At 37.0% G+C, this 72,089-nt stretch overlaps 1 protein-coding gene and 1 pseudogene across 3 annotated transcripts; both read left to right on the top strand.

Moving 5' to 3' along the window:
* Positions 1-3,217, top strand: part of LOC149194432 (receptor-like serine/threonine-protein kinase At1g78530) — a 19,647-nt pseudogene extending 16,430 nt beyond the window's left edge.
* A 31,676-nt stretch (positions 3,218-34,893) lies between these two features.
* LOC149194431 (uncharacterized) lies at positions 34,894-53,413 on the top strand. 3 transcript variants are annotated; one of them, XM_089405085.1, is made up of 3 exons: positions 34,894-35,573; positions 35,682-36,062; positions 52,621-53,413. In XM_089405085.1, exons 1-3 carry the CDS (start codon positions 35,201-35,203, stop codon positions 52,707-52,709), a joined length of 843 nt encoding a protein of 280 aa, XP_089261211.1. In that variant the 5' UTR covers positions 34,894-35,200; the 3' UTR covers positions 52,710-53,413. The 3 variants fall into 3 exon arrangements, with proteins under 3 accessions (XP_089261211.1, XP_089261210.1, XP_089261209.1); XM_089405084.1 differs by lacking the exon at positions 52,621-53,413 and adding an exon at positions 37,845-38,444 and having other exon boundaries at positions 34,900-35,573; XM_089405083.1 differs by lacking the exon at positions 52,621-53,413 and having other exon boundaries at positions 34,900-35,573; positions 35,682-38,444.
* The last annotated feature ends 18,676 nt before the right edge of the window (positions 53,414-72,089 follow it).

Raw genomic sequence — 72,089 nt, 5'->3', positions numbered from 1 at the left:
ACAGGTTGCGTTGTGCATTTAGGGTTCACACCAGATCATAACCACAACAACTCAAATTCTTGTTCATGGTAGAAATTTTCAACACCTTCTACGTGCAGGAAATGGAACAGATCGAGTAGAGTCAAATAATGATTTGAGGTGGCCTTTTGGGCTCATTACAAAGGAAATCTAGGTAAGTACAGTGATTCTGTAGTTTGTTTTTCTTCGAACAATTGCATTAGGGTTTAAGGGATAGGGTTTATCACATTTTCTGTTAGTTTCATTTAAGGTTTAGGGCTCAAGCTAACCCTTATCCAATATTTTTGTTTCTTTCATGAGGGCATATCTTGGCATTTTGTTTTCATTTCATTTAGACTCTAATTTCCTAAGCAATGTGATTTCAGTGAAGCATTTGTATTCGGTCTTTTCACTCTGTTTCAGTTTAACTTCATTCACCGCCTATTTTTTTGTTATGAGCTAATCATTTGTTGTCTCATGTTTATGATTTTACAGGACATTCATTACCAAGGAAAATAATTGAGGGAAGCTGCGACTCCAATTGGTTACCATTAAACTCAGAGCTCTATATTTTTGCATGAAAATGTGCTTTTCTGTTAAGCCGCAGTGGAGGAATGCTCACCAACTGCAAGTCCCTCAGAAAATTTCAGCACAGTGGTGGATGGATAAAAGCACTTTTAGAAGAAGTTGAGAATGAGAGGATGCACCTCATGACATTTATGGAGGTGGAAAAACCCAAGTGGTATGAGAGGGCCTTCGTCTTTACAGTGCAAGGAGTCTTCTTCAATGCATACACACATATTCACACATATTCTCAGTCTAATTTAACTAAGTGTAACTCGATTCTAGATTTTAGAATATTCCATGTAACTCAGAGCATTACTAGACATTGTTTCCAAGTCCTGGTACAGAGCGTATGAGCCATATGTTGGTATTCTCCTAGAGGTTTTGCTTGAGGCTCACTTCTTACATAGGCAACTAGTCCAAGAAGACCTTTTTGCCATTTCTTTTTGATATTTGCATTCCTGGGGCTGTCTAGGCCTTGTGTCGTTTCATAGTTTTATCACATATGTGAATAGTTTCTTCAATGGAGCCCTTTCATGTGCGGGATTGTAGTTGTACTTACTTCAAGTAGGAAAATAATATTCTTGTTAAATTCAAATAATTTTCTGTATGAGTTTTGGAAACATGTTTATTGTTGTAAAATCTAAGACGATAACTTCTTGGACGTCATTTTCAGGTTACTGGGCAACTTGGATTTATGTGGTCAACGACTGGACACACTTTGCAAGAATTCATTGGGATTCCCTGCTATAATATACAACTCATATTGTGATGTAGATCTAGGGAATATATCCAAGACTTCAGATTGGTGTCTTATATGCTCATTTGCCCTTTCCCTACCAAGAGTTTTGAACTTGAATCTACCCTTGTGCCATTGTTGTTGCGTAGTGTCTTGGACAATTTGGAACTTATCTTGATATATTTTGACTCTGATTTACTAAATTCTTTGGATGTTATCGGCATCAACTAAGCCATCAGAGCGAGTTTCAAACAGAATCCTCATCAGAGTAATGATGACAATGGGCAAGGCTCTTGCTCTCATGTTCTCCTTATAGTACTATTTTTTGTACAAGAATGATGGGGTCAAGCAACCTTACACTAAAATGGAGAAACAACTCCTACATAAACAGATATCCATCAATTATATTTGCTAATCTCTTTCAACTTGTTTTCAACTTATCAGGTGGAAATTGATAAAAATCTCTCTCAAATGTGCTATATCACAGATGCTAACCTAGTCATGTTCCATGGAGATCAGCCACATACATCTCAGGATATAATAAAGAGATTTGAAACACTTGATGATATTGATATCATTTGGTTTGGAGGCTTTGGTACCGTGTAGAAATTGGTGATGGATGACAATAGTGCGTTTGCAATGAAGAAAATTATGAACAATGGGGTAAAGATCAGATTGCCTCTTTGAAAGAGAGCTTGAGATTCTGGAAAACATCAAACATAGAAACCTTGTGAATTTGTGAGGTTATTGCAATTGTCCATCGGCCAAACTTCTTATCTACAACTACTTGTCTCTGGGAAGCTTGGACGAGTTACTACATGGTTAGTATATTGGCAATGCTAAATTTGTGAAATTCATGGAAGTCCTTCAAGATGACTTTCGTTAAGATTTTAAGGTAATTTATAATATTTTCAATATTGTCCGGCATCTAGAGTTTTGGTGTTTGGAATCAATTTGCAAATAGTCCTAGCAATTTTGTCCAAGCCATAGAAAAAAAGAATCAACTCTCAAATGGAGTGCTCGATTGAAAATAACATTTGGAGCAGATCGAAATATGGCTTATCTGCACCATGATTTCTATCCTCGCATTGTACATCGTGATGTAAAGCCCAACAATATATTGATGGTTGAGAATTTGGAGTCACATGTATCAGACTTCGGTCTTCCAAGGAAGACGATGAGACACATGTGGCCACCATTATAGCTGGCAAATTTCACTGCTTGGCACTAAGTACCGATTTCCTTTAGTTCTACCCCTTTTTAGGATTTAGAGATTCTATATCACCAAAGGTAGTCATATATTTTTATCCAATGACTCTCAATTGAGAGAGTATCTACAAAGTGGGTGAGCAAAAGAGGAATCTGATGTATACAACTTTGGAGTTGCTATGTTAGAGTTGCTTAGTGGCAAAATGGCCAACATGCCAATAATTTGTAATGAAAGGTTTGAATGTTGTTGGATGGGTAATTTATGTTGTATTTTATCATTTTATAATTAAAATGATAATTTAACTAAAGTCATAGATACCATGAAAATTTAATTTTAAAGTCTTAGTAATCTAAGAACTTCTTGTGATTTAAAATGCCCAGTATGCAATTTTTGACTACTAGCTTTAGCTTCACCATCATGATTAGACAATTGCATTTCTAATTGAGTATAGAATGGAATACACGCTATGACATTGATATCCCCATTCCAAATGCAGGTGAACACACTATTTGAGGAAAAATACGCTGGAAGAAATTGTTGATACGCGTTGTGATTGTGGTTGTATAGGCGGTTCTACAAATCATTGTGAGGTACATAACTTCCAATCCTCAAGAACGTCCAACAATAAACCAAGTAGTTCAGATCCTAGAAGAAGATACAGTGTGTCTCCATACCTTAATGACTTTTATGTATCTAATTCAGAGTGACCAGATAAATTCAATCCCAGGCCTTCCATACCCGTTTTGGCAACTATTTTTTTCCTCTTGGTCATAAACTCTTCACGGCTTCAGTTGTGTTTTTCTGGTCTGCTTGTATATATTTGTGAGCCAATGGCTCTCCGCAAATAAATCACGGTGTGTTCTCCAGAGTAACAATGGTGCAAAGCATTCAATATAATTCATTGCTATAATAGAAACCTTGCCCATCACTTAAACTAGGGTAATTTAGATTTAATTTTTATAACTAATATACTGATATTTTTTTAAATATATTTCGTTGACTAGATAAATGACTTTTTATAAATATATTTTTATAATTGTTCACATTTATTAAATGGTTAATTTAAAATCCATGCTTATATTTCTCAATCTTTACTAAGTCATAAATAAAAGGGACTCGCCAAGGAAAAACAAGTGTGATTTTCCATATCGCTCGCTTTAAGTAGTAAGAGACATTAAATACAAAATTAAAGTGTTTTCAATTAACATTATTAATTAAATATTTTTTATATTTTAACTTTAAATTAATATTATTTTTTTCAAAATTTAATTATATGGTTTTTTTGTTTTTGTATATTATCATATTATTTTAATAATAAAAGAATTTTTCTAATAATATTGGATAATAAAAATAGAAGATTATAAAATATAGTTTACACCATTTTTGGATTTTTTAGATTTTAAATTAATATTAATTTTAAAAAATTTAATTATATATATTTTTTATATTATTTTATTATTTGATTAATAAAAGAAAATTTATAATAATTTTGGATAATCACATTATGAAAAAATTGAGTGTTCTTGTCACCTTTCCTCAACTAGAGTTACCCTATATTTATATTTTGAGAGAATCTGCTCCTGTCTGTGAACTGTCAACTTTGTTAAGGTCCTCAGAATCGAGCCTTTGAGAAGGTCCTTTGACAATCCTTAGCCTGAATGTCTGTTTTCAATTCATCCGTATTTTTTCCTATGGCTTCTTTATTCTTAAAAATGCCACTAGAAGCTTCTCTATTTAAATGACTCATTTTGTCCTTCAAAGTTTTAAGTCTTTGGACCATGGCAAACATTCTTTTATCCAAACTGAATATGTTTATTCCACCATTCCTCTAGTTTGTCTTTGAAGTTAGGATGAGATATCTAAATGTTTACAAATATCAAAGGCAAAAATTTGCAAGCTAGATGTACCCAAATTTCCTAATACTAGTCTATGTTTAGATTTGGAATTCTTGGGGATTAGGATTCAAAACAAAAGTTACCTGGAAATCACTGGGGATTTGCAAGAAATCTCTCAGTCCCTTCTACATTGTGATTCCTCTCCACCTTTCAATCAGTCTGAGTGAAGCGATCCCTCGTCAGAGTTGGATGCCAAAGACAACCAGTTGAAACAAAGTCCACAATCTCTAGGTTGGCCGAATTGAATCCTAACCCTATGCGTTTCTCTAAATGTATAAGAGTTGCATTGAAATATCTATCAACAACCATTTTTCTTCCTCCAAACGGATTGAAACGCTTCTAGCAATTCCCAACATCTCTTCTTCAGAATCCGATAAGGAGCATTGTAGACATCTTGTACACTCTATAATGAATCCAAAATTGAGAACTAAAAATGTGATAAATATTCATCTTTGCAGCATCCCACAAAATAACAAATACTGAACCCAACTCTACCTACTTCTTCAGATTTGGTTGTTGTTTTAGCTTTTCAGCACTTCATTGCATTTTTCGATCCAAGTCATTCTTATCATTGCTGCCTCCTCTTTATTGCCAAATTTGACTTGAATTATTTCATTCCTCAAATTTTGACATTTTTCTTCTATGATATTATTTCTTATGCCATTGCCTTACAGCGTTTCCTTTGCAACATGTGGGGCAAATGCTAGTTTACAGTATCTTATAACATGACTGAAATTTAGTCATATTTCTTTGGTCATTGATTGGTTTCAAACAATGATTAAAAATTGCATATATATGACCATTAGTAGCTAATTTACAGTATCTTATAACATGATCAACATTTTGGTCATATTTCTTTGGTCATTAATTGGTTTTTAGTGATTATATAGTAATATATTGTGTTTTACATTTACTCCTTAATTATGGAAATTAATGATTAAATCAATGACTAAATTAATGACCAAATTTATGACTAAATATACTACTAGACAATAAAATTGATACAACCAATTAGTGACAAAGCTAAAAATGGCTAAAAATTGGTCGTGTTATAAGATACTGTAAATTAGCTACTATTGGTCACTAACTGAAAATCGGTCGTTTATATGCAAATTTTACTCATTTCTTTAGTAATTAACTAGCCATTTTGTACTAGTGGACAGAGCATCCAACTTTGTGGTTTGGAATGCCAGGATCTTGTCCATTCTAGACAGGTATCGCATCAAGGACTTCACCTTGAAAATAATAGTGATTCCAGTTGACCCAACTAAAAATGAGAAGTACGAGGAGGCAATGGCCAGGGAAAAGTGCATCATCCTTGATGTGGTCAAGGATCATGTGGTATCGCATATTGTCGAGAAGAATACAAAAATGAGATGTGGGCGGACCTAAAGAAATTGTACTAGCATACTTCCATGCAGAGGAAGATGTTACTTGAGAATCAACTGTGGTCATAACAGATGCAGAAGGGAGAGTAGATAGATGTCTTCCTCGGTTGATTGAAGGAGATTTGTGACCAACTAACTTCCATAGGGGCCACGCCGAATGAGGAATTGATGGTGAGGACCACATTGAATGCAATCTCAGAGGATTGGGAGGTATTTATCCAGAGCATACTAGGCAAGACGAGCCTTTCAAATTGGGAGGAACTGTGGGCGACTCTTCGTCAAGAAGAGATCAGACGGATGACCAAGGTGGGAAGTAGTGGTAAAGAGGTCAGAATCAAGAAGGAGGAAGAATAGGATGTGACTCTAGCATCTGCGGGAAAGTAGTTGAAGTGGAAGAAGAAGGACCTCTCCAAGGTCAAGTGCTTCCATTGTGGGGAACTAGGTCATTTTGTGAACCAGATTCTGAGGAAGAAGAGCAAGGGAGAGGCTTCCGAGAGCAAGGTAGTGCCAACAAGGGTGCAAAAAGAAGTGGAGGAGGATGATGATTGTGCCATGAGTGCTCATGTGCCACATGAGAAGATGTGAGGATACATCAAGCTGTATTCATGTGGACTACAGGCGATGAGGGGTAGGATCCTTAAGGTACCCAATCTCTTGAATTGTACCTTGCTATGGGATCCCTGAAGAGGAGTAGCAGAACTGGTGGATGTAGGTAGAGACGGATGCAGATGGAGCGATAGAGAGTGCTACAGTTCATGAGTCTGTAGTAGTGGAAGGCTAGCAGGCTACAATAGTGTGATAGGCACGGGAGTGTTTCACTAGTGCAGGATGGCACAGAGAGGTGTGCAATGATGCAAGATGCAGGGAGTTGTAGCAATGCAAAGGTCAGTAGAGGGAGAAATTTTTAGCGATAGAGAGAGCTTCATCATCGGAGTGTCTCTAGCCTAATAGGGATGTCAGAAGTTGGGTGGGTCAGTTACTTACTTCTCAGCAACTGAGTTTTAGTGTAGTAGCACGATGCAGCATGAGGAGAAGGGGAGGCGATGCAAATTTACTGCTGGGAGGATGGACCAGCAACATCATAGATGCAGCAAGAGCTGCGATACAGATGTATAAGTTACAGTGGTAGGGCCATGGGCAGCAGTACAGGATGCAGCAGGAGCTTCCGTATGGATGCAACAGTGGAAGTGGCAGGGCCATGGGAAACAGTATAGGATGCAACACTGCAGAGGATGTTGGGTGGGGAGGCCTAGCATTAGCACATGGACTAATGCTAGATGATCAGGGTGATACTCAGTGAGGAGTATTACTAGAGCACAATCCTTGCTAATCCTTGTTTGGGAAAGTGTGGCAAATGAGTGAAGAAAACCTTGAGAAAGAGACTAGAACAGGTTGCATAATGGAGGAAGGATAGGATGGAGTGTCTTACAGGTTCTCTGCACACTTCTATTCAAAACTGACCCAAGCAAAAACTATGGAAACAGAGTTTTATTTATTTTTGACCTAATTCTGACCTAGAAAACAAAAAAGTGTTGAACAGAACTTGATGGACAGGAAGTTATGCAAGAAACCTATGGAAACTGAGCAAGAACATATCTAAGCATGAAAATGTAACTGGAATCAACTTTTCCATCTCGAAATATAACACTAGAAATTGCATTGGAAAGCAAAAACAGTGTTTTTGTGGCAGCAAGAGTGCCTTGGTCTCAATTCATGGTCCCAAGGAGGGAGAAAGGAGATCAAGGACTGCTTGGTAGTATTTTTTTGGATATTTTCTATTACTAAACTATCAAGTCAACTTGAAGCAAAAACAATTATCTTAATCATCAAAAACAACCTAAGTAACAAAGCAAGATTTAACCTAAATAACAGAAATTATTCTATGAATGCAAAGAAAAAAACATATACAAATACAAGAAGGAGATACCGGGCACTTGGGTTGGGCCCAACCCCAAGAGCTACAGCCCCCTTAGAAATATCAGTTCTGGTTCAAGGCTGAATTCATGTTCATTGATCTGGAAAATAATAGTCATGTCACAAAACTGTTTACAAAAAGAGCTCGAAAATGAGCTGAATGCAGAGCTGCACTAAAGTGTCAAAATAAACTGTTCAATAGCTAACCTACTGAGGCTCGAGGCCTTATTATTTATACAAGTTGAGGACCCCAACAGTCCTTGTAAACTTTAGGAACTGGACTGCCAAAACTTGCAGATAACAGCCACTTCACTAGACCTTCTTAGCTGCCCCTTGAAATCTTCTTTGGTGGGTTGTGGATCTCCAAGCTATTGGCGGAGAACTCAAGGAAGGGGTCATTTAATGTAGGAGACACCCATCCTATAAATCCTCAGCCTTGTTTCTTCGAATTGGCTGCCAATCTGCTTCATAAATGCCTGATCTTGGTCCAAATATGTCCAAAAATCTGCAATAAGCACATATTAGACTTTGTGGTAAAACGACTATCCCCATTCACTCAATTAACATAAATATATTCAAAAGCATGCATAAAAACTATGGATAATGGTGGATTAAATAAGAATAATAGGCAAAATGAGCCCATAAATTTACCCATTTCTGGGGCTCATCATCACCCCCCTGCTGAATGGGTTGCTCATCCTCTGAGCAACTAATCCAGCTCTTCATCCTTGACGGCCTTAACTACTTCCTTGAAATCCCATGCTTTTGAGGTAATGTCCTCTTCTCTATCATGAAACCCTACCTTTCTTTCTACTTCCTCCCATTGCCTGTGTTCTTCTTCTTCCTTAACCCCTTCTAGTGGTCCTATGAGTAGTGGAGGATTGAACTTTAGGCCAATCTAGTTGGCCTTCACGTTTTGCATTGACTGTTTATAAAGGGGCACTCTTGCCAAAGCTTCTCTCATTCTGGTTGGGGAGTGATACTCCTTGATCTTCAAGCTATAGGATAGTGTATTCCATCTCCTCATACAAGCATGAAGACAATCATCACCAAATAGTCTTTCCATGTCCTCAAAATGGGCGATGGCTTGCGCTTGCCTTTCAACATAATCTGGGAGAACTTGAGGGTTGTTGGCAAGGTGTTGATGAGCATGTACTAGGGCTGAGGGGTCTTCTGGTTCTACCTTGATTAGCAGGGGCTCATTCAGTTCTTTGGCCATGATTTGTTGAACTTCCACTACCCTTTTCTCCTCATGGCTCATCCAGGAAGCCATAGCCATGAGTTGTACATCTCCCAATGTAGCATTGGGGTCCCAAATTTTCATATTAGGGAGTGCCATATTATGTAAATAAAACTCTGTTAATTTGGCCTTATCCTCAGCTTGACTAGTGTCGCACAGATGCATAAATTGACCATAATGTTGGAAAGGGATGGTGCCCCTTTGGGCCAATGTTTTGATTTGAAACTGAAGCCATTGGTCTTTAAGATATAATGCATAAGATTTGGCCAGTTGTCTACATTGCAAGGCTTCCATTGTCTAGCTGGCCATGCAGGACATCTGAGCTTCTCTTTCTTGTAGTTGTTGTTTCAACATCAGTATTTCAGCTGCTTCCTGAGACTCCATCTCCTGTTGTTGCTTAATCAATATTTCCATATTAGGCTATGCCTCTTCCCTTGGTTGTTGTTCCTGTGCTATTTCCTGTCCTGCTAGGGGACCTTCCTGTAGTTGTTGTTCTTCAGAAATTTGTGTCATGTCTGCCTTTTGAGCTTGTTGTTGCTGTAACTGCTTTTTCAGTACTGCATTTTCCTCCTGAAGCTAAACTCTTTTACTGCTTTCAATGTGTCTCACCATTGTCAATTCTCTTCTCAATTCTTTCAACTGTTCTTCTAGGTGGCCTATGTCTGCAACTCCCTTGGATTTGGCAATTCTCATCCAAGTGTGAGACCTAATCCGTTCCTGTTCCAATGCAAAGAAAAGTGGTACAACAAACTTCTGTGGGATGATCTTCCCACTTTCTAGCAAGTTGTAATATGAGCCCAAACTAGGCTGAGGGCTTAGTTCAGGTATCTCCTCGGTCTTGCCTTCTTCTTGTGATTGTTTCGCTTCCTCCTCTTCCAATTTCTTAGTATCCTTTAACTTGGACAACGTTTCCTGTAGAGAAGTCTTAGCTTCATGTAGAACTGTTTTGGTGTCCATCAGTCTGATTTTCTCCTTCCAGGTGGAAGTCTTGGGACTTCCTCTTTCATAAGTGATAGATATTTTGGAGGGGGATTCCTCCTTCTATTCAGTAGGTGCATATGTGATTATGATAGGTTCCTTTGGTGGAGGCTGGGGCTTGCCCACCTTTATCGAGTTCTCCTTCTGGCTTCAAAATACATTGAAGTTTCCCTTTTTCTTTTTCCTTTTTGTTTGGTCGGAGTGCTTAGTGCAGCTAGCACAACTACTGCTTCCTTCACCAATGTCTCAAAGGATGTTTCTTCGTGTTGCTCCCCTTCATCTTCTACTGTCTTTTCCATGCTTGCTATTTCTGTTTGTGTTTCCACTGTTTCTGGAAATGGCTTCTCTTTTTCTATCTGAAGTGATAACCATACACAATGTTGAACCTCCCCTCACAAGTGATATACTTCATTATTTGGTAACTAACTTCATTCCATGGAGGAGGCAAGCTTGTCCTCTTGACCCCATTTTTATCCTCTACAAGATCTTCCCCAAGTTGAAAAAATGTCTTCTTGGCCATCTGCCCCAGTGAGTTTTCCTTCTTACTCCAAGGGAGCCCATGAGGGAGGCCTGTAATTCGACTGATAAAATCAGGGGTGAGTTTTAAGGACAGACCCTAATGCTGACTGTGGCATGTGTCTTTGAATGGGGTTGTAGGGCCATCAGAAATTCTTCGATTACCTCATCATCATGTCCATGTATTCTATCGAAGAAGATCATGCGATTTGACCTAGTGAAAAGGGCCACCACCTCAAGGTGCTCATGTAATTGGTTGGAGTCCACAGGCTCCTTCCTCATAAATCCTCCTAGCATGGTGTTGAGTGCTTCTTTTTTTGTGTTTTAACCAGAAGAAGGAGAAAAATGCTTAGGTGGAAAAAAAACAAACACTGAAACAGAGGATCGCTGAATTTTGTCTTTTTCTGAGATCAAAGAAGGAATTCCCTGTGTGCTTCTCCTTACAACATCAAAATTGCAATAATTCCCCTATTTTCAAATTGTTATTTCCCCAAATTCGACTTTTTGTTTTTGAGAAGAAAAGATTTTTTTTTTTCAAAACAAAGGATAAGGACACAGGTTCTATTTTTTTAGCAAGTAAATAGATATGAAAAATCATTTCTTCTTTTCACACACACAGGCTGGCCCCTACTGTTGTAAATGTTTCCCTTTCAGCAGAATATGAAAAAGAAGAAGACGGACTTCGAATACAGAGAGGAAAACAGGAAATTGTGTAGAACTCAAGAAAATATGCATATAGACTTTCAAACTTCGTTTTCCTTTTTTCAATCCAATTCTATTTTTTCAACCGACCACCTTACTCAAACAGGGCATATGCAGAGAGGTCTTCCTGAGCCTACCTCGTTTTGAGCTTGAATTTCAATGAAAATCCCAGGTTTTCCTTCTGCAGAGTTGTTCTCTACCTTTCCCATAGAAACCTTCCCGTAGAAATCTCTTGGCTCCTGTAGAATGAAACAGTGCTCCTGTAGAGCCCGATAGGTGGGAGGGTTTTAAAAAACTGGTAGAGAACTGGCAGAGGATGACTGGTTAGCTGCTCTGGAAGTGGGCGATGCGTACTCCAGTAAAGAACATCGTGAATGCAAAGTGGACAAAGGGTGGCAAAGGCCTGAACTGAGCTGTCTTTTAACTACTGGCATGATTCGTGGTGAGGAGATGAGGTGGCCGGATGGGTACGTTATCCCCATCCGGACCGTTAGTCCTACCTCATAGTCATAATGTTTCTGCATGCCGACTGACCACCATTACCTCCCTTACTCCCATTATTCACCACCACCACTACCAATCCCAACTGTTTTCTCCTGAATGGACATACCACATGTGCTGGCTGTGTATTTCATCAGAAGTTTTGAATTTGACGGGGCTCGTTTGAATTCCACTAGGATGTGTAACTGAACGAGGGTGGCCAATTAACTAGCCACCAATTCCATTCAATCGCAACCATTCCCATAGTCAGGCAGCCTTCAAATATGATTCATGTAATTAAGGAATAGGGTTAGACACCTACCTGCTTAGTCGCAGCCGTGTTATGCATATTTCGGATTTTGGAACCCATTTCTTCACTGTTGTGGCTGCTTGCTCTCCACATGCTCAGCCTCAGGATTTTTTTGATGTTATCACATTCAAACAGAGCTCCTTGCATGTTTCATATGGCTTACTTTGCTGACCTTGTTTTTGGAGTATGCTTTTTAGGGGGATCAACTGCTACATGAATCTTGTAGGATTTCTTGTAGCTGCTTCTCCTTCTGAAATTCAAGCTGATATTGGAGTAGGGATACAACTGCTGATGAGGGACTCAGTTGACAAGGAATCACAGATGGAATGTATCAGGTAGGGTGAGTGAAAAGGTTTCTGCTTTGATTTGTCATAACAAATTTTGGTTTTTTTCACCATGAAGGAAACAAAATTTCTGTGTGTGACTGTGAAGGGACAGAAAAACGAGTGCATAAAGGTGTACAGAGATGGGAAGGAAATATAGGGTGATGGATGGAGGCAAGGAGGTCCACAGGGCTCATAGATAGATTTCCAACCTTCGGATCCTCCTCTAAGATTGATTTTGGCCTTTCTGTAGCTTCTACAGGATCTTCCTATAGAAGATACACAGTTTTCTGTAGGATGCGAAATTTCAGACCAAAAGAGACCAAAACTTGGGAAAAGGGTAATGGTGATGGAGGAATGGACTATGAGGTATGCACGCAACTTGGTCATGTCCTTTGTCGTTTTCTTGAGCGATCCTCCCAAAACTTGCAATGACCTTCCTACAACCTGCAATTTATTCAAAATAAATTAGGTTCATTTTTCTTTTTTCTTTTTGGCCTCTTTTTTTTTTTTTTTTGAGACAGTTGGGACGCCTTCAAGAGGTTTTCACCCTCACTGCCAACCCTGGGTGCCTCCAAGAGGTTCTCACCCAGGGATCTTTTATTTCTTTTTTTTTTTGTTTGCTCAAGGTGTGGGTGGAGTGGAGACAGGGACCTGCTCCACTACTAGCACTGATTTACCCAGAGTTTCAATGAACCCCTGCTTAGAAAGGGGCTTTCTATAGATTTTCAATCGATGCCCGTTGACGAGCATGGGGATGGCTTCTTCATCAATGGTCCTGATAAGGACTGAACTATTTTCATTGCATTTTTCCACTGTATATGGTCCCAACCATCTAGTTCTCATCTTGCCCCTGAAATCCTTGTACATTAAGTCATACAGCAACGCCCAATCTCCCGGCTGAAATTGTTTCTCTCTGAGGTGTCAGTCATGCCATATTTTTCTTTGAAGTTGGACTACCTCAGAGTGGAGAAGGGCTTGCATTCTCTATTCATCTAATCCATTTAGCTGAAGCAATCTTTCCTTTTGTACATGGCTGAGGTCTAGGTCCAGCTGAGCTGCCAGCCTTAATGTGTTATATTCAAATTCTATAGACATCAAAGCCTTCTTCCCATAGACCATCTCATAGGGTGTGAAACCTGTAGTAGTTTTCCAAGTAGTGTTATAGGCCTAGGTGGCCTCAACCAATCAATCTGCCCAATCTTTTCTGCTGCTGCTCACCGCCTTAGTCAAAATCTCTTCTAAAGCTCTGTTAGTGACTTCCACCTACCCATTTGCTTAGGGGTGATAAGGGGTGGAATTTTTGTGCTTAATATTGTGTTGTGTGAGTAGGGCTTCAACTAAATTGGGGGTAACTGACTCCCTTGATTTATAACTAGGTCTCTTGGATAGCCAAACTTGTAGAAGATATTTTCCCTTAAGAACTCAGCTACTTTTTCCTATATTTCTGCTTTGATCGCCTTTTTTTCTGCCCACTTTGTCAGGTAGTCCATGCACACAATGATGTAAGACTTCTGTTTTGAAGGAGGGTTTATAGGACCCACAAAGTCCATGCCCGACTTCTCAAATGGTTCGAAAGTCACTTGAGGTTGCCGGGGAATCTCATCCCTTGGAGTCGGTTTCCCCATCCTTTGACATCGGTCACATTGGCTAATGTATCTCCTGACATCTTGATGAAGAGTGGGCCAATAGTACCCTGCCTGCAAAATCTTGAAAGTGGTCCTCTTTGCTACAAAGTGGCCCCCACAAGGCCCATCATGACAGGTTAAGAGGATGTCAAAGACTTCCTCCTCCCTAACACATTGCCTCAAAATATGATCTGGCCCAAGTTTGAATAGGTTGCCCCAAATCCAAGTGAATGGGGCACTTTTCCCCACGATCTTGCTCTTCTCTTTTGAGGATAGGTGTGGTAGAAATTGTGCTAAAACCAAGTAATTTGCTATATCAGCAAACCATGGAGAGAGTATTGAAATAGCAAATAAGTTTTCATCTGGCATTTGATCATCCACCATTCCTTCTTCACCTGCAAGAAGATCTAGTCTAGACAGAAAATCAGCAACAACATTTTCCTTACCAGGCTTATCAACAATAGTCAAATCGAATTGCTGCAACAAAAATAACCATCTAATGATATGAGTGTTTACATCTGGTTTATTCATCAAATACTTAATTGCAGCATGGTCAGTGTGTAAGAACATTTGATAACCAGTGATGTAGTGTCTGAACTTGTTTAGGGAATGGACTACAGCTAGGAGCTCTTTTTCGGTTACCGTGTAGTTTAATTCTACCTTGGATAGGTTTTTATTGATGAAGTATATGGCATATGGTAGCTTCTCTTCAACTTGTCCTAGGGTTGCTCCTATAGCTTTATTCGAGGCATCTATGTGAATGTGGAAAGGTAGAGCCTAGTTTGGACATCTCAAGATTGGGGCAGTTACCAGCTTACCTTTCAATACATCCAGAGCCTCTTGGCAGTTGTCAGTCCATATAAACTCAACATTTTTCCCCAAAAGGCCAAACAATGGAGAGGCTAGCTTGCTAAAATCCTTGATGAATCTTCTATAATACCCTGCTAAGCCTAGAAAACTCGGAACATCTCTTACCTTTTGAGGAGGTGGGACCCTTTGGATGATAGCAATCTTGTTGGGATCCACTTGTAATCCTTGCTAAGAAATTGTATGACGTAGCACGATCCCTTGAATCATTAGGAATTCACATTTTTCAGGACTGAGGGACAGGTTCATTTCAATACGCTTGGCTAAAACTTTTCCCAGGTTAGTCAATGCTTCTGGGAAGTTGGAACCATAAGGGGTAAAGTCATCCATATAGATTTCCACTTAATCATGAAAACAATTAGCAAATATGCTCAGCACTGCTCTCTGGAAACTGGTAGGAGTGTTGCACAACCCAAAGGGAAGGACCCAGTAGGCAAAGGTACCCCATGGACAAGTGAAAGTGGTCTTATCTTGGTCTTCTGGGCTGATTTGGATCTAGTTTTACCCGCTAAACCCATCTAAGAAAGAGAAGAAATTCTTCCCTGCTAGGCCATCTGACACTTGATCTATGAAAGGCAAAGGGAAATGGTCCTTCTTAGTGGCTTTGTTCAGTTCCCAGTAATCTACACAGTTTCTCCACTTCTCATTTTTCTTTGGCACTAGCACCAAAGGAGAAACCCATTTGCTGTTAGATATGGGGTAGATGAATCCTGCATCCAACAACTTTTGCAGTTCTTCTTTGACAATGTCCTTGAGGGCTGGACTCATCTTCCTTTGAGGCTGCCTAACTGGCTTACAATCTTGCTTGATGTAAATGTGAGGAGTACAGACAGAAGGGTGGACTCCCTTCATCTCCTTATAGTTCCAAGCAAAAGCATCCAAGTGATTCTTCAATAAGCTGCACAACTTTTTCTCCTGAGAGATGGACAAGGCTGAGTTGATCCTCAAGGTTCTTTCTGGGCCAAATTCCACATTCTTAACTTGGAGAGGGGTTGGATCAGCCACACAGAGATCAACTGAAGCATTGGCTTGGGTTTCTTCCACCAACTCTTCTAATGGCAACACTGGGGGGCAGATTTTGAATCAGATCTTAAATAATATCATCCTCGGTTTGTGGACCCCCTATGGTAGTTTCTACTGTACACACTGGTGCAGAGTAGACTTCACCCTCATCTTCCTCCTCCAACTGGAGGGGTAAATCATGTTCCAGTAGAGGTTGGGCAGGAGGGTAGAGGACTAGCTGCTTGGACATATGCCCATTCTTGATTTTCATGTTCCTAGCTCGGCAACTAATGTAGGCATCTGTAGTAGCCAACCAAGGTCTTTCCAGGATGAGAGGATACCCAGTGAGCTTTGCCTTTGGTTGGAGAACCAAGAAATCAGCGGGGTACTTGCAGGAATCAATAGAGACCATGACATCTTCCACAATCCCCTCGGGGGTCATGGTGGACCAGTCTGATAACTGCAGTATTGTCGAGGTCTTTCTTAGGGAGCCCTGAAGGTTGAGCTTGAGCATAGTGTCCCTAGTCATCACATTAATGGCAGACCCTAGATCAATCAAGCTATGGGGGATTATAGTGCCATTGATGTGGACATCGACTAGTGGACTCCCATGGTCCAGATATTTTGGATAGGTTACTTGTCCCAACAACAGGTCAGACAGTTGTCCTACGACATTGATAGTTGGGGCATCTCTATTTTTCATGCCTAGGTGTCTAAATCACTTCTCCTTGATCATCTTGTTGTATATGGGCACATCTTTTATGGCTTGGAGAAGGGGTATTTTTACACATAACTATTTCAATTCTCCCAGAAGTTCAGTTTCTTCAAGGGTCGGATGTGTGGTTCCAGTTAGTCTCTCAGGAAAGGTTGGGATGACTTTAGGTTCACTTTCCTGTTTCTCTTCTTCATCATCCTTAGGAGGAGGTTGGCCGTCCGGGAGGACCTTCCCAGATCGTAGGTTGATCTCCTAAATCTCCACAGCATAGGTAGGGCATGATGTCTCTCCAGTATATACCTGTTGGGCCTGTTTGTTATTGGGGTTTGAGTTCGGTTGAGTAGGTATTTGGGGTTTCCTTGGAGGAGCAGGAGGTAATGGTTGTGGTTGAGAAGGCGGTGGAGACAAAAGAGTGGGAGGAGAGTTGTATTGGGGCCTCCACCCCTGATGAGGTGCATTCCACTGAGGTTGTGGCTGAACATGAGAATGAAACGAATGAGCAGCAGGTTGAGTATGGTATTGAGATGGATATGACCAAGGAGGGGGCGTGGACCAGGAAGGATGAGCAAGGGGATCCAAGAAGGTATGTGAGTGGATTGATTGGGGTTGTAATAAGTCTGGGATGTCCATTGCATTCCCTGTTGGTAAGGTCTGGGTCCATGTGGCCTCCTTTGGTTCATGAAGTAGAGTGCTTCAGTGGCTCCTTCAGCCCCTTGGTACATAGCTTTAAATCCAGGTAAGGATGGGCACTGATTTGTAGGGTGGTCTGCCTCACAAAAAAAACACACCTCTACGGAGTGCAATGGACACTCGTTCCTAGGATGCTTTCTAGTGCATCTGGGACAAAAGATGGCCAAAGCCCTCTCGGCCTCCTCTTGCTTCTATTGGATTCAGAAGGTATCCATTTGCATGGCAATGGTCTGTCTCATCTCACTTTTGAGGTCTTCCATCTCATTTGCAAACTCGTTTTCGGATAAGGGGGCACAAGATAAAAGTTAACTTCCCCTACCTTTTTTTTTGGCTGCCCTAGAATGGTTTCTAAACATAGTCTTTATGTCATCATAAGGTAGCTGGTAGATGTCTCCCCCAGCCAACAAATGGAGGGTATCTAGAAGGGTTTCAGGGACTCCTCAAAGCAAAACCAGCTTCAGAGATTCGGGGTCAAGTGTGCACCTGGCCCTTTTATAACCGAGTTGGAACCTTTCTTCATAATCTTCTAAAGATTCATCACTTCCCATATTCATCCTAAAGATTTCTCCCTTTGTTTCCTTTGACCTACAATAATCCCGGTATTTGTTATTAAAGGCTTGCTGCATCTGAGTCCAAGTTGTGATACTGTTTCCAAGTAACCCCATGAACCAGCGGAGTGCTACATCCTTGAGGGTAGAGGGAAAGAGTTTCAACTTTTGCTCGTCTTCTGCATAGTCATATGTTCAACAAAGGACAACAAACTCAAATAAGATGGTATCAGGGTCTTCAGTGGTTAATCCACGGAAGTGAGGTAAGGCTGAGGGAGTTATGTTTTTCATCTTTGTGTCCCCATTGGTCTCTTGGATGGGAAAGGTGCTTTCTATTCTCTCCTCATTTCCTATACCGTTTCTATGTTCAGCCATGGTCTACAGAAGAATGTTTTCTTGCTCTGCTTCTGTTATAGGATCTTCGTATATCTCTGGAGGTTCACCTATAGGTTCTTTTGGATCACTGCCACCAAAGAAGAGAGAGGGGTGACTTAGTGATGTGTTGGGGTGTTGGGTAGGAATTTTCCTGAATTGTCTCTATTCCTACGAGGCATGAAAGAGAATATTTTTTTTTTAGGATTTTTGTGGTTCTTTTTTTGCTTGTACTTGCAAAATTGAAATTGACTGAACAACAAATTGCAACTAACTACAATAAACCTTGCTGAAATGAAAATTGCAGAATTGAAATGAAAGCAAGAATTGACTAATCTATGTTGCTGAAATGAAATTGCAGAATTGAAATGCTAATCTACACTTGCAAAATTGAAATGCCAATCTACGCTTGCAGAATTGAAATTGCATAATGGAAATGAAACAACTACTCTACTCTTGCTGAAATAAACTACTTAGCAGAATGTTGCAGTAGAAAATAGAAGAAAAGCAGTAATAAAAAATACTCTAACACTTCCCCGGAAACGGCGCCAAAAAGATGGTGGGCTCCAGTATTGCAACAATGATGCTACAACTCTTGGGACTCCCTTCTTTACTTTTATCAACCGGTAGTTCGTAACAAACTTGGAAGAGACAATGTTGTATGCACAAGTACTAGCTCTTATTGCAGGTTGTCACTTGATCAACTGGCACAATTTCGCTAGGAGCTCAAGCCAGCTTCTATGAGTTCTCAGAACAAGCTTTTAATCGTGATGGAAGAAAGCTAATCTCAAAAGGGCTATTCTACTTGCAGAAAGAAGATGAAAGTTGAAAGGAAACACAAAGCCTAGTTTTACCCATTAACCCTACCTTTGCAAGAAAAAGAGAGGAAACTACTGAGATGGATGCCATGGATTACTTTCAATATGAAATGTATGTACTTAAGCTATTTCTGAAGGAAAATGCGGAAGAGCCATCTTTTTGTATTTTTGAGCAATTTTATGCAAAGTTATTATGGTTGTGCTTTAACTTATTTGATTGTGCAAATGTTTGGTGGCGAAAGGAGGTGGACTTGGCTGTTGCAGATGATGGGAAGGTGTGGAGAGGACCTAAGGAGTCCCTAGCACCCTTCTGGAGAATTCCATGGCGATCAGATCTCGAAAAATTGCTCGCATGAACTTCTATAGGAAGTCTGCAGGGGATCCATAAGAAGTTCTACAGGAGCAGGCCGAAAGTGATTTTTGAAGGTTTGAAGGAGGAAAAACAGTGGGAAAGTGGAAATAAAGGATGGATAGAGATGTTGAGGGGTCTAGGACCTTGTAAATGAAGCTCATGAGTGAAGAAGATGGTTGGAGTTGTTCAAAGGTGAAGGAAGCGATTTTGCACAAAAACGTAGAAATTAGGGTTGTTTGGGAAAGTGTGGCAAATGAGTGAAGAAAACCTTGAGAAAGAGACTAGAACAGGTTGTATGATGGAGGAAGGATAGGCTGGAGTGTCTTACAGGTGCTCTGCACACTTCTATTAAAAAATGAACCAGGCAAAAACTATGAAAACATAATTTTACTTATTTTTGACCTAATTCTGACCTAGAAAACAAAAAAGTGCTGAACAGAACTTGATGGGCAAGAAATTATGCAAGAAAGCTATGGAAACTAAGAAAGAGCAGATCTAAGCATGAAAATATAACTGGTGTCAACTTTTCCAACTCGAAATCTAACACTAGCAATTGCATTGGAAAGAAAAAATAATGTTTTTGTGGCAGCAAGAGTGCCTTGGTCTCAATTCATGGTCCCAAGGAGGGATAAAGGAGATCAAGGATTGCTTGGTAGCATTTTTGTGGATCTTTTCTGTTACCAAACTATCAAGTCAACCTGAAGCAAAAACAACTATCTTAATCATAAAAAACAACCTAACTAACAAAGAAAGATTTAACCTAAATAACAGAAATTATTCTATGAATACAAGGAAAAAAACATATACAAATACAAGGAGGAGGTGCTGGGAACACGGGTTGGGCCCAACCCCAAGAGCTACAGCCCCCTTAGAAATATCAGTTCTGGTTCAAGGCTGAATTCATCTTCATTGATCAAAAAATAATAGTCATGTCACAAAATTGTTTACAGAAAGAGCTTGAAAATGAGTTGAATGCAGAGCTGCACTAAAGTGCAAAAATAAACTGTTCAATAGCTAACCTACTGAGGCCCGAGGCCTTCTTATTTATACAAGTTGGGGACCCCAATACTCCTCCTAAACTTTAGGAACTCGGCTACCAAAACTTGCAGATAACAACCACTTCACTAGACTTGCTCGGCTGCCCCTTGAAATCTTCTTTGGTGGGCTATGGAACTCCGAGCTGTTGGTGGAGAACTCGAGGAAGGGGTCATTTAGTGTAGGAGACAACCCTCCTATAAATCCTCAGCCTTATTTCTTCGAATTGGCTGCCAATCTGCTTCATAAATGCCTAATCTTGGTCCAAAAATGTCCAAAAATCTGCAATAAGCACGTATTAGACTTTGTGGTAAAATGACTATCCCCATTCACTCAATTAACATAAATATATTCAAAAGCATGCATAAAACTATGGAGAATGGTGGATTAAATGAGAATAATAGGCAAAATGAGCTCATAAAGTTACCCAATTCTGGGGCTCATCAGTCTTCTTCGGAATTTCCCTGAAATTTGGGCAATGGAGAAAACAAGATAAAAACGCATAGTGGAAAATTCAAGCAGATACACAATAGAATAGTAAATTCTAAAAGAATGTAAGGATAAAGCTTTTATTTTGAACACAGATAAAAAATATATCTATCTTCTCGAGCCGTTAAAAGAATAAATGCAATTAAACCTCATTAACTATGCATTAAGGCCTACGTGTGATTTCCTATATGACTCCTCAAAACATCACATCACAAATTTCTAAATGACATTTCAAATTGGTGTATGTTATGAGCAATGTCGATCATGCGATTGCGATGAATTGTAATATCGCAATATTGTAATATCACAGAATCGCATCATCGCAAAATTGGATTATCACAATCACAATATCGCAATATCGTAGAATCGCAAAATCGCTATATCACAATATTGCAGAATTGCAAAATCGCAATATCACAAAATCACATTATCGCATTATCGAAAATCGCAATATCGTTGTGTTCATGAATAGAGAAATTCAAAGTTTCCTTGGTGTTTTGCGATTTGTGATGAGCAGCATACGTTTTACTTTTTCGAGCGCGTTTCCGTTATGTGAAGGATTATTCCATTAAAACAGATATTTACGATATGTTGGACTTGATTGAAGTTTATAACAGTTTTAATATTCCGTCGGGTCCAGACCACAACACATTTCGCATTTTCTTATTGTTTGCATGTTTACGCCCTTATAAAAGTCGCAATGCGATTGTGAAAAATATTTTAGGGAATATCTTAGGCCTTAAGTTTTATAAGAAGTTAAATGCTACCTTGGGTCTTTTACAGGGGATTCTACCTCATGACTAACCTTTGTTACTTTGGATCAGGACTGCGATTTGCGAAAAAGTGACAATGCCTAGTCATAAGATGACTTGGTTTGATATCTTAAGATTATCCAAGGTTTTATTTCGAATGGTTTCAAAAGGCAAGCTCTTATTTGCTACTTTTTTGAAAAACAACTAAAGGTTCCCCATTTATTAATACAATACTAACTATTTATATAACAAATGAGGGGTTGTTGAACAATACAACATATACACAAATCAAAAGATGATATTTATTTCCATAGTTATGTCATTTTAATTAAATTCATTAATTAGAAAGAATGTCATATGAACAAGTGTCATATAAAATGAGTTATGGTATTTAAACCATGATATTGTAACAAAGCCTCACAGGTTAAGAATCTTCTTAAATGTCTTTTTTAAAGTATATATTTTAAATTTATATATTATTATTATTATTATTTAGAGTTATAATTTTGTTATTTCTTAGGAATTTTGATTGAATGATAAATAAACAAAGAAAGAATATATATATATATATATATATATATATATATATAATATATATATATATATATATATATGACAAATCCATCTTAACTCTCTCTCTATCAAGAGTGCATAGGGATCATAACTCTCTTGGTGCAAACAATTCCTCAAGTTTCTCTAGGGATCATATATATATTTGATCCCTCTGAGTGCTTGATTGATTCGAAGTTTAGATGGATTTACCTTGGTGTGTAATTCATTTTATGTTAAATTAGCATCTAATATTTAAAAATATATATATGTACTAATAAAAAATATTTTAGTGTAGGCCATAAATAAAATATTTCAATGTCCAAATTAAATAACATAATTTTGTATAGAGAAAATAAGGTATTTTAAATTGAATTTTTTCTTAAATATTTTAACATTATAGCGAGAGAGAGAGAGAGAGAGAGAGAGAGAGAGAGAGAGAGAGAGAGAGAGAGAGAGATTTCTTATTCCATTAATAAGTTCTTTCTAAGTCAACGTATGATGGAGAATTGTAATTCCTTCAATGTATGAAGAAAACTCTGCACATTTAGACATTTGATCACTCTATAGATCCTGAGTTAACATGGATTTATGCTGATTATTTATATATATGTCATGTGTCAAACTCCATTCTAACCATGAAAAAAATACACAACCTTATCTTGATTATCACACTAACAAAATCTTTTAACTACAAATTTTCTTTCCGTTTACTTTATACAATGTAGACATACACTCTCTCTATAAATACATATATAATTACATGAATTTTTTTTTTGTTATTAATATTCTTTTTAAATGTTGCATATCAATCTCTCCGATTAGGGCGCGAAACAATTGGAGGCTTGCTTGGTTTTGATTGATATGACAAAGCCTTTATTGATTTGGGATGGTGGGTGGTATCCCCCACACCCTCACACGCATATTCACTATGATAACATGAAGCGCCGCAGATATTGGTATATCCATGACATGATGGTTGATAACCCTCGGCAGCTATAGGTGGTGGCAGCAGCGGTGGAGTTAAGACCATTTATCTGGCGTATAAACACAGGTCCTCGGCTTCTGAGCCTAAGTTTGATGTTTACAAGATCGCAATGCTAGGAATGAAAGAGATATACCCAGTTGTTTCATGTCTCTGTTTGAGTTTGGGTAAAAGGTATGGTATGTTATAATTATATCCCTGTATCCTAGGTTGGGGGCTTCTACTCATGATAAGCCTTATGCCTGGAGGGGAAAGGAAACACTAGTTAAATTAGCAGTTTTTGTGACTGGTAATATTGGCCTTCTCGACTATGTAATGTTGATTTCTATATTTTTTGGCAACATCCTTTCTCGCATGGGCATGTTTAATAGTTTCTGGTTTTTTCTCATGACATTTCCTCTGCATGTTAATAATTGGGTTCTCTGTTTTAAGCTTGAATTGTTTGGGCAAGCCCTATGGAGAGTAAGGCTTCTGGTAAATGATCAGGGCTTAGTCTGCGAACTCAAGGCTCAGGGGTGGATGGGGGACACCATTTTTATTTTGTTGTTACCTCCCAATCCTATAGGGTTACTATTTATGTATGTTTACTGGCTCGAGTGGGGGAATTCTAAGGGGACACAATGTCATATTGCGTTTCATTTGTTTTTATGGGCATACATTAAGTTAATGCTTGTCTTTCGTGTGGTTCTCTGTAAGAATCATATTCCAGGTTTGCCTACGCCGTATCCACTTCCTACCTCTACATAGTGGGTTGGTTTACAAGTGCAGGACAGTGGGAGAAGGGTGAAGAAAGGGGGGCCTGCCTTAGAAGATATGTTGAAGTCTCAGCCTCGTGTTGGAGCCTGAGCTGAGGTGGAAGGGTCCGCAGACACTAAGAAGGAAAAGGTAGATAAGTTAGTTCATCTTCCGGTCAGAATGCACAACAGAGGGCTACACGGCAGGGGACTGTGTGACAGAGGACTATGCGATAGAGGGGTCGGAAAATGAACTCCGAGATTCTCCAAGCCACCGTTCAAGCATATTGTTAAGGGACCCTGGTGCAGGTGAAACAATTGATCGCGATTTGGGAAGCAAAGTTGAATTTGAAAGCTGATCTTAAACCACCAGCCAAAGATTGGGGGAGCTTATCATGGACCCTAGGTACACTCGTGATTGTCTCACCCTGTTTAGACAGTTTGGTTAATGAAATTCATAATGGCCAAATTAATGCTTGCGACCACCAACACAGCGACAAAAAGTTGACACCATGAAAATATAACTGGTGTCAACTTTTCCAACTCGAAATCTAACACTAGCAATTGCATTGGAAAGAAAAAATAATGTTTTTGTGGCAGCAAGAGTGCCTTGGTCTCAATTCATGGTCCCAAGGAGGGATAAAGGAGATCAAGGATTGCTTGGTAGCATTTTTGTGGATCTTTTCTGTTACCAAACTATCAAGTCAACCTGAAGCAAAAACAACTATCTTAATCATCAAAAACAACCTAAGTAACAAAGAAAGATTTAACCTAAATAACAGAAATTATTCTATGAATACAAGGAAAAAAACATATACAAATACAAGGAGGAGGTGCTGGGAACACGGGTTGGGCCCAACCCCAAGAGCTACAGCCCCCTTAGAAATATCAGTTCTGGTTCAAGGCTGAATTCATCTTCATTGATCAAAAAATAATAGTCATGTCACAAAATTGTTTACAGTAAGAGCTTGAAAATGAGTTGAATGCAGAGCTGCACTAAAGTGCAAAAATAAACTGTTCAATAGCTAACCTACTGAGGCCCGAGGCCTTCTTATTTATACAAGTTGGGGACCCCAATACTCCTCCTAAACTTTAGGAACTCGGCTACCAAAACTTGCAGATAACAACCACTTCACTAGACTTGCTCGGTTGCCCCTTGAAATCTTCTTTGGTGGGCTATGGAACTCCGAGCTGTTGGTGGAGAACTCGAGGAAGGGGTCATTTAGTGCAGGAGACAACCCTCCTATAAATCCTCAGCCTTATTTCTTCGAATTGGCTGCCAATCTGCTTCATAAATGCCTAATCTTGGTCCAAAAATGTCCAAAAATCTGCAATAAGCACGTATTAGACTTTGTGGTAAAATGACTATCCCCATTCACTCAATTAACATAAATATATTCAAAAGCATGCATAAAACTATGGAGAATGGTGGATTAAATGAGAATAATAGGCAAAATGAGCTCATAAAGTTACCCAATTCTGGGGCTCATCAGTCTTCTTCGGAATTTCCCTGAAATTTGGGTAATGGAGAAAACAAGATAAAAACGCATAGTGGAAAATTCAAGCAGATACACAATAGAATAGTAAATTCTAAAAGAATGTAAGGATAAAGCTTTTATTTTGAACACAGATAAAAAATATATCTATCTTCTCGAGCCGTTAAAAGAATAAATGCAATTAAACCTCATTAACTATGCATTAAGGCCTACGTGTGATTTCCTATATGACTCCTCAAAACATCACATCACAAATTTCTAAATGACATTTCAAATTGGTGTATGTTATGAGCAATGTCGATCATGCGATTGCGATGAATTGTAATATCGCAATATTGTAATATCACAGAATCGCATCATCGCAAAATTGGATTATCACAATCACAATATCGCAATATCGTAGAATCGCAAAATCGCTATATCACAATATTGCAGAATTGCAAAATCGCAATATCACAAAATCACATTATCGCATTATCGAAAATCGCAATATCGTTGTGTTCATGAATAGAGAAATTCAAAGTTTCCTTGGTGTTTTGCGATTTGTGATGAGCAGCATACGTTTTACTTTTTCGAGCGCGTTTCCGTTATGTGAAGGATTATTCCATTAAAACAGATATTTACGATATGTTGGACTTGATTGAAGTTTATAACAGTTTTAATATTCCGTCGGGTCCAGACCACAACACATTTCGCATTTTCTTATTGTTTGCATGTTTACGCCCTTATAAAAGTCGCAATGCGATTGTGAAAAATATTTTAGGGAATATCTTAGGCCTTAAGTTTTATAAGAAGTTAAATGCTACCTTGGGTCTTTTACAGGGGATTCTACCTCATGACTAACCTTTGTTACTTTGGATCAGGACTGCGATTTGCGAAAAAGTGACAATGCCTAGTCATAAGATGACTTGGTTTGATATCTTAAGATTATCCAAGGTTTTATTTCGAATGGTTTCAAAAGGCAAGCTCTTATTTGCTACTTTTTTGGAAAAACAACTAAAGGTTCCCCATTTATTAATACAATACTAACTATTTATATAACAAATGAGGGGGTTGTTGAACAATACAACATATACACAAATCAAAAGATGATATTTATTTCCATAGTTATGTCATTTTAATTAAATTCATTAATTAGAAAGAATGTCATATGAACAAGTGTCATATAAAATGAGTTATGGTATTTAAACCATGATATTGTAACAAAGCCTCACAGGTTAAGAATCTTCTTAAATGTCTTTTTTAAAGTATATATTTTAAATTTATATATTATTATTATTATTATTTAGAGTTATAATTTTGTTATTTCTTAGGAATTTTGATTGAATGATAAATAAACAAAGAAAGAATATATATATATATATATATATATATATATATATATATATATATATATATATATGACAAATCCATCTTAACTCTCTCTCTATCAAGAGTGCATAGGGATCATAACTCTCTTGGTGCAAACAATTCCTCAAGTTTCTCTAGGGATCATATATATATTTGATCCCTCTGAGTGCTTGATTGATTCGAAGTTTAGATGGATTTACCTTGGTGTGTAATTCATTTTATGTTAAATTAGCATCTAATATTTAAAAATATATATATGTACTAATAAAAAATATTTTAGTGTAGGCCATAAATAAAATATTTCAATGTCCAAATTAAATAACATAATTTTGTATAGAGAAAATAAGGTATTTTAAATTGAATTTTTTCTTAAATATTTTAACATTATAGCGAGAGAGAGAGAGAGAGAGAGAGAGAGAGAGAGAGAGAGAGAGAGAGAGAGATTTCTTATTCCATTAATAAGTTCTTTCTAAGTCAACGTATGATGGAGAATTGTAATTCCTTCAATGTATGAAGAAAACTCTGCACATTTAGACATTTGATCACTCTATAGATCCTGAGTTAACATGGATTTATGCTGATTATTTATATATATGTCATGTGTCAAACTCCATTCTAACCATGAAAAAAATACACAACCTTATCTTGATTATCACACTAACAAAATCTTTTAACTACAAATTTTCTTTCCGTTTACTTTATACAATGTAGACATACACTCTCTCTATAAATACATATATAATTACATGAATTTTTTTTTTGTTATTAATATTCTTTTTAAATGTTGCATATCAATCTCCCCGATTAGGGCGCGAAACAATTGGAGGCTTGCTTGGTTTTGATTGATATGACAAAGCCTTTATTGATTTGGGATGGTGGGTGGTATCCCCCACACCCTCACACGCATATTCACTATGATAACATGAAGCGCCGCAGATATTGGTATATCCATGACATGATGGTTGATAACCCTCGGCAGCTATAGGTGGTGGCAGCAGCGGTGGAGTTAAGACCATTTATCTGGCGTATAAACACAGGTCCTCGGCTTCTTAGGGAGCCTAAGTTTGATGTTTACAAGATCGCAATGCTAGGAATGAAAGAGATATACCCAGTTGTTTCATGTCTCTGTTTGAGTTTGGGGTAAAAGGTATGGTATGTTATAATTATATCTGTGTATCCTAGGTTGGGGGCTTCTACTCATGATAAGCCTTATGCCTGGAGGGGAAAGGAAACACTAGTTAAATTAGCAGTCTTTGTGACTGGTAATATTGGCCTTCTCGACTATGTAATGTTGATTTCTATATTTTTTGGCAACATCCTTTCTCGCATGGGCATGTTTAATAGTTTCTGGTTTTTTCTCATGACATTTCCTCTGCATGTTAATAATTGGGTTCTCTGTTTTAAGCTTGAATTGTTTGGGCAAGCCCTATGGAGAGTAAGGCTTTTGGTAAATGATCAGGGCTTAGTCTGCGAACTCAAGGCTCAGGGGTGGATGGGGGACACCATTTTTATTTTGTTGTTACCTCCCAATCCTATAGGGTTACTATTTATGTATGTTTACTGGCTCGAGTGGGGGAATTCTAAGGGGACACAATGTCATATTGCGTTTCATTTGTTTTTATGGTCATACATTAAGTTAATGCTTGTCTTTCGTGTGGTTCTCTGTAAGAATCATATTCCAGGTTTGCCTACGCCGTATCCACTTCCTACCTCTACATAGTGGGTTGGTTTACAAGTGCAGGACAGTGGGAGAAGGGTGAAGAAAGGGGGGCCTGCCTTAGAAGATATGGTGAAGTCTCAGCCTCGTGTTGGAGCCTCAGCTGAGGTGGAAGGGTCCGCAGACACTAAGAAGGAAAAGGTAGATAAGTTAGTTCATCTTCCGGTCAGAATGCACGACAGAGGGCTGCACGGCAGGGGACTGTGTGACAGAGGACTATGCGATAGAGGGGTCGGAAAATGAACTCTGAGATTCTCCAAGCCACCGTTCAAGCATATTGTGAAGGGACCCTGGTGCAGGTGAAACAATTGATCGCGATTTGGGAGGCAAAGTTGAATTTGAAAGCTGATCTTAAACCACCAGCCAAAGATTGGGGGAGCTTATCATGGACCCTAGGTACACTCGTGATTGTCTCACCCTGTTTAGACAGTTTGGTTAATGAAATTCATAATGGCCAAATTAATGCTTGCGACCACCAACACAGCGACAAAAAGTGAGGCCGAGCTGTGCCTTTAAGACATTCAAAAAGAGCTCCAGCTTATTCAACTTCAGTTGTAGAATTAGAATGCTCGCCCGGGCTGCATTAAGAAGCACATCCCATGTCTCCCACAATCTAAATTGCCAAGATCAAGTGCTAAAGATCCTACTCTGGTGGAATCATCAGATGATTAGTTGGTCGAAGTTATGCCTATTAATTTTGGCTTGATTTTGGTTGTATATGTTAGGTAGCATTTATGTTTTCAGCGTTATGCTTACTAGTTGGTTTCCAGACTATCAGCCTTATCAAGCTTGGTTAAATAGACTCAAACTATTTATGTTTTAGATGGATTATAATGTGATTCACTGGCCAACAAACCTGGTTTCGCACTAGGTAGGATGAGGCCACTGAACAACTTATATAGTTGTAACCTGCATGTTTATAGGTGAATGAATGAAAGTCACTTCTTAGCTTACAAAAAAATGTTACATATGAATATATTTAAAAATACCTACCAATGAAAGGAATTACAATCTCATTCATCTTGAACAACATGCTATAACCATCATTTTTTTTCATTTACTTTACATATTCTATCTGTATTTCCATTGAATCTTTCTTGTTATTAAAATATTGCAAGTAAACTCTATATTAACCATTGAACAAACTACACAATCTTCCTCATACACTAACTTAGAAAGCATGTATTAATGGAATAAGGGCTCTCTCTCTCTCTCTCTCTCTCTCTCTCTCTCTCTCTCTCTCTCTCTCTCTATATATATATATATATATATATATATATATATATATATATATATATATATATATATATATATGTCATTCACATTGAATTTTTTAAATTAATTTATTTAAATACAACATATCAATTCACATCTTCCTCACATCCAAAACAAAGGAAGGAATTACATGTATTCCCCATTTTTTTCGTTCAATTACTTTGTCTTGATGTAAAATTAGGATAAAAATTGAAGCATTTATTAATGGCAGACTTTAAAAGAATTTTTTATTATTACTATTTTTTGATTTGTTAATATAAATATTGTTTTTCTATTTTTAAATGTAACATTACATGACAACAACTCCTCTCCTGTCCTCGGACTGAGTTGTAGAGTGCCTCTTGGTGCATTTAAAAAATCATATATTTTTATATTTGAAAAAATGATTTATATAGTTTGAAAATGAAATATTATTTTTTTTTCTCAGCAACACTAACTACTATTGTATTAATATGTAGAGATAAAACTTACATCCAAGAGGACTGGCTGCCCATGTCCAGCTGTGGCTCCATGGGCAGCTTTAACTGACTCAAAATTCTCTTGCACCTGGTTATAAATCCAGTCTTGACCAGTGCACCAGCAATCAAAAGATCCCAAACAATTCTACAAAAGCCCACGCAGGGGCATATTTCAAATGACCTGTAACCCAGAATTCTACGAAAGCTGCACATATGACCCGAAACAGAGAAACTACATTGTTTTCGAACACGACCCATAACAGAGAAGGAAACATGTATCAACAAAAGATTTGAGACTAACAACATGAGACATAAGACAAGAGGAGGGAAACCGACCACGATCCCATACCCATCCGAAAAAAGCGAGGAAGTGCCGCTGGGAACTATTCTTCTGGTTCTGCTTCCAGGATACGAGCCCAGCCTTGTCCCTCGGGGTATCCGTCCCACATTTCCATAGAGGCTGGTAATTCTGGTTCACGAGCGCAGCCTGGTGCTTGCTGGGACCCCCACAGTGAATTGCCCCCCGAACTTGATGCCTCCCCCATTGGCCGCTTCCCTTTGTCAACCGCGGGATTTTCCTCAGCCAGGGGCTGCTGCAGTCCGCCACCATGCTCCTCAGGATTTTCCACTGCAAGGGGCAGCTCAACTCCACCCTCATTCTCCTCCGGGATCCTGGTGAACAGGACTGAAATGTGGGCATTGATGCCCGCATTGTCCCTGGAGCTCCCCAAAGAAAAAATAACTGAGCCGAACGCAGGAAGTCTTGGCGCACCCTCGTTGGATCCTCCAGCCTCCATGAACTGACTTGCCCGAACAGGGGAAGCTCCCACTCTACGATGACAGTAACAGCAGCAACAATGGTGGTGAGCGTCCGCTGCAGGTGAGCGAGAGGAGCTACCACGCCCTGAGCCCCTTCCCCTTCTGCACGACATCCTCTCTCGCACCATGCTGCCCTCGTCTTCCTTCTTAAGCAATTCTCCCCTCCAATTTGGCTCAGGACAGAACTCAAATGCACACAGGCACGAACCAGGAATAACCAGCAGCGTGCCAGCCTCACCCAAATCAACAATGTCACCGCTCTTCTCAGAGCCCTGGGCAAATACAACGTCGAACTGAGCTTCGCCTGCCCACATTCCCAAATTCTTAATGCCTTCAACATTCTTCTGGAGTACTCCCGCATTGAATGCGATCTGCAATCTCTTCATTATTCCCAGCGCCTTCATTAAGGCCATTAATCTGCATTGCCCGGCTTAAGGTGATGGCGGCGTGAGGCATTAAAGACCTCCGGCCTTCACGTGGCCTCCCTCGCTGGGCAAGTGGCTCATCTTGCACTGTCGACGTAGCACCCGCATCCGAGGGAAAATGAAATATTATTGATTTAAGCAGAAAAATAAATTAAAAGACACATTTAGAGAATAATGCCTGAAATTTTATAAGAAGTTTGGAAATATAAATAAGAAAATTAAAGATCTATGAACATAAATAAAAATAAAACATGGGAAGTAGAAAACCCTTATCAGAGTTTTAAGACATTTTGGCCTCAAAAAGTTGTAGAGCGTCAATTGCATTAATTTGTACATTAAAGAAAATAAACTCCCAATAAAAGATATGAAATTTTGCGAGAAGTATACACATAGAAAGTATAGAGAAAAGAGGATGATATTATTAATAAAAATTACGTGAGTACAATATAATAAAAATATAAATTCCTGTGAAGAACCATTGACCAGATCATAGTCTAAACAATTGCAATGCAAACAATCATATGCAGAAGTCTAGGAAAGAAAAATAAATTGGATGTGACAACCTGTAAAACACCTTAAGATGCTTTGACATACAGGTAGACAACCTAATTCTCTAGGAAAAATGGCTTTTAGCATTGGATGGATAAAAACTAGACCTTCAAAAAACAAGTAATATGATAGAAAATCAAGTTACTTAAAATAATGTGTCCAAAGGATGAGTCGAGTTGCTCATTATACAATATCTTCCTTTTGAAAATTATCTACTGCCACCTACTGGTTTTGCTTCTTATAACTCAAATAATATTAAAATTAGAAAGAATGAATAACAAATTAAAGCTAGTGCATACCTCTCCTCTCGTTACAGTATTTTGTCTCCTCCATAGCCCCCTCCCTTTTTATGCCTCCATAAAATGGTTAGGCAATTAAGTTACTTTGGTAATTAATTATAATATATTTTCTAATTAAATTTTAATTAGAGATAAAGAGCAAGCTTTCTACAGAAAAAATTAAATTAAATTAAATTTCTAAATTATTATATTTAAGTTTCTTAGTAAGTGAGAACAAGGAATTGTTTAATAAGAATAAAGCATTTAATATGAAATTCAAACACAATAATATATTTATTGGAAATCGCATGTGCCATATATATATTAATAAAAAAAAATAGACATGATCTTCGTGCCTCCATGAAAATAGTATATGCGTGGTGAAACAAATTGTATATGCATGGTGAAACAAATATCTTGGAGCAGCGTAATTAGTTAATGGGAGAAATATGGACTGCAATCGGAGAGAAGTGATGTTAAACTGCAATCGTGTGTGACACTGAACTGAATTTGAGTTGAAAAAAGTGCACACATTGACTTGACTTGACTTGAGTGGCGCAGAGAGCCACAAATTTCTTCCATCAAATTTGTTCAATTCTCGTGAAATGTTGCATTCCGCGTGTATAGACTTTTGTTGAGTGGGTGAAATATTGCATTCCGCGTGTATAGACTTTTGTTGAGTGGGTGAAATGTTGCATTCTCGTGAAATATTGCATTCCCCGTGAAATATTGCACTGATTGGCTTGTGGGGCCCGAAATTTGTTCAATTGAAAGGCCTTTCTCTTGAAATGTTGCGTACATTCCGTGAATGAAGATGAGTGGGGCATACTGACCAAGACATCGATTTCAGTGGAGCGAAGAAATCGCATGTATAGAATATATGGGTGGGATTATTCGTAAATTGTTTTTAAATATTAAAATTTTAAAAATTGGAAAATTTATTTTAGTGGAGCGAAAAAAATATGTGTAAAATATACAGGTAAAATTATTTGCAAATTGTTTCTAAATATTAAAAGTCTAGAAACTGGAAATAGTAAAGACAATTTTTTTTTTGTAATGTTGCATAAATTCCATGAATGAATACGTATACGATGCAAAATCAAATTCCAAAGTTGGAGACGAACTTTTCAAAATTCTGCACGGAAAGGGAAAGACGGGGAGATGGACTTGGGAAATTGAAAGACTATTCTATTGACTTGACTTGGGAAATTGAAAGGCTATTCTATTGACTTGACTTAAGCGAGATAGAGCCGAGGCAGACTAGCATCTAACGCCCTCCATTATTCCAAATTTTTGTAGACCTCTCATATTCTTCTTCCCCATTTTTGGATCGGTTTAACAGCCCACCTTTTATTTTAGCTCATCAACAACTTACCATCCAGTACGTTTTTAATAAAATTTACGAACAATTTCGATATTTTGGTAACGAGTTACTGTTTTCTCCTCATATATATCTCAACATGGGAAAACTTTTCATATTTGACTGTTATTACCGAAGACTGAATCCTCAACATTTTTGGAGGTTAAGTTTAATTTATTTATTAATTTTTATCGGAACAAAGAAAATTTAAAAATAAAATAATTATAATTAAATTGTTTTAATAATTTATTCCTGTGATTTAAAAAGCGATATTATTTTATATTTTATTATTAAATTATTTGTGTTAATATATATTTATGGAATTTATTGAAAATAATTTTCATTTTTTATAATTAATATTTTAGAAATTTTCCGTATCAAAGATTTAATCTTTAATTTCAAAATGAATTTAATGAAAAATAGCATCAGACTTTCAAATAAAAACATAAAAATATGTTTTACAGTAAATATGGATTTATGTTTTATAAAAATCTTATTAAAAGGAATGAAACCAAATGAGAAATTCTTATTTACGATCAGAACACATAGGCATGTGCCGTAAAAAGTGTGTTGTTTACATTCCATGAACGAAGACGTGTACGTTACAAAATCAAATTGGAAAGGGTGTGCGTTGGAAAGTTGAGAAGAGGTGCTTTCAAAGGGTGTGCGTTGGAAAGTTGAGAAGAGGTGCTTCCAAACGCTGTGCATTGGAGAGTTGAGAAGAGGTGCCTTTCAAAGTGGGCTTGTGAATTATTTTGGGAAATTGAAAGGCTTGTGAATTATTTTTGTAGACGTGTCGTATTCTCCTTTATTTTCTTCCGATTTTTTTTGGACGGGTAAAATGGCCACCAGCCATGACACTTTCAAATGTCTTATTTTAGCTATGATGATCTATTTTAATAAAGACATATGATCATCTATTTTAATTATTTTATAAACTCTCTTTCCTGCGAATTAAATAAATAAATTTTATAATTGTGAACAGCAGCGAGCGTTGATGCGTATTTCAAGTGATTGTGATAACCAGAGATGTTGATGCAACATTGCAGTTTTGTCAAACTCCATCGTCCGTCAAACGTTGAGTTGTAGAGACAAAACGGGTAAAACTAAAGATGGAGAAATCGATTTGGGAAAGTGGAAGGCAATTACAGAGCTCTGGGTGTATTCAATTGACTTGACTTGAGTGAGGCACATTGAGTGAGGCACAGGGGCCCAAAAATTGACGTGAATGGGGCAGAGGGATGAGGAACCCAGGCGGAAGTTTCTTCATGTTCAGAAAATCCTCCCAAGCCTGAGCTGTTCAGAGAGTTTAAGGTCCTCCCAAGCCTGTGCTGTCCATATTGTTTTGACTTTACTGGAGCGAAGAAAGGGGGAGTTTGCCCAAAGGGCCAAGAAATCAACTTCCGTGGGACAGAGGAGCGAGAGGAATGGCAGAGAAATTTCAATTTCTTTTATAAAAATAAAATCTCAGTATTCACGAGCTCTAACGCCATCCTTATCCTTATTGACTGGACTAAATGGGTCTGAAGATGTTGGAATTTTGTGGAAACATAATGTTTGAATAAAGTTGATTTAATGTCCTCGAATTCCACACAAGAGTTCTTTATATATGGGCCGTTGTACATAGCCAACAGCACACAACTCCCGGGCATTGAAGGATTTTGCAGTGGGAGAGGTGAAAATGGATGTTCCTGTGGTATTATTATTACTTCTGTGCATGGTTGCCTCTGGGCCTGCAGCAACGTATTCCCATTCTCATCATCGCCAAGATCATCATCCCTATCTGTATTCCCATACTCATCATCATGAGGGATCACATGGCTTTACTTCGCTTCCTGAACGCATGGTGGAGGAAGGTGAATTGGTAGCGTCATCAATGGACCTGGATGCGCTTTTGTCATTCAAAAAGTCCATAACAGCAGATCCGTATGGCATCCTCTTCGACTGGACGGCGGAGAACTCCGAGACCATATGCTCCTCATGGTATGGTATCAGCTGCATACCTCATACCAAAAGAGTAGTGGGTATAGAGTTGGTTGAAGAAGATTTGGAAGGTACTCTTTCTCGGTCCATTGGCCACCTTTCGTTGCTGCACTCTTTGAATGTTTTTGCGAACCTTTCATTGTTGCACTTTTTGAATGTTTTTGCTAATTCTTTTGCAGGAAGAATTCCACCCAACTTTGGCGAGATGAAAGTGTTGCGAACACTCAATCTGAGCAAAAATTGGCTCTCGGGTCCTATTCCAGCAGAGTTGGGCCTGCTTAAGGCGTTGCGAACACTTGACCTGAATCGAAATCAGCTCTCAAGTTCTATTCCAGCAGAACTGGGCCTGCTTAAAGCGTTGCGAACGCTTGACCTGAGTGAAAATATGCTCTCAAGTTCTATTCCAGCAGAACTGGGCCTGCTTAAAGCGTTGCGAACGCTTGACCTGAGTGAAAATATGCTCTCCAGTTCTATTCCAGCGGAATTGGGCCGGCTGCAGAATCTACAGTCCCTTGCTCTTGACTACAATGATTTCTCTGGAAGGATACCACGAGAGTTGGGTAACTTGACACAACTTACTCACCTATCCATATCCCGTGATAATATGCTGGGTTCTATTCCTTGTGAGATATTCTCTCTTCCCCTCCAAAGTCTTTCTCTTTATCAGAACTTCAGCGTACCTGAAGCCATTGTTAATTTGACATCCTTGACTGAGCTATACATATATTACAATAGTTTCACTAAAATACCTAGAGTTATTTCCAGTGTACCTAAGTTGACCAATTTAGCTCTTTCATCCTTTTATGGAAATAACCTTTCTATCAACATACTTAAAGTCCTTGCCAATTTGACCACATTGACTTACTTAGACCTTTCTGGAAATGGTCTTAGTGATGACGTATTTAGAACCATTGCCAAGTTGACCACATTGACTTACTTAGACCTTTCCTCAAACATGCTTACTAATAATATATATGTAGCTATTTCCAATTTGACTCAATTGACCACTCTAGATCTTTCTACAAACAATTTCATTGGTAGCATCCCTGTAACCCTTTCCAATTTGACTCGATTGACCTCTCTAGATCTTTCTTTTAACAATTTCACTGGTAGCATCCCTGTAGCCCTTGGCAATTTGACTCACTTGACCTCCCTAGACCTTTTCAAAAACAAGCTCACAGGTAGCATCCCTATATCCCTTGCCAAATTGACTCAATTAACCAACCTATATCTTTCTTACAACAAGCTCACTGGTAGCATCCCTGTAGCCCTTGGCAATTTGACTCAATTGACCGACCTAAGTCTTTCTACAAACAAGCTCACTGGTAGCATCCCTGTAGCCCTTGGCAATTTGACTCACTTGACCTCCCTAGATCTTTCTGTAAACAACCTCGCTGGTAGCATCCCTGTAGCCCTTGGCAATTTGACTCAATTGACCGAACTATATCTTTCTGAAAATAAGCTGAGTGGTACCATTCCCATATCCCTTGCCAAATTGACTCAATTGACCGCCCTATATCTTTCTAAAAACAAGCTCACTGGTAGCATCCCTGAAGCTATTACCAATTTAAGGAACCTCGAAGACCTTGATCTTTCAAACAACAATCTTACAGGGACAATTCCGAGAGCCATAGGAAAGCTTCATTCATTACAATACTTAGGATTGTATTCAAACAAGTTAAATGGGTTCATCCCATATACCATAGGTCACTTAAAGGCTCTCAAGTACCTTTCTTTATATAACAACAGCTTTTCGGGGAGTATTCCAAATAGTATTAATGATTTGAATTCACTTGGAATATTAGATCTATCAGAAAACAACTTGAAGGGGACAATTCCTAATGGCTTTGGAAATTGCACTAATATGAGAGTCTTCTCTGCTCATTCTAATAACTTATTTGGGGTACTGCCCACATCTTTGGCCAATTGTACCCATCTTAAGCAGCTAGATTTAAGTAGAAATGGATTGACTGGGGAACTCCCTCTGTACTTGACATTTCTTCATGACTTGAAAGTTTTAAGCCTTGGTTATAATAATCTGCATGGTTGTATTCCTCAGCACATGACAAATCTCACCAAATTGCATGTGTTGGATTTGTCCAACAACAGATTCAGTGGAAGCATACCAGATCATCTTGAGAGACTCTCCAAATTTTCAAATGTGTCAATTGAGGATGATGAGTCAGATATAGAAATAGAATTTGATATGAAAGGGTTTGAGAATGTGTTGTTATATCCGTCAGATGAAGAAATAGAAATTGATATGAAAGGGTTTGAGTATGAGTTGTCATATCTCTCGCCTACAAATACTATATTTGATTTGTCTTGTAATAATCTTACAGGAGAAATCCCTGCAAGCATTGGTAGTATGAACCACTTGCGGTTGTTGAATTTATCTTGGAATCATTTGGAAGGGAAAATACCTGCAACTCTTAGTCAAATATCTACCTTGGAGCAATTGGATTTGGCACATAATAATTTGGGTGGACCAATCCCTGAAGAACTCTCTGAGTTACACGAGTTAGCTGTTCTAGATGTTTCATCAAACAACCTTTGCGGGAAAATTCCAACAGGGACACAATTTTCTACTTTCAATGTAACTTCCTTTCAAAATAATACGTGCTTATGGGGTTGTCCTTTAGATTCATGTAATGAATATGAAAGACAAGAAACAAATGGCCAGAATGCTATTAACAATAGTAATGTAACAGTGGGATGGCTAAGTCAACTCAAAGAAAATATATCATTGATAGCATTGGTTATAGGAATGGGGATTGGATTTGGGGGAGTGGTTAGTTTCTTTGTGTTATGTAAAAGAGCTAATCATTGGGTTATGTCCCCAAACATACCACGCCCTTTTTTTGGGGTATATCGATTCCCTACTTAGAATGGGCTTACTAGCCCAAAGATTTCACTTTATTGTACAAGGAAATAAAGTATAGTTGAAGTTCATTATATATAATTATATATATCATGGTTTAAAATCTATAGTGCAATACATAGAATATTTTATATCAACCTAAATGTAGCATAACTCTCCATTTGCTATTTGCTATGTTTTCATTGTTAAAATGATCAGTGTAGTTACTTGTTTTCTTTTAGTTAATGGTATGCATTAATACAATATTATCATTTGAGTCGACAAGAGCATTATACAACCTAGTTAACATGAACCGCTATGTTAACTAATTTATTCTAATATGAACTTTATAATTTTTTTAAAGTGGAGGATGAAGTAATATTGATATATATTTAAAGATATATTGAAAAACAAAAAATGATGATGTGGTTTATAAATAAAATATTGCAATACTCATGTTAATTAAAATATTTCAATGTCAATTATGTATATAATAGTACAACTATATAAATTAAATGACGGGCAATAGACATCAATTCACTATGCCAAGAAGGGCCCAATATGAAGGTGACGTGTGATTTTGTCTATGTTCAATGAGGAGTTGACACATATTCCTCTTAAAATAAACAACATATTATCTAAATAGAAAAGCAATGAATATGCATGTTTAGTCAATTTTAAGTAAAAGCATTATAAAACATCAATAATCTCAGCCCTACTATGTCCAATCATGTGGTAAAAATACGTCACGTACTCTTAGTCCTAAATAAAATATTTGGATGTCCACATGCCATAATATAATTTTGTATCAACTTTAAAAAGAGGTAAAGTAATTACAAGTAAAAAACATGGGCGTGTAAGATATTTAAACCTTATATTTTTCAAAAATATTTCAACAGATAATTTAAATAAACTGGAAATCTATATATATATATATATAACAAAAAAACTATTTTAATGTGGAAAATCTAGTACATAGATAAAATGTCTCAATGAGCATGTTATGCAAAATATTTTAATAACAAATTTATATATACTATATATTGCTTTAAAAATTTGTCTATATATCATATAAAGCAATTGCAAAAAAAATAAGTTTTATGGATAAAACATTCAAAATCATATTAGTATTTTACTTTTTTTCCCATATATATATATATATATATATATATATATATATATATATATATATATATATTCAATTTTCCCTAAAATCTAACACAAAATTTTTGAACTTGCAAATTTAAATTATGTACTCTATATTGCATTTGAAAATACAATTTAGACAATGAAAAAAAAAGATATATATATAAAGATGCAATTTTTATTTTTATTTTGAATAGGTTTGATCCCTCTAGGAGCATGTTAGGTATGTGCTTAAGATTTACCTATAGTGGTAATAGGCATTGAACCAATTACTATATCATATTTCTCAAGTTGCTAAAACTAAAAAAAAACATAAGAGTTAACTAAACTATAACATTTAAAATTATTATTATTATTGATAAAAATAATTAATAAATAAGTTAAACTTATATACATATTTTTAAAACATGTAACAAGATTCTTAACTATGGATATTAGCACTTAGTTTATCATGGATATTTTTAATATGTAAATAGGATTTGCTGTAATATCATAGCTTATCATAGCACATGCCCAAATATCTATAATTCATTTCATATGACATTGTTTTTAATATGAGATTTTTTTAATTAATGAATTTAATTAGAAGGGAAAAAATGCATAACTATTTCGGAAATTATGTACACTAAAAATATTTTAGAATATTCTATAGAGATTAAATCCCTACCCTCCACTTAATAATTATTGATAATTAAATTAAAACTTTGATTATTCTACATTTTGTTAGGGATTCAATTTTGTCTAAAATTTAACAAAGTTCTACTGGAATTACAAATTCAAGTTGTGTAGTCTACACAATAAGTGAGAATTTTCAAAACATTAAATCCCTTTATGATTTCAAAATTTAAATTTAAACAATGGAAAATTGCACATGGGGCATCTAATGGTTGTCTCTCTATATACATGCATAAGTAGAGAGAGAGAAGTAATATAGATTCACTTTAACCACATATCTATCAAGCCCTGAGAAGGATCATCTCTCAAGATGCATATATTTTCTCAAGTTTTCCATTTTAAAAGAGGTTTGTACCTCAAAAGATTTGATCCCTCAAGATACTTACTAGGTCCATGGTTAAAATAGATCTATACATGTTTTAAAAATATATTGTAAAGTAATTTTTTTTATAAAACTTATTTTTGTCAATAAATTCCTATAATTTACATTCAAATAAGTGGTAATTTTATCTATCATGAGTGAGACGAATGGGGTGTTTTAGTTAAGAAATAAAAAATGTTGATTTTATTTATCAAAAGGAATTTTGATTAAATGAAAAGTAAACAGATAAATTGTTAAATATGTATGTTTGTTAATACTATATAGGTTTTAATACGGTTAGCACTCCGTAATTTCTCTAGGCCAAAGAGAGAAAATCAAAGGTAACCACAAACCGATTGGAAGATGGAATATAGCCCATCCAGCTTCAGAGAGGGTTCTCTCTTTCTACTCAATCACTAAATACCAGTTTTACTGAAGAACAATGGCTATATCTTTGGAAAATAGCAAAGTTTATAAGTGTGGTGGCAATGCAGAGAAAAACCCATTGGACATGAAGTTAGTAAAAGCTAAAATCAATGACGTGGTGGATGCTTGGTGAATCGGGAAAATTTGTTTAGAGGAAAGATAGAAACACTTCCTTATGCCAATTAATAGTTGCAAATGTGAGAAAAATAAATAAAGTAGATAAACATCTCAAGGTGTCAAACAATGAATGAATCTTAAAATGATTACAAGAAGAAAAACATATGGAATGTCTAAATGACTTTAAGAGATCACCATTAATTAGATGAATTTTGAAACAAGTTTTTATTTTAAACATCATAGGAAGAAATATGATACACACAGAATAGGAAACATACACATAAGAGAGCTGAATCACATGAATCTCTGAAGAGATTTAACCAGGTACTTTTGATCCACCAAGTTCATTAAAACTCATAAAATAATTATGATATGCGCCAAAAATAAGTCTTCTCACACTTTCCTAAACCACCTCCCTATACATTCGTTTGCATATGCCTTATATATTTTTAATGATAATATTAAATCCAAATTAGTGGATTTGGAATTTCTAAATATAGAGATTAGTTGTTGGAAAAAAATCATGAAAATGAACCTAAATGAATTTGTTACAATGAAGTTTGGAATAACTAAGAGCTGGAGTATTCGATTTGGAAGAGGTTGCCAAGTGTTTTGAGTAGTTAGAGGTTGATGAACCTTATCCCCTAAATTTGGAAACTAATGGCCACTTTTCAGCGTCTTCAAAATTGGTTTTGGAAGCTTTGGAGTTGAATATGATGGTCAAATAGTTGACCATCCAAAAGCACAACGACTGAATTTTTTGAATATATCCTAAATGCTAATCCGGATTGAGATGATTTTTTGGTAGAAATTTAATATCACTATATCCCTCCCCCCACAAATTTTGAGAAAAATCTAACTCACGGATCTCGATAAAATCCAAAAATGGTTGTACATAACGTGGCTCATAATGGTTGACAAAATTTCTTTTTTGTAATGTTGCATAAATTCCATGAATGAATACGTCTACGATGCAAAATCAAATTCCAAAGTTGGAGAGGTGCTTTTCAAAATTCTGCCCGGAAAGGGAAAGACGGGGAGATGGATTTGCGAAATCGAAAGACTATTCTATGGACTTGACTTGGGAAATTGAAAGGCTATTCTATTGACTTGACTTAAGGGAGATAGAGCCGAGGCATCTAACGCCCTCCATATTTTGTAGACCTGTGTTTGACAGTTTACGGAGACTCAGGAGGTCTAACGCAATGTTCAAACAATGAGAGGTTTTCCACTGTGCAGCTGCTCTTGTGTTACAGTTAAAGATCTTTCTATCTGGTTTTTGGGCATTAATAAATCTCTAGTCAACCTGCTATAGTTCCCAGTTTAGCTGTATTTTTTGAATATACCACAGTTTTTTTCTTCTGTCCGGATCCTATCTACGACCCATGTCCATCTGTTAAATCCTCTCCGGGTCTTTCTTGGGTTTTTGAGGGACAAAACCTCTCGGCGCTTCCCCTCCTTACCTCACAACTACCAGGTTGATTCACATAATGCTCTGCGCTCTAGTCAAGAAAATTAGAGCTTCTTTCTACATTTTCCGACCATGTCAAGATTTCAGATTCAGAATTGGGAAATGGTGGATTGTTTTACAGTGCTGCTGCTGCTGCATTGACTGCAACAACTGCTTCGAAGCTTAACGCTCTCTCCGGGAGGCTTTGAGCTTTCCGGTTGTTTTTTTCCGGCCCTTTTCAAATCCTGTTTTTTCCGGCACTTCGTCATAACTCCTCACCCTCCTCTCCGCAGCCTCTGCCCCCCTCTGTTCACCACCCTGCATGGGTCTCGCGTTTTTGGCGGTTACATATCGTCACCTAGATCATTCCTTGTCAGTTTTTGGCCATCTACCTTGTCGGGACTTGGGCTCAGTCAATTCTCCGTACCTCATTCCAGCTCCTTCCTTTTACCAACGTCTTCCATCCAGGCATCTCTCTCCGTCGGTGTCTTTTTCGACGGTTCCTAATTAAGTTTTCGATTGTTCGGGGTCCCTTCCTTGGATCTCCCCACAGTCCTTTCGGGATCTCTCTCTGGCCTCGGGATGGCCGCGGAAAGTGACTCCCCCGGTACAAAGGCTCTTCTGGCGGCGGCCATTGAAACTGAAGAGGCTATCTATGCTGCTAGTGGGAATCCCGGCTGGCAAGACACTCTGTCAGGTTCCCTCCCCTCTCGGCTAAGGGATCCTCCCTTCTTCGCTTCTCATCAACAGCTGTTACGTCGGCACAAAATCAAAGCTCCCGCCAAGACAGTCCCACCCCCAAAGGCGGTCACGATCTCGAGGACTTCCTTGACTGAGCGTATAGACAGCCTCCAGAAACTCGCTCTTGTTGGGAAATGGTTCTTCCCAGAACTGGCTGAAGCGGACATGAGAGCATGGATTACAAAATCGTGGGTGCCTATCATTGGGTACACCCCCATTATCTCTCGCATGATGAAAGAGTGGTACTCTTTCCACTTCCAAAAACAGGAGGATTTACAAAAGGTTTTGGACAAACCGTGGGTATCTGGACGGAGTTTCCTATCGCTCTCAAGGTGGTATATGGGCTTCGACCCTCTAAAGAATACTCCCTCCCATTGCTTGATTTGGTTAAAGCTCCCCAATCTCCCGCTCCAGCTTTGGACGCAGGAATCACTTGAATCAATTGGCAACGCAATAGGGAAATTCATCTACGTTGATCCATGGATTCGCGGGGAAAAGGACAAGCGCATTGCTTGGATCCTCATTGAGCGGCCTTATAAAGGTGGCTATCCCGAACAGTTGGAAATTATATGGGAAGGATCCCATATCTATCAGAGAATTGACTTCTGGGGCATCCCTTTCAGATGCTCCACATGCCACCGCACAGGCCATCTCCAAGCCGACTGCAAATACAGGCGTCAGAGGCCCCTCCGCTCTTTAAAGATCAAAGACCCTCACTCCATTTCTGATAGTGACAGTCTCTCAGGGAGGCAATTCACCTTCAAATCCTCTGATCATGTCAGCAAGGGAGAATCGCCAAACCTTGCCGACTTTAAAAGCCCCCCGCTGTCCCCCCCTCTTAAGAACATGGCTGCCTTCTCCTGCCCCCCCATCCCCGAGCAGCCAGATGAGAATTCGGTCCCCTCCCCGCCTCCCCTAAATGTCGCAGATTTCGTTGTCGGCTCCCACCCCATTCAAATTTCCTCGTCCCCACCATCTCCTATAACCAAAGACACTCTTCCTTCTTCGACCCCCTTCAACTCCCCTGCCTCCTCCCCTCTCAACGAGCCGGACAACGACATCGAACATCTACTGAACCGCCACCCTCCCATTCTTGAACCGCTCACTATCCACAAGCCCGCCTTCCCTTCTATCAGTCCCGCCTCAGCCAAGAACATTACTGTCCGCAAAAAAACCAGAGGTGGCAGCAGGCACTTTAGAGGTCGCTCGATTGCCACAGAATTGGGCGTCATCAATCTCCCCCTCATCGACGTTCCCATTCTCGAATCTCCCCCCCCTCAGCCTCTTAGAGCATGTCAGGCTGGCAGTACTTCAAAATGACCTTCCTCGTCTCTTATAACATCCGGGGTTTAGGAATGGCCCCCAAATACTTGGCTCTGAAAGCCACATTCCTATCGGAAAGGCCATATATCATCTTTGTACAAGAAACCATGCACTCCAGCTCATCTTCAATTGCTTTCTTCAGGAAAATGTTTCCGTCTTGGCACATGTCAGCGATCAGTGCTGAGGGCCTGTCGGGTGGTCTGGTATCCTTATGGAACCCCCTGATGGTCAAAGCGAATGCCTACAAATGTCAAGCTGGCATACTCCTCTCTGCTCACATTCGGGGAAGGCCCCGCCCAATTAATTTGCTCAATGTATATGCGCCCTACAAGAACAGAACCCCCTTCTGGGACTCTCTTCTCCTCTCAGGCATCCTTGACATTCAATCTCTCATCATTGCAGGTGACCTCAATTTCACGCTCAGCTCACGGGAATGTTGGGGCCGATGCTTGCCCATGGACAGTCTAGCAGTTAAAATGCGGGGAGAGCTCCTCAATAAAGATCTGGTCGACATCCCTCCGGCTATCATGGCCCCTACGTGGGACAATGGAAGACTCGGCAATGCTTACATCGCCAAGCGAATTGATCATTTCCTACTGTCATCTTCTATCATCAATGACTGGGGGATGCCCATTGCTAAAACTGGAGATGCCACAACATCCGATCACAAGCCCATTTCTCTGGAATGGGTCATTGATAATCGAAGGAAAGGATACTCCTTCAAGTTCAATACTGTGCACTTACAGGATCTATCTTTCGAGGCCTTTGTCAAAGCCGCCTGGGGACAAATTACTCTTGCTGAGGACGCTCCCTTCCTCACCTTTCAGGATAAAATTGACAAACTCAGGGAAAGAGTCAAATCTTGGCAATACAGGAAAAAAGAATACGACTCCAGGGAATTAAGCAACATCTTGAGGGAAATTTCTCACATCTCGTCCTCCATCCCGTCGGATGGCCTCTCCTTTGAAAAGAAGGTTCTCCTTTGGTCCCTCGAGAAAAAGAAACAAGATTTGCTCCTAAAAGAAGAGACCACATGGAGATTGAAAAGTCGAGCCCTCTGGCTCCAACAGGGCGACAGGAACACTAAGTTTTTCCACAACTTCGCCAGCGCGCGCAGAAGAAGGAATTCGATTTGGAGTATCAATGACTCGATGGGTAATACCCTCAATTCTCAGCATGACATCTCTGCTGCGGCCACATCATTCTTCAGAAGCCAATATAAACGTCAGCATAGCGACATCTACGACATGATGTGGGCGGTTAACCACCTCCCCACTATGTTCGATGAAGCAACTAATGATCTCTTCCTCAGGCCTATTTCGGAGGACGAACTCTCTTGCATCATAAAAGGTTTCAAGAAGGACAAGAGCCCCGACCCTGACGGCATTCCAATAGAGTTCTACTCTCACTTTTTTGATCTTCTCAAAGTCGATCTCCTCAATATGGTTAATGCTACATGCCAAGCTGGGAACATCAACAGCGCTCTATCGGCCACCTTCATTGCCTTAATTCCTAAGAAAGAAAATCCATCTTCCTTCGGGGATTACAGGCCCATTGCCCTGTGCAATGCTCTTTATAAGATCATCTCCAAGATTATTGTTGAGCGCTTGAAAAAAACTCTCAGTGCTTTTATATCTCCTCAACAACACGCTTTTTTAAAGGATCGGCTCATCCTAGATGCTGTTGCCCTTGCTCAAGAAGGTCTTTTCGCCATCGACTCAAAAAACATCGATGCGGCTGCCCTTAAGATTGATCTAACAAAGGCTTTTGACTGTGTCAGTTGGAGCTTCATCCGAGTTCTTCTTGCAAAAATTGGACTCTCGCCGCGTGCTTGCAGCTGGATCATGGCATGTGTGGAATCCGTTCACTTCTCAGTCATTATCAATGGCATTCCTTCTACCTTCTTCCAAGCAGAAAGAGGCCTCCGACAGGGATGTCCACTGTCCCCTCTCCTCTTCATATTGGTCATGAACTCTCTTAGCTCGCATATCAATCTTGCTGTCTCTCAGGGGAGGTGTAAGGCCGTAAAGATCTGTAAGAATATCTCTCTCTCTCATAACTTCTTTGTTGATGACATTCTCATCTTTGCCATGCTTTGCAAGTCTTCTTGGGCATGCTTATTCATTATCTTTCAGAAGTTTCGTGCCGCTTCCGGTCTTCTTATCAACAGTGACAAATCCAAGCTTTTCCACAACAATTCCAACCTTGCTACTGCCCTTTGGGTAGTGGCCAGATTCGGCATCAACCTTGCTCTCCTATCCGACGGCCTCCCATATCTGGGCTTCCGACTCAAAGTCAAAAACAACAAATTTGCTGATTGGTTATGGCTCATTGATAGATTCTACAGCAAAATCTCTAGATGGGAATTGAGACTCTTATCACTTGCTGGCCGTTTTGTCCTTGTCCAAGCGGTACTTTCCCAATTAGCAGTATACTGGGGCCACCTTTTCGTCCTCCCTGCTAAAGTTCATAAAATCATTCAATCTACTGCCGCTAATTTCTTATGGGGAGGCCACTCTTATCAATCGAAAATTCATCTTGCAAAGATGGATCTCATCACCCTCCCAAAAAAGAATGGAGGCTGGGGCCTTATACACATGCGACGTTTTGGAAACGCGCTCATTTGCAAATCCATGCACAGAGCCTTCTTCGGGAACAGCCTATGGTCTGCTCTAATCAAACAGAAGTACTTAAAGGGTCGGAATTTAGAATTCTGGCTTCGAAGATCCTCTCTTGGGATATGTCATGGATCGCCCATCTGGTGTTGCTTCCGCAAGAATCAACGGTTTCTCTTCAGTATTCTCAAATGGACATTCTTTTCTGGCACAAACGTTTATATTGCACTCGACCCTACCCTTCACAACCTTGAATCCCATATCTCCCCGGCCCTTCTCACCTTTTTTCATTCCAGGGGCATCTTCACTTGGTCCAAGCTCATAGATTCGTGGTCCTCTCTATCGCCCATCTGGAAATCGGATCAACAGCTCCTTATTCCCCTCCCCCTTCGACCACTTTGGTCCTCCGCCATCCTTCATTTCTCCAGCCTGAATATCCTTCAAATGGGGACTCACGACAACCTCATCTGTTCCACAGACTCCAACATCCATCCCATCACCGTTAAGCGACTATACTCCGCCCTCTCTTCACTCACCCCGCCCCATCCCTCCCCCTTCCCTCAAAACCTCTGGAAAGCCAAGTGCCCCCTCAAATCCACTCTTTTTGGCTGGCTTCTCTTTCATAATAGGAACCTCGTCTGGGATGTGCTTCAATCAAAAGGGTGGCAGGGACCAAGTCAATGCTGTTTCTGCCGTTTGGAGTTGGAATCGAACGTCCACATGTTCTTCCAATGCTCTATCACCTCTACTATTTGGATCGAGTTGTCATCCAGCTATGGTTTTACAGTCCCTCTCTTCACCTCGGTTATGGACGCCTTTCTCTGGTGGTCTTCTCAGCGACCCTTGTGGAACGCCATCTTCCTTCTCACGGTTTGGCATGTCTGGAAGTGGAGGTGCAGCTGTGTTTTTCAGGACTCCCATCCACATTTACAGTCCATCATTTCTCTGATCACTAGTTCCTTGCCTCCAGATTAGTCAACATCTGTCGACGGCTCTTTTCAGATGCCGGTCTCACTCATGGGTAGCACTTTATATATCTTTATCTCTTCATATCAGCATTCTGTTTATATGTGATATTTTGATTCTACGTTCCATGTAACTGATCTAAATGATCTATATCCTTCCTTTTTGCTCCATCGACGAAATATCTGTTCGATGCGTCTAACATGCTCGTCGGCCTCTTATCGGCCCATACTATCATGTAATTAACAGATAGCTTATATGATCTCAATATAACAAATATAGTTTTTTTCCTCTGAAAAAAATATTTTGTAGACCTGTCATATTCTTCTTCCCCAGTTTTGGATCGGTTTAACAGCCCACCTGCCATCAACAACTTACCATCCAGTACGCTTTTAATAAAATTTACGAACAATTTCGATATTTTAGTAACGAGTTACTGTTTTCTCCTCATATATATCTCAACATGGGAAAAATTTTCATATTTGACTGTTATTACCGAAGACTGAATCCTCAACATTTTTGGAGGTTAAGTTTAATTTATTTATTAATTTTTATCGGAACAAAGAAAATTTAAAAATAAAATAATTATAATTAAATTGTTTTAATAATTTATTCTTGTGATTTAAAAAGAGATATTATTTTATATTTTATTATTAAATTATTTGTGTTAATATATATTTATGGAATTTATTGAAAATAATTTTATTTTTTATAATTAATATTTTAGAAATTTTCCATATCAAAATGATTATCCTCTGATTTAATCTTTAATTTCAAAATGAATTTAATGAAAAATAGCATCAGACTTTCAAGTAAAAACATAAAAATATGTTTTACAGTAAATATGGATTTATGTTTTATAAAAATCTTATTAAAAGGAAGGAAACCAAATGTACGAAAAGTGTGTTGCTTACATTCCATGAACGAAGACGTGTACGTTGCAAAATCAAATTGGAAAGGGTGTGCGTTGGAAGACTCAAATTCCAAACGTTGTGCATGAGAAGAGGTGCCTTTGTGAATTATTTTGGGAAATTGAAAGGCTTGTGAATTATTTTTGTAGATGTGTCGTATTCTCCTTTATTTTCTTCCGATTTTTTTGGACGGGTAAAATGGCCACCAGCCATCACACTTTCAAATGTCTTATTTTAGCTATGATGATCTATTTTAATAAAAGACATATGATCATCTATTTTAATTATTTTATAAACTCTCTTTCCTGCGAATTAAATAAATAAATTTTATAATTGTGAACAGCAGCGAGCGTTGATGCGTATTTCAAGTGATTGTGATGACCAGAGATGTTGATGCAACATTGCAGTTTTGTCAAACTCCATCGTCCGTCAAACGTTGAGTTGCAGATACAAAACGGGTAAAAACTAAAGATGGAGAAATAGATTTGGGAAAGTGGAAGGCAATTACAGAGCTCTGGGTGTATTCAATTGACTTGACTTGAGTGAGGCACAGGGGCCCAAAAATTGACGTGAATGGGGCAGAGGGATGAGGAACCCAGGCGGAAGTTTCTTCATGTTCAGAAAATCCTCCCAAGCCTGAGCTGTTCAGAGAGTTTAAGGTCCTCCCAAGCCTGTGCTGTCCATATTGTTTTGACTTTACTGGAGCGAAGAAAGGGGGAGTTTGCGCAAAGGGCCAAGAAATCGACTTTCGTGGGACAGTGGAGCGAAAGGAATGGCAGAGAAATTTCAATTTCTTTTATAAAAATAAAATCTCAGTATTCACAGACTCTAACGCCATCCTTATCCTTATTGACTGGACTAAATGGGGCTGAAGATGTTGGAATTTTGTGGAAACATAAGGTTTGAATAAAGTTGATTCAATGTCCTCGAATTCCACACAAGAGTTCTTTATATATGGGCCGTTGTACATAGCCAACAGCACACAACTCCCGGGCATTGAAGGATTTTGCAGTGGGAGAGGTGAAAATGGATGTTCCTGTGGTATTATTATTACTTCTGTGCATGGCTGCCTCTGGGCCTGCAGCAACGTATTCCCATTCTCATCATCGCCAAGATCATCATCCCTATCTGTATTCCCATACTCATCATCATCATGAGGGATCACATGGCTTTACTTCGCTTCCTGAACGCATGGTGGAGGAAGCTGAATTGGTAGTGTCATCAATGGACACCCACGATAAAACGGATTTGGATGCGCTCTTGTCATTCAAAAAATCCATCACATGGGACCCGTATGGCGTCCTCTCCAACTGGACGGCGAAGAACTCGGAGAACATATGCTCCTCATGGTATGGTATCAGATGCAGACTTCATACCAAAAGAATAGTGGCTATAGAGTTGGTTGGAAAATATTTGGAAGGTACTCTTTCCCTGTCCATTGGAAACTTTTCATTGCTGCACTCTTTGAATGTTTTTGCCAACCTTTCATTGTTGCATTTTTTGAATGTTTTTGCTAATTCTTTCGCAGGAAGAATTCCACCCGAATTTGGTGAGCTGAAAGTGTTGCAAACACTTAATCTGAGCAGAAATTCGCTCTCGGATCCTATTCCAGCACAGTTGGGCCAGCTTAAAGCGTTGAGAACACTTGACCTGAGTGAAAATATGCTCTCCAGTTCTATTCCAGCGGAATTGGGCCAGCTTAAAGATTTGCGAACGCTTGACCTGAGTGAAAATGGGCTCTCAAGTTCTATTCCAGCGGAACTGGGCCAGCTGCAGAATCTACAGTCCCTTGTTCTTGACCACAATGATTTCTCTGGAAGGATACCACGAGAGCTGGGTAATTTGACACAACTTACTCACCTATCCATATCTCGTGGTCATATGCTGGGTTCTATTCCTTGTGAGATATTCTCTCTTCCCCTCCGAAGTCTTTCTCTTTATCAGAACTTCCGCGTACTTGAAGCCATTGTTAACTTGACATCCTTGACTGAGCTATACATATATGACAATAGTTTCACTAAAGTACCTAGAGTTATTTCCAGTTTACCTAAGTTGACCAATTTAGCTCTTTCATATTTTTATGGAAATAACCTTTCTATCAACATACTTAAAGTCGTTGCCAATTTAACCACATTGAATTACTTAGACCTTTCTGGAAATGGTCTTAGTGATGACATATTTAGAACCATTGCCAAGTTGACCACGTTGACTTACTTAGACCTTTCCTCAAACATGCTCACTAATAATATATTTGTACCCATTTCCAATTTGACTCAATTGACCACTCTAGATCTTTGTGGAAACAATTTCATTGGTAGCATCCCTGTAACCCTTTCCAATTTGACTCGATTGACCTTCTTAAGTCTTGGTTTCAACAATATCACTGGTAGCATCCCTGTAGCCCTTGGCAATTTGACTCACTTGACCTCCCTAGACCTTTCTGAAAACAAGCTCACTGGTAGCATCCCTATAGCCCTTAGCAATTTGACTCACTTGACCTCCCTAGACCTTTCTGAAAACAAACTCATTGGTAACATCCCTATATCCCTTGCCAAATTGACTTACTTGACCTCCCTATATCTTTCTGGAAACAAGCTCACTGGTAGCATCCCTGTAGCCCTTGGCAATTTGACTCACTTGACCTCCCTAGACCTTTCTGAAAACAAACTCATTGGTAACATCCCTATATCCCTTGCCAAATTGACTTACTTGACCTCCCTATATTTTTAAGGAAACAAGCTCACTGGTAGCATCCCTGTAGCCCTTGGCAATTTGACTCAATTGAACTCCCTAGACCTTTCTGAAAACAAGCTCAGTGGTACCATTCCTGTAGCCCTTGGCAATTTGACTCAATTGACCTTCCTAGATCTTCATGCAAACAAGCTCACTGGTAGCATCCCTGTAGCCCTTGGCAATTTGACTCAATTGACCTACCTAGATCTTTCTGGAAACAAGCTCACTGGTAGCATCCCTGAAGCTATTACCAATTTAAGGAACCTTGAATACCTTCATCTTTCAAACAACAATCTTACAGGGGCAATTCCGAGAGCCATAGGAAAGCTTCATTCATTACAGTACTTATATTTGTATTCAAACAAGTTAAATGGGTTCATCCCATATACCATAGGTCACTTAAAGGCTCTCAAGTACCTTTATTTATATAACAACAGCTTTTCGGGGAGTATTCCAAATAGTATTAATGATTTGAATTCACTTGCAGTATTAGATCTATCAGAAAACAACTTGAAGGGGTCAATTCCTAATGACTTTGGGAATTGCACTAATATGCAAGTCTTCTCTGCTCATTCTAACAACTTATTTGGGGTACTTCCCACATCTTTGGCCAATTGTACCCATCTTCAACAACTGGATTTAAGGAGAAATGGATTGACAGGGGAACTCCCTCTGTACTTGACAGATCTTCATGACTTGAAAGTTTTAAGCCTTGGTTATAATAAATTGCATGGTTGTATTCCTCAGCAAATGACAAATCTCACCAAATTGCATGTGTTGGATTTGTCCAACAACAGATTCAATGGAAGCATACCAGTTCATCTTGAGAGACTCTCCAAATTTGCAAATGTGTCAATTGAGGATGATTACGATGATGAAGAAATAGAAATTGATATGAAAGGGTTTGAGTATGAGTTGTCATATCTCTCGCCTACAAATACTATATTTGATTTGTCTTGTAATAATCTTACAGGAGAAATCCCTGCAAGCATTGGTAGTATGAACCACTTGCGGTTGTTGAATTTATCTTGGAATCATTTGGAAGGGAAAATACCTGCAACTCTTAGTCAAATATCTACTTTGGAGCAATTGGATTTGGCACATAATAATTTGGGTGGACCAATCCCTCAAGATCTCTCTGAGTTACATGAGTTGGCTGTTCTAGATGTTTCTTCAAACAAGCTTTGTGGGAAAATCCCAACAGGGACACAATTTTCTACTTTCAATGTAACTTCCTTTCAAAAGAATATGTGCTTATGGGGTTGTCCTTTAGATTCATGTAATGAAGATGAAAGACAAGAAAGAAGCGGTGAGAATGCTATTAACAATAGTAATGTAACAGTGGGATGGCTAAGTCAACTCAATGAAAATATATCATTGATAGCATTGGTTATAGGAATGGGGATTGGATTTGGGGGAGTGGTTAGTATCTTTGTGTTATGTAAAAGAGCTAATCATTGGGTTATGTCCCCAAACATACCACGCCCCTTTTTTGGGGTATATCGATTCCCTACTTAGAATGGGCTTACTAGCCCAAAGATTTCACTTTATTGTACAAGAAAATAAAGTATATATTGAAGTTCATTATATATAAATATATATATCATGGTTTAAAATTTATAGTGCAATAAGTAGAATATTTTATATCAACATAAATGTAGCATAACTCTCCATTTGCTATTTTTTCATTGTTAAAATGATCAGTGTAGTTACTTGTTTTCTTTTAGTTAATGGTATGCATTAATATAATATTATCATTTGAGTCGACAAGAGCATTATACAACCTAGTTAACATGAACCTCTATGTTAACTAATTTATTCTAATATGAACTTTATAATTTTTTTAAAGTGGAGGATGAAGTAATATTGATTTATATTTAAGATATATTGAAAAACAAAAAAATATAATGTATATGATGTGGTTTATAAATAAAATATTGCAATACTCATGTTAATTAAAATATTTCAATGTCAATTATGTATATAATAGTACAACTATATAAATTAAATGACAGGCAATAGACATCAATTCACTATGCCAAGAAGGGCTCAATATGAAGGTGACGTGTGATTTTGTCTATGTTCAATGAGGAGTTGACACATATTCCTCTTAAAATAAACAACATATTATCTAAATAGAAAAGCAATGAATATGCATGTTTAGTCAATTTTAAGTAAAAGCATTATAAAACATCAATAATCTCAGCCCTACTATGTCCAAACATGTGGTAAAAATATTTCACGCACTCTTAGTCCTAAATAAAATATTTGGATGTCCACATGCCATAATATAATTTTGTATCAACTTTAAAAAGAGATAAAGTAATTACAAGTAAAAAACATGGGCGTGTAAGATATTTAAACCTTATATTTTTCAAAAATATTTCAATAGATAATTTAAATCAACTGGAAATATATATATATATATATATATAACAAAAAAACTATTTTAATGTGGAAAATCTAGTCCATAGATAAAATGTCTCAATGAGCATGTTATGCAAAATATTTTAATAGCAAATTTATATATACTATATATTGCTTTAAAAATTTGTGTATATCATATAAATCAATTGCAAAAAATAAGTTTTTATGGATAAAACATTCAAAATCATATTAGTATTTTACCTTTTTTCCCATATATATATATATATATATATATTCAATTTTCCCTAAAATCTAACACAAAATTTTTGAACTTGCAAATTTAAATTATGTACTCTATATTGCATTTGAAAATACAATTTAGAAAATGAAAAAAAAAAAAAAGAATATATATATATATATATATATATATAAAGATGCAATTTTTATTTTTATTTTGAATAGGTTTGATCTCTCTAGGAGCATGTTAGATATGTGCTTAAGATTGACCTATAGTGGTAATAGGCATGGAACCAATTACTATATCATATTTCTCAAGTTGCTAAAACTAAAAAAAAACCATAAGAGTTAACTAAACTATAACCTTTAAAATTATTATTATTATTGATAAAAACAATTAATAAATAAGTTAAACTTATATACATATTTTTAAAACATGTAACAAGATTCTTAACTATGGATATTAGCACTTAGTTTATCATGGATATTTTTAATATGTAAATAGGATTTTCTGTAATAGCATAGCTTATCAATAGCGCATGCCCAAATATCTATAATTCATTTCATATGACATTGTTTTTAATATCAGATTTTTTTAATTAATGAATTTAATTAGAAGGGAAACAATGCATAACTATTTCGGAAATTATGTACACTAAAAATATTTTAAAATATTCTATAGAGATTAAATCCCTACCCTCCACTTAATAATTATTGATAATTAAACTAAAACTTTGATTGTTCTACATTTTGTTCAGGGATTCAATTTTGTCTAAAATTTAACAAAGTTCTATTGGAATTACAAATTCAAGTTGTGCAGTCTACACAATAAGTGAGAATTTTCAAAGCATTAAATCCCTTTATGATTTCAAAATTTAAATTTAAACAATGGAAAATTGCACATGGGGCATCTAATGGTTCTCTCTCTGTATACATGCATAAGTAGAGAGAGAGAGAAGTAATATAGATTCACTTTAACCACATATCTATCAAGCCCTGCGAAGGATCATCTCTCAAGATGCAAACATTTTCTCAAGTTTTTCATTCTAAAAGAGGTTTGTACCTCAAAACATTTGATCCCTCAAGATACTTACTAGGTCCATGGTTAAAATAGATCTATACATGTTTTAAAAATATATTGTAAAGTAATTTTTTTTATAAAACTTATTTTTGTCAATAAATTCCTATTTACATTCTAAATAAGTGGTAATTTTATCTATCATGAGTGAGAGGAATGGGGTGTTTTAGTTAAGAAATAAAAAATGTTGATTTTATTTATCAAAAGGAATTTTGATTAAATGAAAAGTAAACAGATAAATTGTTAAATATGTATGTTTGTTAATACTATATAGGTTTTAATACTGTTAGCACTCCGTAATTTCTCTAGGCCAAAGAGAGAAAATCAAAGGTAACCACAAACTGATTGGAAGATGGAATATAGCCCATCCAGCTTTAGAGAGGGTTCTCTCTTTCTACTCAATCACTAAATACCAGTTTTACTGAAGAACAATGGCTATATCTTTGGAAAATAGCAGAGTTTATAAGTGTGGTGGCAATGCAGAGAAAAACCCATTGGACATGAAGTTAGTAAAAGCTAAAATCAATGACGTGGTGGATGCTTGGTGAATCAGGAAAATTTGTTTAGAGGAAAGATAGAAACACTTCCTTATGCCAATTAATAGTTGCAAATGTGAGAAAAATAAATAAATTAGATAAACATCTCAAGGCGTCAAACAATGAATGAATCTTAAAATGATTACAATAAGAAAAACATATGGGATGTCTAAATGACTACAAGAGATCACCATTAATTAGATGAATTTTGAAACAAGTTTTTATTTTAAACATCATAGGAAGAAATATGATACACATAGAATAGGAAACATACACATAAGAGAGCTGAATCACATGAATCTCTGAAGAGATTTAACCAAGTACTTTTGATCCACCAAGTTCATTAAAACTCATAAAATAATTACAATATGCGCCAAAAATAAGTCTTCTCACACTTGCCCAAACCACCTCCCTGTACATTCATCTGCATATGCCTTATATATTTTTAATGATAATATTAAATCAAAATTAGTGGATTTGGAATTTCTAAATACAGAGATTAGTTGTTGGAAATAAAATCATGAAAATGAACCTAAATGAATTGGTTACAATGAAGTTTGGAATAACTAAGAGCTGGAGTATTCGATTTGGAAGAGGTTGCCAAGTGTTTTGAGTAGTTAGAGGTTGATGAACCTTATCCCCTAAATTTGGAAACTAATGGCCACTTTTTAGCATCTTCAAAATTGGTTTTGGAAGCTTTGGAGTTGAATCTGATGGTCAAATAGTTGACTGTCCAAAAGCACAACGACTGAATTTTTTGAATATATCCTAAATGCTAATCCAGATTGAGATGATTTTTTGGTAGAAATTTAATATCACTATATCCCTCCCCCACACAAATTTTGAGAAAAATCTAACTCACGGATCTCGATAAAATCCAAAAATGGTTGTACATAACGGTGGCTCATTTCTCGAAAACCATTAGGCATTTTGACCTGAAACTAAGTGATTTTATTCATCTCACCCCCATGCATATATTGTAAACATTTCATGGAAAATAGGTACAGGATTTAAGAGATATAGTGAAAATACAGTGACCATGTGAAAGCGTAGTGCTCCAAGCTTATACTATCTTTAGTCATCATCTGACATGCTGGGGGTACTGGGATGGCATGGAATGGTCCATACAATGTTTCAAAACCATGAGAAAACTTATAGGCTGAACACAAACCTTCAAACCCCAAACCTTCTTCTTGTAGTAGAACTGCAACACAGTTGTGCAACACATCTTTATCTTCATGAATTGACCAAACACTAATCTTATGACTAAGAAAAATGATGTAGAGTTGATCCCAATATTTAAAAAAAAAAAAACCTACATGGAAAAAATTTCAAAAAACCCTATTTCCTCATCAAAATTTGATGCCTTGGTAAAAGCACAACACCCCCTGCAGACTTTGTGCAGTGAACCTTTCAGACTGTTGTATTGGAGGTTGATGTCATAGTATAGGCATGATTTGATCACAAAAATGCTTGGCAATATGTCACTAGCTCTTCTGAATGATGCAATCCCTACACCATCATATCCCCACTCATGAATTGAATGGCTCATAACCCTAGACTCACTTAACTCAACCTCTTAGAATATAAATGACCATTTTCATGACCTTTCACACACAGTGGCATAATTACATTGAATAATGAAAAAATTATTCTAAACTAAGACCCATAGCTTGATCTTTTACAAGATCATAGCTAAACCTTAATACATTTATCATAATTTGAAAGGAAAAACTTGTTTTCTGACTACTATAACTATAGGATACTAAAAAATACTATATTGCAAAGTAAATTCATTTTATAAAACATATTTCGTTAAGTAAATGAAATCCTATTCACAATCTAACGAAGTGGTGATTTTATGTACGAGGAATGAGAGGAATGAGGAGTTTTTGTTAAGAAATCAAACATGTTAATTTTATCTATCAAAAGGAATTTAATACGATAAATAAACCAATAAAGTGTGGGCAGTAAACCTAAGTGATATATATATCTATATATATATATATATATATATATATATATATATATATATATATATATATATATATATATATATATCACTTCGGTTTACTGCCCACACTTTATTGGTTTATTTATCATATTAAATTTATATATATGTGTTAAAAAATAAATAAATAAAAGAAATGAAAAAAAGATGGAGAGTGGGTAAAAATTAATAATGGTTTACTCTGATGATTTAGTGGGAATGAAAATTAGGGAAATAAATAATATATTAATTTGAAATAATGATTAGGGTATTTGTGCAATGAATTTAAAGATGGTGTAAAAAGCAGAAATGTAGGAAAATGAACTAATTTTCCAAATATGTATTTTTTTATTTATAGAGATTGTGCTCATTCATATGAAATTTGAGTTTTTCTAATATTGGTATGTTATTTTTCATGCAAAATATAATGTACATGTTTCTATTAGGCAACCTATGACTACTTAAATGATGGAATCTTGCTACGAAAATTTGTAGAGTTGTAGAGAAAATAATGTTCTTATGCACAAATATATATATATATATCTCCATGAAATTATAAGGAATTCCTTTAGTGCAACATAAAAGGGTCTAACATTATCAAATAATCTTCATTTTATTTTTTTCATCTAGAATTGTAACTATCAATGTCCTCTAGTGCACCATAAAAAAATAAAAACAATAAAAAATAAAAAAATAAAAAAAATAAAATAAAGTAAAATAAAATAAATAAATAAAATTGTTAAATGTTTAAGGCCAAAAAAAGGTATATTGGAAATAAACAAGGAATGTAATTTAAGATTTTGATACATGTTGAAACAGTGGGTTTAGGAGAACTGGAGTAAGGATGTGAAAACAATGTTGAAGATCCAAGTATTTTCGTGAGGGTAGTTCACCTAGAAATTTGACAATTCGGAGCAGATTTGTTCGGTAATTTCTAGTCACTGGAATATTGAACAGACAACCATACATTTTAAGAGATGGATGACTCTCTTTGACCCGGAAAGGGAACAATTAGGGGCTAGACCCATTTGGCTCAAATTGCCGCAACTCCCTATGCATCTCTGGACTGAGGATATCTTTCAGCGTATAGGTGACAATTTGGGTAAGTTTCTGGATTATTATCAATCATTCATAGAGGCTAGTAACATGTCATTTGCTTGAGTGCTCATTTTTTTGGATACTAGGGAGGGTTTAGTGGCAAACCTCATTCTGCAGTATAAAGGTTACACACACAATCAGAAATTGGGTTATGAAGGGGTACCATTTCACTGTCATCGTTGTCATAAAGTTGGGCACATTTACAAGGACTGTCCATTGGTACAAAAATATCATGGCAATGGGGCTTCTTGTGCCTTGAAAGTCCCGAAGAGTATAGGAAATAATGTGGATAAAGGGAAAGAGGGGCAAATGTAAATGGACTTGACCCAATCACAACAGAGTTCACAGGAAAGGATTGTTGGAATCGATCTACGATCAACTAGGATGACTCTCCTCCCCAAGTACTCGAAAGTGATTCAAGGTCATCTCTTCTGATGACAGGTACTCCTTCTCCTCCCCTTATTAATGGTATAAATAACAATGCTTCTCTTTTTTAATTATCTATTTCCAAAAAGGAGTCTATGATAGGAAGGGTATCCAAATCACATGTGGGGGTTATTCACTATCTGATTGAACCATTCATTTTAGGTAGTCCAGCTCCCTATACATCCATTTCTTAACCTGATGATTTTCCATCTGACACCTTTAGAATCCCTAGATATAATGTGAGATCTAGAACAAGAGATCTGTTTGAGGGAACTATCCAACTAGGTTCAAAGGGAGGTCTAGGTCAGCTATCTCTCTCCAAAATTCTTAATATCCCTCATGGTAGAAAATCTCACATACCAAAATCTATTCACTAGACCAGTCAAGATATAATTGTTGATTGCAAAATTTCCTTATATGGGTTCCTTAGAGCACGATAAACCCCAAGTTTTTTCCTAAAATGAAGATTATCTCTTTGAATTGTACAGGTTTGGCTAGTCATCCCAAAAAGCTAACATTGAAACAATTGTTTCTGGGGGACATGCTTGATGTGGTCCTATTAAAGGAGACATTATGTTCTAGTATGGAGATTGAAAATGTGCTTAGGGGTATGATTGGGGGCAATGGAAATAGGGATAAATTGTATCACTGTGAAGGTGATGAATATATGGAGAAGTGAGGGCATATTAGCTGCTGACATATTTTCAGAAGAAATTGGATCGTAGATCAGAGTGGTAAATGTTTATGGGCCACAGATGGAGAAGGTGCGGTTCTAGAATAAATTGATGAACAAATCCTTCATTCACCTGAATAATATAGTTATGGGTGGGAATTTAAATTTCTCACTAGGATTGTCATAAATTTGGGGGACACACGCTCAACAAGATCAACTGTCTGATTATTTTTCCCATTTGATCAAATCCAATCATTTGGTCGATAATAGATTAACTATGATCGTTCCTACCTAGAGAAACCATAGGACATGTTTTGAGTCGATAACCAGAAGGATTGATAATTTTTTTATCAGAGATACATTTTTGGAAATCATTCCACTTTTCAGGAAGTGGGTAGGGAATGGGGGAGTATGTGATCACTTCCATTTATTCTTAGAATTGGTATGGAAATATCAGAAACCAAAATCCTCGTTCAAATTTAAATCATCATGGCTAAAGGAGGAGGAAACTATACAAATGGTTAGAGACACCTGGAGAGATGTGGAGGTTCATGAATGGGGGTCTGTGGTGAGATGTTTTGAAGAAAATTTGAAGACTATCAAACCAAAAAAATGGAATGGTTGAAGAATCAGAGAAAGTGTGATGAGGAATAACTTAATAGAATTGTAGAAGAAATTAGGAAAATGGAGATGCCTGGAGGTGTAGGTTATGACAATAATGATTCTAAATTGTGACTTGTATAGCTAGAGTTAAAAAAGAATAAACTACTTAAGCAGAGGGAAGAGACTTGGAGACTGAGAAGTTAGGATATATGGTTACATGCAGGGCATGACGATACAAATTTTTTCCAACAATATGCAAAAGGCAGAAGGGTTATCAATACGATTTGGGAATTGTCATATGCTCACAATGGGAAAGCCTATACTTTCAGTGAGGTGGCAAGAATGGGGTTGTGTTACTTTCGCTCCCTATTTCAGGATCAACAAGATGTATTTGTTCCTAAAATTATCTAGACTACCTCTCTCTTTCCTCGATATGTTGACAAGGATGTAAAAGTCGAATTAATGGCTCTCGTAACAACTTGTGAACTAGAGACAATGTTTTACTGGTTCAAGGAAGATAAGAGCCTAGGTTCAGATGGTTGACCGGTTGACTTCTTTCTGGAATTTTATGGTTTAGATGGAAATGACATTCTAAAGGTGGTGGAAGAGTCTAGATCTTTAGGTAAAATGTATGATGCTTGCAATGCCAAAATTCATTGCACTTATCTCGAAAGTAGACAAACCACAATCCTATGATGATTGTCATCCTATTTCTTTATGCAATTGCATTTATCAGATTATTGAAAAAATAATTGAAAATAGGCTAAACTTGATTCTATCCAAACATATATCAAAATAACAGTTTACATTTTTTGATAAACATTAGATTCATGAAGCCATAGGCGTTGCACAAGAAGCATGGCATAACTTAAAGACAAGGAAATTGAAGGGAATGATTCAAGATTAATTTTGGTAAAGCAGATGATAAAGCCAACTCGATTATATTAGGATGTTACTCACACATTTGGGATTCCATATCAATTTTATAATCTAATTTGTATCTTACATCACATCAAATTCCTTTGCAGTGTTAATCAATGGAGTTGCTACTGATTTTTTTCACGCAGAAAGAGGATTAAGAAAGGGATGCCCTCTCGCCCCATTAATGTTTTTACTTGTGATGGAGGGTCTCAGTAGAAAAATATTGGATGAAAATTCTAGAGGGGTCTTCAAATGAGCATGTATCATCAGGAATATATCATTATCGCACCTCCTTTTTGCAGATGATGTCCAGATATTTCTTAATGGTTCTAGGAGGGATGATGTTGCCCTGCATCAAATTACCTAATTATTTATAAAAGAAACTGTAATTTAAATAAACCCGCATAAATCAACTACTACATCTACTGGGTGTTCTAGAGATGAAATATCATACATCAGGGTGATATATCCCTTACAATTGGTTGATCTAGAAGAAGGCATAAAATATTGGGGATTTAGGATTAAACCCAATGATTATAGTAAGACAAACTAGATGTGGATGATAATGAAGATAGAAAAAAGGATCAACTTATGGTGCCATAAATGGTTATCTTGAGCAAGAATATTGGTTCTGATAAAATCTATATTGGAAGCAATTCTGATCTTTTCGATGGCCCTTGCCTCGATTCCAAAAGGAATTTTACACTTAATTCAGAAGAAATGTTGTGAATACTTATAGCGCGGGGACAAATAAGGTAGGGTCTTTGCATGGATTAGTGGGATTATATTGCATTACCAAAGAAATGGGGTGGATGGGGTATCAAGGATTTGTACATTTTCTCAAGGGCATTGGTTGCAAATGTGGTATGGAGATTGATTACGATAAACAATATTTCAATGAAGATTATTGTGAGGAATTACATCTATCCTCTGTCTATTATTGACTAGGTTCGACTTCAAAACAAATACAAAACTAATGTATCAACTATATGGAAAGTTGTTTTAGCATCTTTTAACATAATTGGAGAAGAAATCATCTTTAGTGGAGCAAAGAAACCACATGTATAGACTTTAGTTGAGTGGGTCAAGGCGCTAAACTTTCTTCGAAATATTGCATTCCCAATGAAATATTGCCCTCATTGTCTTGAGGGGGCCCAAAATTTGTTCAATTGAAATGGCCTTTCATGAATGAAGATGTGTATGTTAGAAAATGGAGTTGAGATGAGTGGGGTAGAGTGACGAAGAAATCGATTTTAGTGGAGGAAAGAAACATGTATAGAATATATGGGTGAGATTACTTGTAAATTGATTCTAAATAACAAAATTCCAGATGTGAGAGACTTGAGTGGCTCAGAAATACCAAAATTATAGAATTGGAGAGGTGCTTTTCAAAAATCTACCCAGAAAGTGAAAGATGGAGAGATAGATTTGCAAAATGGAAAGACTATTCTACTGACTTGACTTGGGAAATTGAAAGGCTATTGACTTGAAAAGACTATTCTATTGAATTGACTTTGACTATTCTATTCTATTGACTTGACTTGACTCCTCAAAAAATGGTGCGGTAAAATTCATGAAAAAAAACTCTTTTGGAGAGAGAAAGGAGTATTCTAAGCAATGATAGTTTATAACAAGAGTTATGGGAAGAAGAAATTAGTATTTCTTTTTATCTGGTGAATGGATCACCACCTATTGCAATAAACTACAAAATTTTTGAAGAGGTATAGAGAGGTCATCCATGTTATTATTCAAATTTAAATATTTTTTATTGTGATGCATATGCTTGTATTCCTAAGAATGTTCTAAATCAGACCCTAAATCAAATAAATATATCTTTTTTGGTTGTTATGATGTTTCTAATAGATATAGGTAGTGGGACCCTACTGCCCACAAAATCATCATTAATAGAGATGTGATATTTGATGAATCTTCTCTTACTAAACGAGATCACGCCAAAGATGCTGTGAAACAGGAATAGGCACCAAATAAATAAATTCATCTTGATACTAAACCATCTATAAACACATAGAATCAAGAAGAAGCTTCTGAAGATAAATAAGTTGTAGATGATGAGGATACTCAGGAAAATGTTGAAGTTCCAAAATCTACACAAAGAAGATCTACATGGGATAAAAAATCTTCAAAAGGGTATATAAAATTTGTTTCATCTACTACTTTGGTTACTGATGTTATAAAATATTCTTGTTATCAAGAATCAATAAATGATATCAATAATGACAAATGAAAAACAACAATGAAAGAGGAAATGGTTTCCTTGGAGAAAATATAATACAAGGGACCTAGTAGAACTTCCAAAAGATAAGAAGGTTTTTGGATTCAAATGAGTCTTCAAATTGAAAAGAGACATTGATAATAATATTGAAAGGCATATGTCTAGATTAGTTGCAAAAAGTTACTCTCATATGGAAGATATAGATTCCCATGAAGTCTTTTTCTAGTTATTAAACTTATTTCTATTCATATTGTATTGGCACTAGTTGCTTTGCTTGATTTAGATTTAGAGAAATTAGAGGCTAAAACCAAATTCTTTCATGGAGATTTGAATGAGGAGATTTATATGGAATATCCAGAAGGTTTTGTGCACATCACAATCGAAGACTAGTTTTTAAGCTCAATAAATCATTCCATGGCCTAAAGTTGTCACCCATGGTACAAGACGTTTGATACCTTCATGAAATCCAAAATTATACTAAAGTGAGTATGATCATTGTGTGTACTTTAAATGTTTGAATGGAATAATTCATTATCTTAATGTTTTACGTTGATGATATGCTTATTGCAAGTAAAAACATGGAATAGATTAATAGGTTAAAGGCTTATATGGATAGGGTATTTCATATGAAGGATCTAGGAGATGTAAAGAAAATATTCGGCATTGAAATATACAAAGATAAGAAAAATGGTAGGCTCAAGTTTCATAGTTGTAATATGTAGAGAAAATTCATGAGAACCCCAGGATGAGGAATGTGAAACTAGTTAATATCCCTTTGTCTTCTTATTTTAAGCTTTCTTTCAGATTATGTCCTAGAAATGAAGAAAAAATCGAGTATATTTCTCTTTTATAGTATGTTTATGTAGTAGGAAGTATGATGTATGTGATTGTTTGTATTATTCATAATATTTCACATGAAGTGGGTGTTTTCAACAAGTTCATAGCAAATGTAGGAAAAGAGAATTGAGCTGTAGTGAAATGGGTGATTCGATATCTGTAGATGTGTTGACTTTGACTTTTCAAGTGATTTGGAAAAGAGGAGATCTACTATAGGATATGTCTTTACTCTCGCAAGGGGATCCATCAGTTGGATGTTCAAGCTTTAAGAAACAATTTCCTTTATCCATCACAAAGGAAAAATAAATTGTTGTATCACATGCTTGCAAATAGGTAACTTGGTTGAAGAGACTTCTAGGTGAACTTGAGAGAGAGAAGAATAATGTACATGTATTTCGTGATAGTTAAAGTGCACTACATTTGGCTGCAAATTCAATTTACCATAGCAAGACTAAATATAATGATATGAAGTACCATTTTGTAAGAGAGGTTAACAATGGAGGTGGAGTAGATCTTAAAATGGTTGACACTCGAGAAAAATTTATAGACATATTTACAAAACCAGTGTTAATATAGAAGTTATGGTGGTGTTTCACTTCTCTTAGTTTGCAGAAAAGGTGATAGGACTTTGGCAAGGCATTAGGAAAATTATTGTCAAGGTGGAGATTATCAAAATATAACAACAATATGTAAAATGTAAATTTAAGCTTCGTAAAGTAAAATTTGTTGCAGTTATTTTGTTTGACAAACCACAAATATAGTTACCATAGCTATTGTAATAGGGCCTACTTCATATATGTTTCTGATATATGAGGAGGTTGTGTGGGTTATGTAAGCCTGAATGTAAAAATTCTCCAGAAAATAAAATCCTATTTTCCTTTCCCATGGAGGTTTCCTTGACAAATTGTGAGGGTTTTACCACATAAATTATGTGTACTAGTGTATATCTTGTTTACCATTATTCTTGTGTATAAGTTTCAAAAATAGACTATGAATAACACTAATGTACATTGGGAACCTTTAATTGTTTAGTCATTAGATTCCATGCTCAAGGAACACGTTCTTGTATCAATGTTGTAGTCACCCTACATCCAATTGCACCAAAATTGCTACAACATAAGCATTTGGACAAAAGTATCAGTCTGTTTAGTTGTAATTCATCTTGTTTTCATTATGGCTACATTTCATTGGAAATGTTGTTTTACTAACCTTGCTTATTTCAATTCTATTCTCTCGTGGCTTTCTTTATCTTACTCAAGGTGAACAATGGAATCTTCCTCGGTGCTCCCCCTCCTTACTGTATCTAGGTTTCTTCCTTCCTTAGTGCTCCCATCTCTATTACATTTGGGTGTCAACCACTTTCCAACTCCTTCCTTGTCACCTTTGTTCTTTCAATCAAGCCTTCTTTATGTTTGCTAACCGCCCTTCTCTTAAGAACATATCAACCTCACTCCCCACCATTGCATGCTAGTGCACACAAAACAGGTGTGGTGTAACCTCTAGTGGGGAGGGGAGCTACCATGATTGCACTCAATCCCACTCTCTTGATAGACCCTTGCACCCCCATATCTCTGCAAATATACAAGAGGAAGTCACTGTATACAAAGATGAGCTTACAGATGTTGAGATATTGGCTTCTATGGCTCAAACAATGTAAACTTTGAAACGGGAACTATAAACTCAAAACGGGAACTCTGGCCCAAAAACCTCAAAAAAACCACAAAAACAGTGCTCAAAACGAAAAGTGTGTATACTGGAACGACGTTCTTTTTTTTTAGGTGTCAATTTTGCGGCTGTTTTAAAAATGGCAGTGACTACGAAATTTTCTACGAAATTTTCTTGCAAAATATAGCTTCAGAACGAAAGTGTTGATACTGGAATAATGATTTTTTTTTAGGGGTCAATTTTCATACTTTTTAAAAAATGCTAATAAAACCAATTTTTTATGTCTCAAACAAAGTTAAATTTTAAGGAAAAAACACATTAATGTTTCTGGTAGAATATCATTTTTCTTTCCTAAGTATAAATTTAACATGTTTTCAACCACAACATGCTAGATACAAAAGAAATTGAAATTTTTTCAACTATAAAACTAAAAAAACATGACATTATGAACAAATTATATCACTGAATGAATTCAAAAGTCTTTATTTGTATACTGAATAAAACAGACATTATATCTCTAATTTGATATTGCATTGTAGATATTTAAACAATAAAATTTATCATACTTAAGACATAATCCAACAACATAAAAATGCTTCATAACTTCTCATTTAACAAAATATGGAAAACATTAATTTTATTTGAAGATACGATGCATACATCAGTTATATAAACTATCTTAAACAATTATTCAAAATCACTCATATTTTCTTGCACACCATCAGAATTCACATCTTCAAATGAGTGACTGGATGCTGACGAAGATGTTCCATATTCTTCTCTTTCATCAACTAGTGCCCCATCTGAGTTCACATGCATGCCCAACATTCCAGGTTTCAAAAGTCTTCTAAATCTACGACTGGTTTCAGCAGACTCCCATGTCAACATTGTTCCTTCTGGTAACAACCTTTTTAGAATCTCTGTCGTCTTGAAGCGAAGAGTTCCTCTCTACTTCCATGGTGGATTTTTGCAAACAATACTAATTTTTTTTATATATTTTTTCTCTACACACTAACCATAACATAACCATACTTATTTGAATGAAAAAGGGACCAAGTAAATTGATTGTTATCCCCCACTCTACGTATTTAGTGGTTTAAAATTTAAAATTGTTCTTTAACTTGTTTGTCTTTTCATTATTTTCAAAAAAAATTCCACGTGGTGCATCAACTCGCAGTGATCATTGATGCTTTTACGAGCCACACTATGTACAATGGGTTAATATATAGAGCATATTGTTGGTTTAGTATGCTTGTTAGTATACTTAGAAAGAAAGGACATACCATTTATGGTGATTTGGTACATCTTAACTCGCTATTGAGTTAAAATTTCCTGCAATTGTCGGTCAATTATTATTATTAAATGTAGTAATGCACCTTTAACAATGCTCCAATAGATCTTAAGTACATTAATAAACAAATTTCATGGCCGTATTGATGTGCCCTTAATTTCTATGATGCACTACTGGTGGTGCTCCAGGACATAAAAAAAACACCATGAGATAATATTTTAAAAAATTATTGTGCCAATGAATGCATGATACTTGAGAACACCAATGTTCTAAAAATTATTACAACGCACAATTGATGATGCATTATAATAAATTGGGAATCAATGACTTTTACTCATTATTTTGGCAGAAAACTTTAAGTTTAATATTCAATGAATATAACAAAGGGTAATTTAGACTAGATTTTTTTTATTTTCCACCCGCCCCCCACGCCCAGAAAGATCTAATAAGCACCTTCAAATTACCGAGCTTGATATTGCATACTCTAATCATAATATTTGACTACCTACACCATATCTATGTGTGAAAGCTCTGAAATGTTCATCCATCCGGAAACCTGCCAAGAAGTAGTGGAAGATATGGCGGATATATATATATATATATATATATATATATATATATATATACCATGGATTTGGCACCCTAGATCACTCTTTCTACAATATAATAGCATAGAATGGATATATGAATACTTTCATATGAAACGTGATAAGAGTTCATTAATAATACCCTGCACTGAATAGATGAACCTTTTAATACATCTCTTAAACGAAAGGAACGCTGTGAACGAGTCTTTTACGACGTTTCAGGGAGGAACGCTGTGAATATCTAGAGGAAAGTTGTCAGTGAATATTTTAATATTTAGGAATGATGTGAAAGAATCTTTTAATGCATCCTTAACCAGACTGTATGTTCGGGTCATCCGAGAACAAACTGCAAGGTCAACCGTTGAATTTCTTGTTGGGAAGTTCTGATAACCAAAGTTACAATCAGGTCTAGGTCTTCTGTAAAATACTATTGGATATATATTCCTGGAAGACCTGCTCAGAGTTAATGGATGATATGACCGTCACCTATAAAAATTAAATAACCCATAAACATAGGGATTCACAGCCTTTCTCCAACGAATGTGTTACAAAGGTTCATTTATTAGGTCCCAATCTTATGGCACTAAAATTTATGTTGGTGTGAGAAGACTGACACCTAATAATACATGGACCTTTTTAATACTTTCTTTTGGAGGAAGGCTCTAGGTCTAATTAGAAGCAAAGGGCACCTGCATTAGAATACTATAGACATGGATGGAAAAATATTATCATATAGTTTGTGAAGCCATATTATGTCTACTTGTACTTTTGTTTAAATTATTGTTGTGAAGCCATATTGTGTCTACTTTTACTTTTGTTTAAATTATTGTTTGGTACAATCAAATGAATATATTGAATATATCGATGAAATCATGGACAAAATGTCAATATTTGGGAGTTTGGTTTGTGACATACGATAGAACCCTAGAAATAGATTTATCAATTTAATATCCATCCAGATTATGAATTGATCTAATCTCCTCCCATCGTGGGAAAGTTAAAAAAAATTGTTATTGCAACCCATCGAAACATAAGGAAAGTCTTGTAACCATGAGGTATGATAATTGTATATTAGGTAAAGAGAGTGAAGCCTTTATGCGAGCATTCATCTTCTAAGAGGTCTATAGGACCCTTATTTAATATATAAAAAAAGAAGAATGGTTTTATCTTATTGGTGCAATAAGAAACATATCCATAACTTTATAAGAGATAAATATAACAAAGACATGAGAAATTGTCCAATTTGGGGATATGATAATTCAAAATAGATAGTGAGTCTAGTAAAAATTCATGGTAAGGAGAAAAGAGCTTGGTTTTTTTTTCGAAATGAAAGTAGTAATAAAAAAATTATTAGTCCTTTGTTTCCTTTTAGACCAAATATTTTATGACATCTTAAGACTTCATGTGTGTATGTGTATGGTTAGGGTTTCCTTTAAAATAAACTACATTTCCTCTTTCTCTATTATAAATAAATAAGAATAATACATGAGGGATATTACATTTTTGATGGGAGGAGATTAGATCAATTCATAATCTGGATGGATATTACAAGTGGTAGTATTTGGTTTGACTATTTCTATTTCTCTGAACTGGAATAGCCGAGAGTATTGGATAGCCGAGAGTATGGGGGTTCGAACTGGAATTTCTTTATACTGAAAGTCAAGAAATTCATAAATGCACATAGAAAAGTATTCAGAGCCATTTCTTTATAATGCAAGTCAATAAATAGATAAATGCACAAGAAAGGCATTCAGAGCAATTTCTTTAATATGTAAATTTATCATTCAAATTTCTATGAAATTCTAAATGGAAGAAAACTAAGAATACAGATTAAAAGGCTACAGCAATGGATACGTGTCTGAGATTTAAAGCCGAGGTGCCAAAGGAGAAAGGCGATGGCCACGGTGGGCCGTACCAATCCTGTCCACTTCACGGAGAAGGCGATTCCTGTTTGGAAACCTCAGAGAATCCCTCAGCCAAACTTACCTCATGCCGCAGATGCTGGTTACATTTAGCTAAAAATACGCAGAGACGAAGTATGAACAAGTATTTAGTTGTTGTTACATATCTAGAGAAATGATAAAAAGACTACATGTTAAGATTAGAGAGACTACTTGTTGTTTGTCTCAGAAAAAGATGTCAAAATATAAATATACTTTAGACAACCGAATGGAACTCAATGCCATCAAACAACAATGGTAGTCAAACCTTAGACCAGGCGCGGATGCAGCAAACGCAGATCATTCCACTCATCGGCTATGGTGATATAGCCGGATTATAGATGTTCAAACTAGAATTTTTTTAAATGCATGTCAAGAAATCGATAAATAGAAATAGAAAAGTATTCAGAGAAATAGAAATCGATAAATGTGCCAACAGAGTCAATATCCAACACTGTTCGGAAGCCATTTGGTGATAAATCCTCTGCAGCACAAAGAAAATTGCCGGAGCGTCGATTCCCGGAATCGACGCTCCGCCCCTCGGGCGGGGCGGGGCGGCCCGGGGGTGGCGCTGCGCAGGCGAGGGGTAGAGCGTCGATTCCGGGCATCGACGCTCCGGCAATTTTCTTTGTGCTGCAGAAAATTTCTCATCTGACCTTGATGATTCCTGATAGTCATGCATGAAGTTACATTTGATAAGATTTCATACTTTGAAAGAAAAACTTCCATACATATGGTTGAATATAAGAAGCGGCGACGGCGGCGGCCTCCCTTCGAATTCATTTCGTTCTGCGCCATTGCATTCTTCTAATCGTCTTTCTGCGCCTCTCAACTCTTCTGCACCAATATTGCAGTCTACTTCTGATTGTGGTTTGAACTCTTCTCATGAGCCTTCGGCCTCTCATCGGCCCTCCGTATCTTTACAATCTTCTCGTCAACCTTCTTCTGCACCATTACAATCATCTATTCGGCCTCCATCTAGAAACTCTGAACAAGTTACTACAGGGTCGTCGTCAATAGCACGTGTTGGCCTTCAAGACCAGGTATCATGGTATAATTAAACATGAAAGTTATGATCATCGATTCATACAATATATGCAGGCTTGGAAGATTGCACTACATCCCTCCTCAGAATGTCGGGCACGTTTTCTATGACCCTCAGAAAGCTATCTCTTTGGACAGGCTGCAATAATTCAAAAAAATAAAAATAGTTATATTTGCAAGTAAAGGGGTTGGATTACACAATAAATATGTCTGCTACTGCATCCTCAGCCATTGCAGATGGCCGTATATATCTCATCTCACCTCACGTTCAAGTTTCAATAACTCATCTCGAGAGTATCTTATAATAGCTCCTGTCCTTGTCAGTCAAAATATATATACAGGGGTTTAGACATTTTAAACAATAACATGCTCATGTTCAGACATTTTAAAAAATAAATATTCAGCAGCGGTTTGGAGTTAAAAAAATTTGAAAAAAGAACAAAATAACATGATACCTGGTCTTGAAGACCAACACGTGCTATTGACGACGACCCTGTAGTAACTTTTTCAGAGTTTCTAGATGGAGGCCGAATAGATGATTGTAATGGTGCAGAAGAAGGTTGACGAGAAGATTGTAAAGATACGGAGGGCCGATGAGAGGCCGAAGGCTCATGAGAAGAGTTCAAACCACAATCAGAAGTAGACTGCAATATTGGTGCAGAAGAGTTGAGAGGCGCAGAAAGACGATTAGAAGAATGCAATGGCGCAGGACGAAATGAATTCGAAGGGAGGCCGCCGCC

Source organism: Pinus tabuliformis, chromosome 2_2, assembly GCF_031772625.1.
Source record: "Pinus tabuliformis cultivar Carrire ecotype Pingquan chromosome 2_2, CPIR1, whole genome shotgun sequence".
Classification (NCBI taxonomy): domain Eukaryota; kingdom Viridiplantae; phylum Streptophyta; class Pinopsida; order Pinales; family Pinaceae; genus Pinus; species Pinus tabuliformis.
This window is presented reverse-complemented; position numbering and strand designations above follow the sequence as displayed.

What these genes read in the sequence shown, in the direction of transcription:
- LOC149194431 (XM_089405083.1), top strand. Translation starts at nt 35,201, where the DNA reads ATGGATGTTCCTGTGGTATTATTATTACTTCTGTGCATGGTTGCCTCT. An exon ending in GGTTGAAGAAGATTTGGAAG is followed by an intron (nt 35,574 to 35,681) that starts GTACTCTTTCTC and finishes ATTCTTTTGCAG; the next exon opens with GAAGAATTCCACCCAACTTT.